The sequence below is a fragment of the Rattus norvegicus genome, chromosome 13 (assembly GCF_021556685.1).
Source record: "Rattus norvegicus strain SHRSP/BbbUtx chromosome 13, alternate assembly SHRSP_T2T, whole genome shotgun sequence".
NCBI classification, from domain to species: domain Eukaryota; kingdom Metazoa; phylum Chordata; class Mammalia; order Rodentia; family Muridae; genus Rattus; species Rattus norvegicus.
The window spans coordinates 35,002,411-35,073,738 of record NC_141546.1 but is presented as its reverse complement, the minus strand read 5'-3'; the positions used below and the strand labels follow the sequence as shown (position 1 = coordinate 35,073,738).

General features: G+C 44.3%; 1 protein-coding gene and 2 long non-coding RNA genes across 14 annotated transcripts in view; all 3 read left to right on the top strand.

Moving 5' to 3' along the window:
• Nucleotides 1–3,516, top strand: part of LOC148001582 (uncharacterized) — a 12,872-nt gene extending 9,356 nt beyond the window's left edge. For both annotated transcript variants that reach the window (XR_015635470.1, XR_015635469.1), the window contains one exon: nt 533–3,516. This is a non-coding gene — a long non-coding RNA (uncharacterized LOC148001582). The remainder of the gene's footprint in view (nt 1–532) is intronic.
• Nucleotides 3,517–16,021: 12,505 nt separating this feature from the next.
• On the top strand, nt 16,022–39,485 carry LOC148001581 (uncharacterized). Of its 3 annotated transcripts, XR_015635467.1 has the most exons (6): nt 18,880–19,000; nt 34,958–35,090; nt 35,177–35,332; nt 36,162–36,355; nt 37,607–37,762; nt 39,451–39,485. It is a non-coding gene; the product is annotated as an uncharacterized LOC148001581 (long non-coding RNA). The 3 variants fall into 3 exon arrangements; XR_015635468.1 differs by lacking the exons at nt 36,162–36,355; nt 39,451–39,485 and having other exon boundaries at nt 18,865–19,000; nt 37,607–37,800; XR_015635466.1 differs by lacking the exons at nt 18,880–19,000; nt 36,162–36,355; nt 37,607–37,762; nt 39,451–39,485 and adding an exon at nt 16,022–16,547 and having other exon boundaries at nt 35,177–35,780.
• A 702-nt stretch (nt 39,486–40,187) lies between these two features.
• Insig2 (insulin induced gene 2) lies at nt 40,188–67,821 on the top strand. 9 transcript variants are annotated; one of them, NM_001431262.1, is given in 6 exon segments: nt 40,188–40,274; nt 52,805–53,182; nt 60,840–60,964; nt 64,749–64,915; nt 65,094–65,193; nt 66,174–67,821. In NM_001431262.1, coding segments are annotated over 5 exon segments (678 nt in total). In that variant the 5' UTR covers nt 40,188–40,274; nt 52,805–52,938; the 3' UTR covers nt 66,216–67,821.
• Nucleotides 67,822–71,328: the final 3,507 nt, after the last annotated feature.

Sequence of the window (71,328 nt, the reverse complement as noted above, 5' to 3'; positions counted from 1 at the left end):
ATGTAGTGGGGTAGGGGTGTGGCACGGGGATTTATGCCCACGAGTGAAATCCCCTTAGAGGCCAGAAGAGGATGTTGGATCTCCCGGAGCTGTAGTTACAGACAGCCGTTAGTCTGGGCTCTGAGAAACAAACTCAGGTTCTCTGGGAGAGCAGTCTGTGGGCTTCTAATAGCCAAGCTATCTCTCAGCCATTTTGAGACCATTCTGTTTATGGATAGAGCATATGTCAGCTGGATTTATACAGTCTAATAGTTCAGCCCAGGATATACATGCAATCTATAGGAGATATGAGACTAAAACTATACATGCCAACCACATTCTGTGATACAGAGTAGACTATAGTTTTTGAGGGTTTAATGTAACCTCACTCGGAATGTGCAAAACCTAGCAAGAAATATAGACATTTCCTTGACAGCCTTTTGCAAGGAGTCTTCGTTCAGCTTGTATATATTATGCATGTACGTGTTAGCATACACATGTGTGTTAACGCTAGGAGTCCTCCATTCCTGCTCCCTTATTTTCTTTGAGACAGGTCACTCACTGAACCTGGCCTTAAAGATGGAGGATTCTTGGAGAGCTGGTCTTCAGTCTCCCTCTGAAGCCCAATGAAGATGGCTTGAATACCAACAAAAACATCAACCGAGGCAGCAACACAGTAGATAAACTTCAGGGGCAGTGAGGGCCAAACAAGCAAAAGCAAGGTTTTTGACTCAAGTTGCCATCCACTTTTAGGGTGGGTCTTGCCATTTCTCAGAATCGGATCAAGAAATCCCTCACCGGAGTGCCCCACGGCTTGTCTTCTTTCAGTTGACTCTAACCCCATCATAATCATAGCATAGGCAGGGCCATTAAAGTGTGTGTGGGGGAGTGGGGGTAGAAGTTGACACTGCTATGGGGCTATTGGTGCATGGTGTAAGACATGACTATCAGTTTGGGATTCATTTCACTTTCGGAGGTGATTTAAAGCTACCTGCTGTAAACGGCCATTGCAAACTGCCCAGTTCAAAGGGCTAGACTGGAACAGACAGAAAGTGTCTCTCCTCTCCTCTCCTCTCCTCTCCTCTCCTCTCCTCTCCTCTCCTCTCCTCTCCTCTCCTCTCCTCTCCTCTCCTCTTCTCCTCCTCCTCCCCCTCCTCCTCCTCCTTCTTCCTCTCTCTCTCTCTCTCTCTCTCTCTCTCTCTCTCTCTCTCTCTCTCTCTCTCTGTTTTAGACAGGGTTTCTCTGTGTAGCCATAGTGAACCTAGAACTTGTTTCTGTAGACCAGGCTAGACTTGAACTCAGAGATCTCCCTTCCTCTGCCTTAGGAGTGCTGGCACTAAAGGCACATGCCATCACCACCTGGAAATTTCCTTTAAAAAACTATATCACTAGGAACATCTTGTTTTAAAAATTGGGTAATCTCAGAAATTGGGAGGCACAGGCAGGTGGATCTCTGTGTTTGAAGTCAGCCTGGTCTACAAAGCAAGTTCCAGAACAGCAAGAGTTACACAGAGAAACCTTGTCTCAAACACCTAAATGATGATGATGATGATGATGACGACGACGACGACGACGACGACGGTGGTGGTGGTGATGACGACGACGACGATGATGGTGATGGTGATGATGATGGTGGTGAGGGTGATGATGATGATGATATAAATAAGGGTCGAGATGTCTCAGTGACTAAGAGCATGGACTGCTTTTGCAGAGAACCTTCTCTCCATTCTCAGACCCTAGTGACGATGGCCTATAGCTCCAGCTACCAGTCATCTTCTGCCCTCTTCTGCCCTCTTCTGTCCTCTTCTGCTCTCTTCTGCTCTCTTCTGCCCTCTTCTGCCCTCTTCTGCTCTCTTTTGCCCTCTTCTGCCCTCTTCTGCCCTCCTCTTCTGGCCTCTTCAAGCACCTGCACCAACAGGCCCATATCCACACAGAGACATGAACAAACATAGTGAAAAAATAAATCTTTAAAAATGGGTAATAAAAGAGAAATGAATCAACTATGTAGCTAAGTTAGTGATGATCTCTTCTGCTCCAGATGTTATTGAGAATCTGAGAGTCTCAGTTGGCTGTCCAAGGCTGGGGCAAAAAGTGTCGGCTACCTCTCCTGGCTTTTTCATGTGGGTTCTGAGGACCCAATTCAGGTCTGCATGTGTGCATAACAAGTACTGAACTCAGTGAGCAAGCCTGTGATGAAGGTTGTTCTGATGCCTGCCTTCGATGAGCCGTGGTTAAGCCATGCCCTTAAGTCAGAAGGGTAGCCTTACTTAAATGTCAGAATCTGTCTAGGTAGCTCTCATGCACAGGGTCCTGTGATGCAAACTATACTTTTAGAGATTGACCAGAGGCTTTGGCGAGTTAAAGGGCACAGGAGGGATTGTTCCAAAGAAATCTGTTTTTAGCTTGTGCAACAGAAATTAATTCGATGTCTGACCACAGAGGCTTTTTTCCATGAAGCATTTATGAGTGTCTCATGGAATTTATTTTGGAAAATGACTTATGGAAACAAATGTGAAAGGAAATACTGCTAACAGTTCCTAGTTATGGCTTCAAGTTAGCAGAAAACACACACACACACACACACACACACACACACACACGAATAGGAGAGAGATGCAAAAACTCAAAGTGGAGGAAGACTGGAGAGATGGGTCAAAGATGTGTGTTGCGTAAAGATGTGTGTTGCGTTTGCAGAGGACTAGTGTTTGGTTCCTAGCATCTGTGTCATGTGCCTCACAACCAATTGGAACTCCAGGTCCAACATCCTCATGTGCCCCCCATCCTCCATACACTATTTTCTTTTTAAAAAACCTCAAAGGACCGAAGCATGAAATGCTAAGTCTTTCTTGTAATTCTAGCGCTTGAGAGGAAGAGGCAAGAGGATCAGGAGTACAGGGATAGCCTGGGCTACATAGGGAATTTGAGGCCAGCCTTGTCTACTAAGACTCTATTTCAAAACAAACAAACAGCTTGTGAAGGCATAAGCAGGGAGTAGATTGAGCCTTTTGATTCGCTGTAGCCGATGTCTAGGTATTGCACCTCCTCCTTAACATGTCCAGTAACAGTAGAGGGTCAGAGAAAATGCTGTGCTACAAGAGAAAAGAAACAAACCAAAAAACCTCCAAACAAACAAAAATTCAGGCACCACAAAGCCCCAAATCACAGAGCAGCCTATCTGAGCGTGTTTTCTTCTTCTGCCTGTTATCTTAGTTACACTTTATCATTGATGTTGCACTTTGGGCTTCTTCTGCCTTGGACCATAGCCACCTGGAGCCTCTGTTTGATGGAAAGCAAGGAGATGACTGTCAACCTGGACTGTTCTTGGCAGGCAGGACTGAGCTGAACAGGAAAACAAATGCAGGATGAACAGGAACACAAACGTCCCAATGCAGGCCAGACTCCCTGGCCATGCAGAGGAGCAAAGCCACGGTGCATTCCTCTCAATTATCGGGAGGATTCCCTGGGAAAGTCAGTGAAATCTGACACAGACAAGTCAGACGTGACAATCTAAATAAACGGAATCATGTGTCGAAGAGATCCTGCTAGTGTCTCCTGGAATTTTCCTCTTCTTCTTTGTGTATGTGTACACGCATTCCTGTGTATATACATGTGCATGCTGGCTGTCTTAGTTAGGGCTTTACTGTTGGGAAGAGACACCATGACCAAGGCAACTCTCAAAAGGACAACGTTTAATTGGGGCTGACTTTCAGGTTCAGAGGTTCAGTCCATTATCATCGAGGCAGGAACATGGCAGCATCCAGGCAGGCTTGGTGCAGGAGGAGCTGAGAGTTCTACATCTTCATCTGAAGGCTGCTAGCAGAAGACTGGCTTCCAGGCAGCAAGGACTAGGGTCATAAAACCCACACTCACAGTGACACACCTACTGCAACAAGGCCACATCGTCTAATAGTGCCACTGCCTGGGCCAAACATATACAAACCATCACATTGGTGTACATGCAGGTCAGCGTGTGTGTGTGGGTGTTTTCCTCAATTGCTTTCCTCATTATTGTCAGATTTTAATCTTATTTTTAATTGTATGCTTCTGTCTCTGGGTATGTCTGCTGCAGTGTGTGTGAGCACCCTCAGAGGCCAGAAGAGGGCATCAAGATGCCAGGGAGCTGAAATTACAGGGAGGTATAAGCACCCACTATGGGTTCTGACAACCAAACTTCCATCTTCCCCAAGAGCAGTGCACAGCCTCAACTGCTAAGTCATCTTAGCATGTCATTTTGAGGCCAGGCCTGTACTGATTAGTTTTTTTATTTCTTTTCTTTTATTGGATTTTTAATTTATGTTTTATATGTTATCCCCTTTCCAGAATTCCCCTCCAGAAACCCACTATCCCATCCCAACCTGCTTCTATGAGGGTGTTCTCTCACCCACCCACCCACTACCTCCTGCCTCCCACCCTGACATTCCCCTACACTGGGCATCAAGACTTGAAGGACCAAGGGCCTCTCCTCCCATTGATGTCCAAAACAAGACCATCCTCTGCTACATATGCAGATGGGGCCTTAGGTCCATCCCTGTGTACTCTTGGGATGGTGGTTTAGTCCCTGGGAGCTCTGATTGGTTGATATTGTTGTTCTTTTTGTGGGGTTGCAAACCCCTTCGGCAACTTCAGTCCTTTAACTCCACAATTGGAGACCCCATTCTCAGTTCAATGGTTGGCTGTGAGCATCCACCTCTGTGTTCGTCATGCTCTGGCAGAGCCTCTCAGAAGACAGCTATATCGGGCTCCTGTCAGCATGCACCTCTTGGCATCCCCAGTACTGACTGGGTTTGGTGGTTATATATATGTGGGCTGGATCTCCAGGTGGGGAAGTCTCTGGATGGCCATTCCTTCAGTCTCTGTTCCACAGTCTCCATATTTCCTCCTGTGGGTATTCTAAGAAGGTCTGAAGCATCCACACTTTGATCTTCCTTCTTCTTGAGCTTCATGTGGTTTGTGAATTGTATCTTGAGTATTCTGAGCTTTTGGGCTAATATCCACTTATCAGTGAGTGTATACCATGTGTGTGTGGGTATTTATTTTGTGTGTGTGATTAAATTACCTCACTCAGGATGATATTTTCTAGTTCCATCCATTCGCCTAAGAATTTCATGAAGTCATTGTTTTTGATAGCTGAGTTGTACTCCATTGTGTAAATGTACCACATTTTCTGTATCCATTCCTCTGTTGAAGGGCATGTGAGTTCTTTACAGCTTCTGGCTATTATAAATAAGGCTGCTATGGACAGAGTGGAGCACGTGTCCTTGTTGAAGCATCTTTTGGGTATATGCCCAGGAGTGGTATAGCTGGTCCTCAGGTAGTACTATGTCCAATTTTCTGAGGAACCTCCAGACTGATTTCCAGAGTGGTTGTACCAGTCTGCAATCCCACCAACAATGGAGGAGTGTTCCTCTTCCTCCACATCCTTGCCAGCACCTGCTGTCACCTGAGTTTTTGGACTTAGCCATACTCACTGGGGTGAGGTAGAATCTCAGGGTTGTTTTGATTTGCATTTCCCAGATGACTAAAGATGTTGAACATTTCTTTAGGTGCTTCTCAGCCATTTGATATTCCTCAGTTGAGAATTCTTTGTTTAGCTCTGTACCCCACTTTTTAACAGGGTTATTTGATTCTCTGGAGTCTAACTTCTTGAGTTCTTTATATATATATTGGATATTAGCCCTCTATCAGATGTATGATTAGTAAAGATCTTTTCCCAATCTGTTGGTTGCCGTTTTGTCCGATTGATAGTGTCATTGTCTTACAAAAGCCTTGCAATTTTATGAGATCCAATTTGTAGATTCTTGATCTTAGAGCATAAGCCATTGATGTTCTATTCAGAAAAATTTCCCCTGTGCCCATGTGTTTGAGGCTCTTACCCATTTTCTCTTCTATTAGTGTCAGTATCTGGTTTTATGTGGAGGTCCTTGATCTACTGGGACTCGAACTTTGTAAAAGAATGGATTGATGTGCATTCTTCTACATGTTGACTGCCAGTTGAAAATGCTGTCTCTTTTCTACTTGTTGGTTTTAGCTCCTTTGCCAAAGATCAAGTGACCATAGATGTGTGGGTTCATTTCTGGGTCTTCAATTCTATTTTATTGATCTACCTGCCTGTCTCTGTACCAATACCATACAGTTTTCATCACTAACGCTCTGTAATACAGCTTGATGTCAGGGATAGTGATTCCCCCAGAAGTTCTTTTATTGTTGAGGATAGTTTTCATTATCCTGAGCTATTTTGTTATTCCAAATGAATTTTAAAATTGTTCTTTCTAACTCTGTGAAGAATTGACTTGGGATTTTGAGGGGGATTGCACTAAATCTGTAGATTGCTTTTGGAAAAATGGCCATTTTTACTATATTAATCTTGCCAATCCATGAGCATGGGAGATCTTTCCATCTTCTGAGATCTTCAATTTCTTTCTTCAGCAACTTGAAGTTCTTGTCATACAGATCCTTCACTTGCTTGGTTAAAGTCACACCAAAATATTTTATATTATCTGTGACTATTGTGAAGGGTGTCATTTCCCTAATATCTTTCTCAGCCTCTTTAGCCTTTGAGTAGAGGAAGTTTATTGACTTGTTTCAGTTAGTTTTATATCTACACATGTTGCTGAAGTTGTTTATCAGCTGAATAGAATTTGGGGAGTCAGTTAAGTATACTATCATATCATCTGCAAATAGTGATATTTTGACTTCTTCCTTTCCAATTTGTATCTGTTTGACCTCTTTTTGTTCTCTAATTGCTCTGGCTAAAACTTCGAGGACTATAGTAGGTAGTGAGAGAATGGGTAGCCTTGTCTACTCCCTGATTTTAGTGGGATTATTTCAAGTTTCTCTTCATTTAGTTTGATGTTGGCTACTGGTTTGCTGTATATTGCTTTTACCATGTTTAGGTGTGGGCCTTCAAATTCCTGATCTTTCCAAGACTTTTATCATGAAAGGGTGTTGAATTGTGTCAAATACTTTCTTAGCATGTAATGAGATGATCATGCAGTTTTTTCTTTGAGTTTGTTTGTATAGTGGATTATGTTGATGGATTTCCTTATATTGAACCATCCCTGCATCTCTGGGATGAAGCCTACTTGGTTATGGTGAGTGATCATTTTTGACGTGTTCTTGGATTTGGTTTGTGAAAATCTTATTGAGTATTTTGGCATTAATATTCATAAGGGAAATTGTTCTGAATTTCTCTTTGTTTGGTCTTTGTGTGGTTTAGGTATATGCTTAATTACAGCTTCATAGAAGGAATTGGGCAGTTTTCCTTCTGTTTGTATTTTGTAGTATAGTTTGGAGAGTATTAGTATTAGGTCTTCTATGAAGGTCTGATAGAATTCTGCACTAAACCCATCTGGTATTCGGCTTTTTTCAGTTGGGAGACTTTTAATGACACCTTCTATTCTTTTAGGGGCCATAGGACTGTTTAGATACCTTATCCTATCCTGATTTAACTTTGATACCTGGTATTTGTCTAGAAAATTGTCCATTTCATCCAGATTGTCCAGTGTTGTTGAATATAGGCTTTTGTAGTAGGATGTGATGATTTTTTGGATTACCTCAGTTTCTGTTGTTATGTCCCCCTTTTCATTTCTGATTTTCCTTTCATTTGGATACAGTCTCTGTGCCCTCTTGTTAGTCTGGCTAAGGGTTTAATCTATCTTGTTGATTTTCCCAAAAATCCAGTTCCTGGTTTGTAGATTCTTTATATAGTTTTTGTTTCTATTTGGTTGATTTCAGCCCTGCATTTGATTATTTCCTGAGTTTAATCCTCTTGGATAAATTTTTTTTTGTTCTAGAGCTTTAAGGTGTGCTGTCAAGCTGCTAGTGTATGCTCTCTCCTGTTTCTTTTTGGAGGCGCTCAGAGCTATGAGCTTTTCTCTTAGCACAGCTTTCATTGTGTCCTACAAGTTTGGGTATGTTGTACCTTCATTGTCATTAAATTCTAAGAAGTCTTTAATTTCTTTCTTCATTACTTCTTTGACAAAGTTATCATTGAGTAGAGCATTGTTCAATTTCCACGTATATGTGGGCATTCTTCCCTTATTGTTATTGAAGACCAGTTTTAGGCCGTGGTGATCTGATAGGATGCATGGGATTATTTCCATCTTCTTGTATCTGTTGAGGCCTGTTTTGTGACTGATTATCTAGTCAGTTTTGGAGATGACACCATGAGGTGCTGAGAGGAAGGTGTATTCTTTTATTTTAGAGTTACTGAAGGAGGTTCTTGAAACTGGGTTGACCCGCCCTACTTCCTGTTTATTCGCTGCTTCCTGAGTGCAGATGAAATGTGACCAGCCAGCTTCTGCTCTAGCCATCCTGTCTTCCCTGCAATGACAGACGGTGTCCCTCTGTAACTGTTAGCACAAATAAACTCCTCTTCAGTTGTTTTGTCAGAGGATTTGACCCCAACAACAGGAAAGTAACTAAGAGAGCCTCTAACCAAGTCTTTTTTTTTTCATTTTTCCTTTTTATTTATTTTTCTCTCACATATACATCCCAACTGCAGTTTCTCCTCCGTCCTCTACCTCCAGCCTCTCCCCCCACACTTTCCTTGTCCTCCAGATCCATCCCCCTCTTCACCTCCCCTCAGAAAAGAACAGGCCTTCCTGGGACATCAACCATATAAGGAATAATAAGCTACAATAAGACCAGGCACATTTTCTCACATCAAGACTGAACAAGGGAACCCAAAGGCATGCAAAAGAATCAGAGACAGCCCCTGCTGCCACTGTTGGGAATCCCACAAGAACATCAAATTATACAACCATAAGATATATGCAGAGGACTTAGTTCAGACTAATACCAGCTCCCTGATCCCTATGAGCCTACTTGTGAGTCTTAGTGAGTTGATTCGCTGGGCCATGTTCTTGGGGTGATCCTGATCGCTTGGGTTCCCCTAATCCTTCCTCCCCTCCTCCAAAGGACTCTGGGAGCTGTGTCTAATATTTGGTCATGAGACTCAGCATCTGCTCACATCAGTTGCTAGATGAAATCTCTTTGGTCTCTCTGACGACATTATTCTTGGCTCCTGTCCCAGCACATCCTGCAGGCATAGCAAACTGTAGGTTGGAGGGTTTTGTGACTGAGTTGGTGTCCCAATCTTTCTTCCTGAGGCCTTGCCTGGTTACAGAGGATGACCAATTCATACTTCATGTCCCCCAGTGCTAGTCTTCGCTAGTGTCACCCTCATGTTCCAAGGAGTTTTCGGTACACTAGATTTCTATGTTCCTGAAATATTCCCCAACTCCATTTATCGTTGTCAGCATTTTTCTCCCTCCATCCTTTCCTGACCCCTCCTGTTCCCAGAATCCCCACCCACCCTTAGTCCATCTGCAAAATCTATTTTATTTCTTCTTCCCTTGCATCCCCGGCTCCCAAGCTCTCATCATTTAGCTTCTCTGGGTCTGTGATTGTACCATGACTATCCTTTACTTTATCCACTAATAAATGAGTCCATACCATGCTTCTATTTCTCGGTCTAGATTATCTCACTCAGGATGATATTTTTCCTAGTTTCATCCATTTTGCCTGCAAATTTCATGATGTCATTTTTTTTTTAACATCTGAGTAGTACTCCATTGTGTAAATGTACCACTTTTTTCCTTTATCCATTCTTTGGTTGAGGAACATATAGATTGTTTCCAGTTTCTGCTTATTATGAATAAAGCTGCTACAACCATTTGAGGAAGTGTCTTTGTGGTAAGAAGGAACATCCTTTGGATATGACTGGATCTTGAGGTAGATCGATTCCCAATTTTCTGAGAAACCTCCATATTGATTTCCGGAATGGCTGTACAAGTTCACCCTCCCACCAGCAATGGAGGCGTGTTCCCCTTGTGCTGTCACTTGTGTTTTGATCTTCTGTCAGGTGTGAGGTGGAATCTCAAGATTTTGATTTGCATTTCCCTGATGGCTAAGGATGCTGAACATTTCTTTGTTTCTCAGCCATTTTGGGTTCCTCTGTTGAGAATTCTGTTTGGATCTGTACCCCACTTGTTAGTTGGGTTATTTAGTTTGTCGATGTCTAGTTTCTTGAGTTCTTTATACATCCTGGATATTAGCCCTCTGTCAGATATGGCATTGGTGAAAACCTTTTCCTATGCTTTAAGCTGCTATATAACCAATTTTTTTAAAAAACTCTTGGTTATGAATATAAACATTTCTCTTCCATGATACTTCAGACACTAACAGAGGACTTTTTAAAACTAGATTATTGTGGCTGTACTGAATATTGAACACATGGCCTTATGCATGTTTATGATCAACCACTGAGTTACAACCCAGTACTCTGAACTCTCTTCCCCGCCACGTCTTCCTTTCTTTCATCCTTCCTTCCTTCCTTTCTCTCTCTATTTCTTTCTTTCTTTCCTCCCTCCTTTCTTTCTTTCTTTCTTTCTTTCTTTCTTTCTTTCTTTGTTTCCCTTTAATTTTGAAATCATGATGCTGTCTAGGGTGTTTGAACTTCCTTTGTAGACCAGGAAAATCTGAACATGTGTTTGTTTCAGTTTTCTGAATGCAAATGATTTTAAACATGAATCAGTGTTTATTTAAATCTTCTACACACAAAGCCTCACCTTCCCAGCAACAGCGTGGCTCAGGAGAAAGACTGGCACTACTTCTCAGTCTTCCCCTACTCTGATAACTAGCTCAAAAAAAAATCAATGTCAGCTAAGAAGACAGGCAGTTGGGAGGCCAATTTCTCTCTATATGCCATTTAAAAATAAATGCTTTCAGGACTAAAGACAAAGACTAGTGGTTAAGAATGCTTGCTGCTACTGTGGAAGACTGGAGCTCAGTTCCAGCACCCAGATCAAGAGCTCATAACCACTTAAAACCCCCACTCCAGAAGTTCTGATCCCTTCTGGCCTCTGTCAGAGCACACACACACACACACACACACACACACACACACACCCCTAAAAGTAAATGTTTGCTCCCCACAGTTGCATAGTGTCTTGTGCAAAAGCTTTTTTGCTTATATGTGTATTTTTCCTTTTATTGAAGAAATTTTTCTTATATAATATATTCTAATTACAGGTTCCTCTTCTCACCCTACTTCCTCCCGATCTCTCCTATCCCCTTTTCTGTCTCTCACTAGAAATAAACAGGCTTTCAAGAGGTAATAATAAAATAAAGTAAAAGAAGATAAAATGAAAACCAGCACATAGAATAGTACAAAACAAACAAACAAAAGGAAAAGAGTCCAAGAAATGGCTCAAAAAGATTTATATGGAGGCAGAGACCCACTCATTCACACACTCAGAAATCCCATAAAAACACTGAACTGGAAGCCATGATATATTTAATGAACATTTACTGTAGCAAGGGAAAATAAAACTAAAGAAAAGATTAAAATAAAATAAGCTCCGACATGGCATTATGGCACAAGGAGCCCGTAAAGATGCCATAGAATTTATTTGACCAATTACTACTGGACGTGTAGCCTACCCTTAAGAGTAGTTTGTTTTCCCAGGGCGACTCCTTTGGGGAAACCCAGTCTTTACTTGCAAGTGGTTATCAGTTGGAGATAGCTAGAAACTAGGCATGGGGACACGTGTCCATTCTTTCAGATCTATGACTCCAGCTGGTACAGACCTGCGCAGGCCCTGTGCATGTTGCTCCTGTCTCTGAGAGTTCATAACTAAATATATGGTGATATAGAGGGCTTCGGTTTCTTGGTGTCCTCCAACCCCTCTGGCTCCTACACACTTTCTACCTCCCTTCTGAGGGGTTCCCCGAATACTGAGCAGAAGGGTTTGATGGAGACATTCCATTTAGTGCTGAGCATGCCAAGGTCTCTCACTCTGCACATTGCCTGGCTGTGGTCTTTATGTTTGTCCCCATCTGCTGCAGAAGAAGCTTCTCTGATGATGGCTGAGCAGGGCACTGATCTTCTTCCCTCACCAAAGTGCATATGTGATTTTAATTTAAGGCAAATCTGCCGGTTCTCTCAACAGAGCAGACATAGACAGGTTACTGCCAGCAGCTATTTAGATGTGATTACTTCCCTACTTGTTTTTGGACATAGTGTTCTATTCCTAAGGGATATTTTGACTCTGTTTGGCATCACTTTCATACTACGGTTTCATGTTTTGTCATATGAAAAAGAAAGCTTTAGAGAGTATTGTGATATAGTTTTTTCTTCTAAGCGTGACATGGTTATAGTCATCACAGAGACAAGATTGCTATAGGAACTACAGAGGACCTTGCTGTGTTTCCAGTCTAAACAGGAAAATAAGAAAGGCAATACACAGATAGCCAGGGCATAATCATGAGATGAAACTAGCAACTTAGCCTCATGGTCCATGGATGGAGGGAGAGAGGGTCCCTAGACTTTCATTCAAGATCCTACCTACTGCCCTCTCCTGTCACCTGGTCTGGAGTAGAAGTGGTAGAGTAAATAGGAAGTAAAAAGTCCATGGGGAGGGGACTACTGCCATGAGTCATCTCTCCTGCTCCTGGAAGCAGCCTCTCATATATTGATCCACCAGGAGTGACTTCATTGACTCAGCATCCTGGGCTCATATGGACTTGTGTCTGTGGTCTGTTATTGCCCTGCCAGGAGTGAAGAGACACTTCTTCATGTCTCCTCAGGAAAAGCTGTGCATCGGAGATTCTTAGCATTAAGAGCATCATTAAGAGTACAAACAGCTGTGCACACAAGTGAATAGTTTGAGTGTGAGTGTGTGTGTGTATCGGTGTGTAAGTGTGTGTGAGTGTGTGTGAGATTGTGTGAATGTGAGTGTGTGCGTATGTGTGTGAGAGATTGTGTGAATGTGAGTGTGTGTATGTGTGTGAGAGTGTGTGTGTGAGTGTGTGAGTATGAGTGTGTGTGAGTATGAGTGTATATATTAGTGTGTGTGAATGTGTGTGAGTGTGAGTGTGTGTATGAGTGTGTATGTGAGTGTGTGTATGAGTGTGTGTGAGTGTATGTGAGTGTGTGAGAGTGTGTGAGTGTGAGTGTAAGAGTGTGTGTGAGTGTGTGAGTGTGAGAGAATGTGTGTGTGTGTGTGTGTGTGTGTGTGTGTGTGTGTGTGTGTGTGTGTGAGTCTTAAGGTGAACGTTTGTAAGCCTTGCCTTCCTGCTGGTTTTCTCTGCCTGAGTCTTGGATATGGATGGATATACAACCCTCAGCTTCATTCTCTGACTACTTCTTGTCTCTCTCTCTCTCTGTTATGGACTCTCCCAATGGAACTGTAGGCCAAAATAAGCACTTTCTTTTTTTACCCCTATAAGTCACTTTTGATCATGGAGTTTTATTACAGTGACAAAAAATAAGGACTGCACCTCCCTATCATGTTATGGCACCATTCCTTGTGTTGTGGCATTTACTAGACCAGCTTGCTTTTATGGTTTCCAAGTTAAAGAGCACCTCAGTTGGTTCTGCTGAGACTCCCAACACTCCTGTCTCACAGAGGCTGAACCAGGACAGCGCCTGGCAGAGTCCAAAGACGATGAACGCTGGGAGATTCCTCGCATCCGACTTCTAAATCTGTAAGTTCACATCCAAGATAGAAGGAACGCAGGGGCCTAACTCCTCAGCTCTGGGTATGCTAGGTTCTGGGCGTGACTACAATGCAAGAGGATGAGGGGCTCTGGAGACTGCATATCCCGGACAGGCGCCTGAGTTTGGTCCTTGGGACCTAGATGGTAAATGAGAACACAGACTCTGGCGAGCTGTCTTTCGACCCTCACATGCACAGTGTGGAACCTCTGCATCCCCTACAACAAAACCAGCAACCTCTCTTTGTTTTTCAGATGTGAGAGGATGAGCTGGGAAAGCAATGTCATCATTAGCACAATCTAATGCAGAAAGATTAAAGCCTGAGGCTTCTTGTGCTAGTCATTATTCTCACTGCTGAAGCCATATCCAACCAGAAGCAACTTAGAGGAACAGGGGCAGGAGGGGCAGCAGGGGTAGGAGAGGCTGCAGGAGGGGCAGGAAGAGGGGCAGCAGGGGCAGCAGGGGCAGCAGAGGGGCAGGAGGAGGGAAAGGAGGAGGGGCAGAAGGGCCTGCAGGAGGGGCAGGAGGAAGGACAGGAGGAAGGGCAGCAGGGGCAGCAGGGAGAGGAGGGGCTCCAGGGGCAACAGGGGCAGGAGGGGCTGCAGGAAGGGCTACAGGAGCAGAAGGGGCAGCAGGAAAGGCAGGAGGAGGGGCAGAAAGGACAGGAGGGGCAGCAGGGGCAGCAGGAGGGGGAAGAAGGGCTGCAGGGGCAGAAGGGGCTGCAGGAGGGGCAGGAGGAGCAGGAGGAAAAACAGGAGGAGGGGCAGCAGGGAAAGGAGGGGTTGCAGGAGGGGCTGCGGGGGCAGAAGAGGCTGCAGGAGGGGCAGGAGGGGCATCAGGGACAGAAGAAACTGCAGGAGGGGCAGGAGGAAGGGCAGCAGTTGCAGGAGAGGCAGGAGGGGCAGGAGGAGCAGGAGGGACAGGAAGGGCAGCAGGGAGAGGAGAGGTTGCAGGAGGGGCTGCAGGGGCAGAAGAGGCTGCAGGAGAGGCAGCAGGAGGGGCAGGAGGAGGGGCAGCAAGGGCAGGAGGGGTTGCAGGGTCAGCAGGGGCAGGAGGGCCTGCAGGAAGGGCAGGAGGGGCAGGAGGTAGGGCAGCAGGGGCAGCAGGGAGAGGAGGGGTTGCAGGAGGGGCTGCAGGGGCAGAAGAGGCTGCAGGAGGGGCAGCAGGGGCAGCAGGGAGAGGAGAGGTTGCAGGGTCAGCAGGAGCAGGAGGGGCAGGAGGAAGAACAGGAGGAAGGGCAGCAGGGGCAGCAGGGAGAGGAGGGGTTGCAGGGTCAGCAGGGGCAGGAGGGCCTGAAGGAGGGGCAGCAGGAGGGGCAGGAGGAGGGACAGCGAGGGGTGGAGGGGGAGAAGGGGCTGCAGGAGGAGCAGGAGGGGCAGGAGGAGGAACAGCAGAGGCAGCAGGGGCAGGAGGGCCTGCAGGAGGGGCAGGAGGGGCAAAAGGGGCAGGAGGAGGGGCAGCAGTGGCAGCAGGGAGAGGAGAGGCTGCAGGGGCAGCAGGGGCAGGAAGGCATGCAGGAGGGGCAGGAGGGGCTGGAGGAAGGGCGGGAGGAAGGGCAGCAGGGGCAGCAGGGGCAGCAGGGGCAACAGGGAGAGGAAGGGTTGCAGGGGCAGAAGAGGCTGCAGGAGGGACAGCAGGAGGGGCAGGAAGAGGGGAAGGAGGAGGGGCAGCAAGGGGAAGAGGGGCTGCAGGAGGGACAGGAGAGGCAGGAGGGGCAGGAGGGACAGGAAGGGCTACAGGAACAGGAGGGGCAGCTGGAAAGGTAGGAGGAGGGGCAACAAGGGCAACAAAGGCAGCAGGGGCAACAGGAGGGGCAGGAGGGGCTGCAAGAAGGACTGCAGGAGCAGGAGGAGGAACAGCAGGGGCAGCAGGGGTGGAAGGGCCTGCAGGAGGGACAAGAGGAGCAGGAGGGGTAGGAGAAGTGGCAGGAGGAGGGGCAGGAGGGGCAGCAGGGAGAGGAGAGGCTGCAGGGGCAACAGGGGTAAGAGGGCATGCAGGAGGGGCAAGAGAGGCAGGAGGAAGGGCAGAAGGAAGGGCAGCAGGGGCAGCAGGGAGAGGAGGGGTTGCAGGGGCAGAAGAGGCTGCAGGAGGGGCAGCAGGGGCACCAGGGAGAGGAGAGGTTGCATGGTCAGCAGGGGCAGGAGGGCCTGCAGGAGGGGCTGCAGGAGGTGCTGCAGGAGGGGCAGGAGGGGCAGAAAGGCTGCAGGAGGAGCAGGAGGGGCAGCAGAAGGGGGTGCAGGGGCAGGAGGGGCAGGAAGGGCTGCAAGGGCAACAGGGGTAGAAGGGGCTGCAGGAGGAACAGGAGGGGCAGCAGAGAGAGGAGAGGTTGCAGGCAGGGCAGAATGGGCAGAAGGAACTGCAGGAGGAGTAGCAGGGGAAGGAGGGGCAGCAGGAGCAGAAGGGGAGAGAGGAAGGACAGCAAGGGCAGGAGGGGCAAGAGGGGCAGGAGGAGAGGGAGGAGGAGGAGCATCAGGGGAAGCAGGGAGAGGAGGGACTGCAGCAGGGGCTACAGGGGCAGCAGGGGCAGCAGGAGGGGCAGGAGGGGTAAGAGGGGCAGGAGGGGGAGGAGGAGGGGCATCAGGGAGAGGAGGGGCTGCAGGGGCAGGAGGGGCTGCAGGGGCAGGAAGGCCAGGAGGGGAAGGAGGAGAGACAGCAAGGGCAGAAGGGGCTGCAGGAGGGGCAGGAGGGGCTTCAGGTGCAGGAGGAGGGGCAGGAGGTGAAGGAGAAGCAGGAGGAGGGGCATCAGGGGCAGGAGGTATGTTAGGGACTAGAGGGGCAGCAGGGGCAGGAGGGCCAGCAGGAGGAGCAACAGCAGGGGCAGCAGGAGCAGCAGGGGCAGCAGGGGCAGGAGATGTGTCAGGGATAGGAGGGGCAGTAGGTCTGGCAGGAGGGTTAGGAAGGGTAGCAGGGGTTGGAGGGGCCACAGGATAGGGACAGCAGAGGCAGCAACAGGGGCAGCCAAAGCTAGTCACATTGCATCTGCTCTGAGTTGCTCTGAAGTGGACCTGGGTATCCAACCTTCATGGCTGTGCTGGAGAGATGGCTCGGTCGATAAAGAACTTGCCTTGTAAGTATGAAGTTCAGAGTTCAGATACCCAGCATTCACACACACACACACACACACACACACACACACACACACACACACACACACACGCAAACGCACACACATGCACAGGTGTGTTCATTCCCAGATGCATGCGTCTGTAGCCTTACTATGTTTCCAGGGAAAGGGTCAAGCAGAGAAAATCGGATCCCTGGAGATCACTGGGAAACTACTCTTGCAAATAAGGTATCTTTGGTTCTAGTGAAGAACATTGTCTCCAAAACAAAATCAAATCGAATCAAGGAAATAAAAACACTGGGTAATAGATAATGATGGACCAGAAAGCCTGCCCCTAGTGACCAAAGTAAACCCTGTGTGTGGTCCCTGGGAAAACCTCCAACATGAAACCCAGAGCATGTCCATGAAGAGTGATGTGACTGGACGCAGTTGTGTATAATCGGGGGAGTGTGTGGTGAGTGTGTGTGTGCCTCAGCCACATGGACTCAGTGTTTATGGCAGGTCCACTCAAATAGTGGATCCTGTTTCTTCTTCAGACATGGGTGGGGGAGAGTGGGCAGCACCAGCAGAACGTTTAGTTCACATGACAATGCTAGCCATAGCCTCAGTATCAATGAAAAGTTCTTCAGTAGAGATCACAAGGCCCTGTGTCAAGTACAGGGAGTACATTCCATTTCTGTCCCAGGCTATAGAAAGGATCAGGAGCCCGGGCCTGTAAGATGTTGTCGTGGTGCAATCGTTGCTGTGACTGAACTCTTAATTGTGATTTGATCTCAATTGCCAACTTGTGTCTTAATTCACTTGGGACATGCCTCTGGGTGGGTCTGGGAGACATTTTCAGGAAGGACTGACTAAGGGATGAAGACATTTGAGAGAATGTACAACACCTCCTAATGGTGGCCCAGTATAAACGGTTCTAAGTGGGCTAAAGATAAGAATTAGCAGGGAGGAGCAGATGACCTGGTATGGGTTGCCAGCACCAATTCCTGGCATTGCACAACCTGTAGCCAGCTCCAGAGTATCTGATACATTTTTTTTGGCATCTGAAGACACTACATACATGCAGCTCTCTCTCTCTCTCACACACACATACACACACACATGCATGCACACATGTGCATGTATGCATTCTATCAAAAACTCAGGGTTGCTTTTGCCTGCCTGCTTTCTTGCAGGTAAATATGTCTATTCTGTTGTTGTTGTTGCTGCTGCTGCTGCTGCTGCTGCTGCTGCTGCTGCTGCTGCTGCTACTGCTGCTGCTAATCTTTGCTGACATCAGACTTCAGCTTCCTTGGCTTCCGATGTAGACTGAAGACCAGCACCACTATCGACATCTTCTAGACCTCCAGCTCCAGACTGAGGCTTCTAGGTATCCATCTCATGGGCTGAACATCTCAGTTCACAGTCTCTCCAGCATGCAGACAGTCAGGGCTGGACTAGTCAAGCCTGTCTGCTGCAAGCCAAGCCAGTCTATTAACTCGCCTCTGTAGTATATTTTCATTCTATCTGTTAGCTTCCTCCAGAGAACCCTGGTACAGAGTTGTTTTAGCAACCACTTCCCAGAGAACAATTGGTTAACAAGGATCACGCAGTGCTGGGTTGCTCCTTCTAGAGCAGCCTTTAGAAAAACCTCAGAAGTAGAAGACACCTTTTTGATAGAAGAATACAGAGGAAACGAAGGCAGCTGAATCGATTAGACTGCTCAATACCCACACAGCATTCTGCATAATTAGTCAAGCAGGAATGATGTGCTTAAGTAATTTGTAACATTTCTTGCTTGTAAAGAAGAGAAGCTATCAAAAAAAGCAATAGAGACACATTAAAAAAAACTGTTCCAAGATGCTCAGCGGATGCTGATAAACTCCTGTTAAAAATATGTCTAATCTACTTCCCCAAAAAAGTGAAAAAGTCTGTCTGCAAAAGTAGCTAGAAAAATTGCCTAGGAGATGTAGCCTTGGACTTGAGAGAAATATCAATCTGAAAAGTCTATCATCCAAAGACCTGTACGTCAATAGTAGATTTGAATTATGGAGCTGGGCTGCACCTTAATTTACATGGTTCTTCCCCAAGTAGCCAGATAATATTAATACCTTGCATTTATATGACGACTGTCTTCCCAGATGGCTTCATTAAATTGTATGTTTTATGAGACCCTCTCTCTGAAACGTGGTCATCTCTGGATGAGAACGATGCTCCTGGGTGACTCAAGAGAGGGGAAAAAAAATCCCCATCTTCCTAACCGCGATCATAAAAACGTTCAGTTAGCAAGCATTTCCTGAGCATCTGTGTGGGCAGAGCCGGAGACAAGTCTGTAGACAGTGACATACGGAAGCTTAAAAGGATGTGGTCCCAGAGCAGCAGCGACGCCTCAGTCCATAATGTGCTTGCTTGTCTTGCTGTGCAAGTGTGAAGACCCGAGCTGAGCTTGGATTCCTGGCACTCACATAAAACTCCAGGTATGGGAGGCAATGCGGGCTGCACCACAGCCACAAAATTCCCAGAAGCTTTGAGCAGAATTGGCACCCGGAGGGAAGCTTGGGGAGGTATAGACAGGCCTAAGCAGCTGGAGCTGGGGTTTAATCGGGTGACATAGGCAGGCCTAGGTAGGAGAAGCTGAGTTCCCAACTTGATACAGGAGCTAGGTGGGGGCTAGACTTCTGGTGTAAAATTCCTGGGAGCTGTGAGTAGGCCTGGTACAGGCTGTGGTGCTGCTACTGGTGTTAGCAGAATACAGGTAAAATAAAAGTAGAGAGCAGGAATAGAGGAGAGAGACATGTGATGGGCAGCGGAGTGATGGGAATTGGGGAATGCAGGGTCAGAGGAAAACTTAACCCAAATGAACTGTGCATGAAGAAGCTACTTGGGAACACCTGTGATCTTGCTATCCAAATAAAAACAATTTAATGAAGGAATTGTATAACATAATATGAACACTCAGGGGAAACATACTGTGAATAAAGGTTTAAGTGGGCTTGGGGACAGGGTGGGGAAGGGATCGTTTAACCAAAACTTAGACGATATGAAGACCCCTGCTTTGTAATCTAATTGAAAAAAATGTAACTTTTAGAGGAAGTTTGAACTCAAGTACTCCTTGTTAGTGAACAATCCTGTTCCCAGAAGACATGTGTTATTAAGTGAAAAGCTCAGTTCTGGGCATGAATTGCTTCCCTGATTTATTGGTCAAAGAGGCTTCAGAGGCATCAAAACCCATACAGCCTATCACCATTGCTCTTGATTGCCTACTGTAACATGGTGACAGGACGCATCCCTAAAAGCAATACATGCTTTTGTTGCAGGACATAGAGAAATCAATCCTGAACTGATCAGAAAACTCTCCCTGCTGGTTACCACTCATAGTGCTAGAAAACCCTATGCAAGCTGCTACTGGGGGAGAAGGGACATCAGTGGTCTTATCCAATGCTGGGTCTTTTTTTTTTTTTAAGATTTATTTATTTATCATATATAAGTACACTGTAGCTGTCTTCAGACACACCAGAAGAGGGCATCAGATTTCATTACAAGTGGTTGTGAGCCACCATGTGGTTGCTGGGATTTGAACTCAGGGCCTACTAGAGGAGCAGTCAGTGCTCCTAACCGCTGAGCCATCTCTCCAGCCAGTGCTGAGTCTTCTATGCAACAATACAGACCTGCCAGGCAAGATGTGTCTGTGGTTGCAATGGCGGCACAACAGCTTGTGGATAATCTCTTGGATGTGAGCACTGCTCCACAGGAGGGAATTCATGGCTGGTATGGCAAACACAGCCAAAAACATGGCCAAGAAAGTCAAGGACCCCAGGGGAGAACCTTTTGATGCTGTTTTTTTCTCAATAGTTATGTTGTCAAATCACCTATGGATGTTTAGGTTTATAAAGGTGGATGTATTTGTGCTGCTCCTAATTCTTCAGAGAAGCTCCTTATCGCAGTGCATTGTGGGTACTGAAGAGATTCACTACTTAAAATGCCAACGATAAGTAACAGTGAATGCTTAACAAACGTAGATAAGGCATCTGGATCAAGCCCCATTCACAGGCTTAGGGAACATCTTGGAAGAGGGGATACAAAGAATGTATGATCTGGATGATGAGGGAGAGTGCTGTGAACTGCTGTCCCCTAGATAGGCCTGCCTGTTCCCCACATGGACACACAGCAGTTGTGGTCACCATGGTTACTTGCATGAGACCTGTGCAAGATCAAGCCAATTAACAGTTCCAGTGTGGAAGACAGAGGGGGTTCTGGTGTACCATCTGCTGCTGCAGCTATAAAGCTTGCTCATGCCCAGTGGATGACCTTAGGCCCATGCATGTGACTACTGAAGAGCTCGCTCATGCCCAGTGGATGACCTTAGGCCCATGCATGTACTACTGAAGAGCTTGCTCATGCCCAGTGGATGACCTTAGGGCCATGCATGTACTACTGAAGAGCTCGCTCATGCCCAGTGGATGACCTTAGGCCCATGCATGTACTACTGAAGAGCTTGCTCATGCCAGTGGATGACTTTAGACCCATGCATGTGCTAAAGAGCTTGCTCATGCCCAGTGGATGACCTTAGGCCCATGCACTGAAGAGCTCGCTCATGCCCAGTGGATGACCTTAGGCCCATGCATGTGCTAAAGAGCTTGCTCACGCCCAGGGGAGGAGTTGGAGGAAGAGAGAGATCCAGATTGTATAAATTGTATAAATGCATGACATTTTCCAAAGAATAAATACATATTATAAAAAAGTACAGGAGTATTTACAAGTGCCTGGAATCCCAGTTGATAGATGAAAACAGGTGGATTTCTGGGTCTCTTGGGCCAGCAAGTTGTATTGAATGATGACTTCCGGGCCAATGAGAGTCCTGTCTTAAGGACATGATGGCATATGCCTTTAATCTCAGCATTCCAGAGACAGAAGCAGGCAGATCCTCGTGAGTTTGTTCCAGGCCAGTGAGAGTAACATAGTTGACCCTGTTTCAAACAAACAAAAGATGGAGAGAAACAGAAGAACTCAATTTCTGGCCTCTACACACATATGCATCCATGTAAACCTGCATACAGCACTACATGAACACACACACATACACACACACACATACACACACACACACACACACACTCACATGTACATACCCACCAATAAATATTTAAAAAATAAAGAGAAGCAAAAAACAAGTCACTCTGTCAGCTTATATCTAGAAGTTTCTCTCCAACCACTCCCATTCTTAGAGCGTCTGCTGTTTGGGGAGGTTTTTGAGCACAGCCGTTCTGACTGGATAAGACAGAATCTCAAGGTACTTTTAATTTTCATTTCTATGATGACTAAAGACAGTAGATTTTTCAAGTGTTTACTGGCCATTGGGTCTTTTTTTTAATGGTGCGTTTATAAACTATCTTATGTATATGTGGGAACACATCTGCATGTCTGCATGTGGACTCTAGAGAACAATTTTCAGTGTCATTTCTCAGGAATCACCTATCTCTCTTGTTGGCCTGGAGCTCAGGAAGTAGACTGGGCTTGCTGGCCAGTGAGCTCCAAGGACATGGAAGGCTGTATTCACCTCCCCAGCCCTGCACCCTGGATTTTCCACATGGATTCTTGGGATTGACCTCAGGTCCTCTGTCTTACACAGCAGGCCCTTGACCAGCTGAGCCATTTCTCCAGCCCAGTTTGTTCTTGTGAGAAGTATCTGTTCGGTTGACCTGCCCATTTCCCGGTTAGCATACTTATTCGTTTGATGTTTGATATTTTTGGGGTTCCTCCTAAATTCTGGATATTAATCTCCTGCCAGATGACTAGCTATCAATGATTCTTCACTGATTCTGCACTGCAGGCTGCCTCTTCTCTCTTTACCCTTCTGTTTGCTTTGCTCTGCAGAAACTTTTTACTGTGGTATGTGCAATTCCATCCATGAATTCTTTCCTAAACTACAGAGCTAATGACCCACAAAATCATTGCCTTTGCCTAAGGAAAATTTCTGTCATCTTGGAGTCTTCCAAATCAGAACTAGAGGCTGTCTGAGCAAGAGGAGGGAGTGGTGGCTCTGGTGTTTACTTAGCTTGCGGAAACTCAAGGGATAATATTAAAGTGCAAAGGCTAATGTTCCCTTCTGGAAGTCATTCTCTGTTGTTTTCAATGTATTAGTCATTCGATGAAAACAGGCAGGCTTCTAGGCTCTCGACTTCAAGACTTCACTGAATCTCAGACTGCTTTCTAGCACTTTATGCTTTGTTTGCCTAAACTTGGACTTGCTGTAGACATTGTCTAATGTGGTGCTTCTTTCGGTAACAAAACTTAGGTTTTAGCTAAAAAAGTGAAAAGCCAGGGCTGAAGACAGAGCTGAATAGAGCGCTTGTCTAGCATGATGGAAGCTATAGGTGCAAGCCAGGCACTGCGTAAACAGGGTGTAGCAATATAAGCCAATCATCTCAGCACCAGGGAAGTGAAGGCGAGAGGCTCAGAAGTCTAAACTTATCCTGGGCTATGCTATGTAGTAAGTTCAAGGCCAGCCTACAGTACTCAAGGCCTTAACTCACAAGCAAGCAAGCAAGTAAGCACTTTGAATGAAAATGTAACCTCTCAAACACTTTAAAGTCTAAAAGCCCTTTTGACAAAGCTAACCCCTAGATTATATACCAATACTGCAGGTGCTATAGGAATTCAGAGAAGGAAGCGTGTCATGATCAAAGACAACCAGGAAAACCTTCAAGTAGTTGATGGGGCTTGCAGCAGGCCTTGAGGAACTTGTAGATTGAAATAATCACTGAAAGAATCCTTTAGTCCTAAGAGCATCTTAGAGGAAGGGTGTTCAGAAGCAGGTCAAAGGATATTTCCATTCCAGCACGAAGTTTTCACTGAATTCTCACCACTAAGAAAAGCAAAGAACAGTATGTTGACTAAGTCCTAGCAATTTAATTTAGCAGAGACGGTCCTGCATGCTAAGATAGTGTTCCTTGGTTTAGGGGGGAAAGTATCCATTTAAAGAGATAGCAGGAGGTTATAACCAGTAAAGAGCTTGCCTTGCAGGCCTGAGGACATAAGTTCCACCCCAAGAGTTCAGGTAGATAAACTAGGTGCGGTGATACACACTTGTAATCCTAGAACTTACGGAGCAAAGATAGGTAGGTCCCTGTGGCTCTCTGGCCATTCATCTTAGCCTACTTAGCTCTAGGTTAAAGGGGTACAGAGATAAAGGAAGGAGGAAAGAAAGAGAGCTTGGATGGTGCTCAAGAACTTGTCCTCAGTTCTCCACATACAGGCACACACATATAAGAAGTAACATGGCAGCAAATGGATAATTGGTGCTTTTCTTTTGTGGACTAATGATAGAACATTTATCTTTTATGTACGTGGTCCTATTTCTTTACCTACTGTCTGTCTGTCTATCTATCTATCTATCTATCTATCTATCTATCTATCTATCTATCTATCTATCTAATTATCCATCATTCTGTCTCCTATCTTGTGTCACTATTTGTCTCTATATTTACCCCCTCTGAAATCTTATTAACTAATAAATCCAAAGACCTGGTGCATTCCAGTTGGCTGAGCTTTCTGGTCAGTGGACTTTGCTGTAGCCTCTATTCAGTAGGTTAGGAGTTCAACATCATCACTGAACTTTAGGGCTTCAGTTCTCTGTTTCTCTGCTTGGCCATGGAAACCAGTGCTAGCAACACTTAGTTCACGATGATATAGCTACACTTCATATGCTAGAACCAGGACACACCTCAGATCTTCCAGATATCTAAGTCTGAGCGCCCAACAGAACAACATCTGCCCCGTAGACCTTTACTTTGCTTCAGAGCCACCTGCCACGTAGGCAGCAGAGTGAATGCCAGGCTGTTTACCAATGACCTTGCTTGGCAGTGGTTAACTAGGAACAGTTTTGCAATCCTTCCTCCCTCTAGCTGGGCGGTGTGAGGAGGTATTTAGAGTTTGATTTCAGCACAGGCAGGGTGAGTTTCCTCTACAGAGGCCAATTTTAGGTATTTAAAGTCCTGTTTGGCTTCTCGACACAGAGTGATACTGACCCTCTCAGTCACCAAACTACTCTCTTCTCTCAGAACAGGGTGGAGAAGCAATGTTGTAGCATAAAATGTTAAGGTTTTCTGTTTCCAAAATTACCCCCACCTCTCCCAGTTCCTTATAAAGAAGTATTAAGGAGACATTTTTTGAGGCAGTAAGAGCTGATGCTCAGTAAAGATGTATTAAGAGAGGTGACCAAAAGTAAGAATGAAAAATAAAGGGCCTAAAAACATCTGCCAGCTACACATCTGAAGGAATATTAGTTTCTAGACTATACCAAGAATTGAAAAAAAATTAAGCACCAAGACAGTAAACAACTCAATTAAAAAATTCACTGAACAGAGAGTTCTCAAAAGAAGGAATACACACGGCTAAGAAACATTTTAAGACAGGTTCACCATCAGCAGCCACTAGGAAAATAAGGATTAGCAGTACTTGAAGCTTCTTCTTACTTACCGAGGGATTAAGACAAAAAAAGACAGTAAGTATTAGTGAGGATGTGTGGAAAGGGGATCCCTCAGGCACTGCTGACTGCACACTGGTGTGGCTACTATGCAGCGGGTCAGAGTGGCATTCCTTAGAAAGCAAGCAGTGGACTGACCCTATGGCCCAGTCATACCACTCCTGGGATTATACACCAAGGACTTTAAATCCTATGACAGAGGCCCGTGTTTGTTCATGTTCATTGTTGTTCTATTCACAATAGCTAGCACAGGAAAGCAATAATCACCTGGGTGAGAAGTTATACCTGAAGGTGCAATACTGACAGGAATGTTATGGTGGTAACCAACCCCTTTCTAATAGGATTTAAGACCCACTCCCAAGAAGGAAACACATGCCAAATACTATAAGCCCAGCCAAGAGCCCATGGGTGAATCTACTACTATAATTTTGCTATGGAAACAAAGATGAATGTGTATCAACTGATGAATTGGTAATGAAAGTGTACTTAAATACCATTGGCTTTTATTCAGCTATAAAGAAAAACTATAACTGAAAATTTCTCATAAGTGGATCCCAGCACTGAATTTTTAGATCTGTATTCTTAACTTGAAGTATATGTAGAATCTAGGCAACTAGAAAAGAGGTGCTGTGGTAAGGAGAAAAAATATCTTGAGGGAATATGGATAGTAAAATATAGGTGATATGAAGGGGAACAGGAAATAATGGGGAGACAGATTTAAATTGGGAGAGGAATGGGAGGGCAGGGCAAAGGAAGGGGTGAGGAAGGACTAACTAACACTAAGGGCATTTGGAAAAGCCATATAGAAGATTTCTTTACATTTCATAAATGCATACACTCATATAAAAGTTGAATTGGGGTTACCCTATACAGGCTTCTAACAAATGCCATAAATTGTCAAATAAAAATTCTAGTCAGGTGTGGGATAATTCCCCTTAAATTATTGCTCAGGGATGTTCCAGACATATATTCTCCACGATAATACAGGACATTGCCATACTCTTGGTTGTTGATTAGAATTTGATGGTAAGACCATATTGCTAAAAACCAACCAACCAACCAGCCAAACAAACAAAACAAAACAAAACAAAATTCACCAACTTTGATCATGGGGTTTGAAGAAGTCAAGTGGGTACTGACCAAGTTTCCTCCCATTGGCTAAGTATATACATATATACATATACACACACACATATATATATACACAGAGAGAGAGACAGAGAGAGTCAGAGAGACAGAGACAGAGAGAGACAGAGAGAGAGAGTATGGAAAGATGCTACACAGTTGTTGCAGAAGAAAAAAAATCATCGGAAGTTTTACCCAGATATGAACCCTATGAGCTACAATAACAACTGATGTGGCAAATTATGTCCACAGGTACAACAGTAATATGAGTTTTATGGGGCTAACCAATCTCTGATTGTATTTAAGGCTTGCTCCATAGGAAGGGACAAATGCTTGATACTGTAAATCTGACCAAAGACCAATTATTGGGGAGATCATAGGCCCCAGAGTAAATCTACGACTATAAGTTTTTGTCAAACTGCTCTCTAAGTTTGCATCTTTATACACAGTGCAGCATTCAGACTTTATCTGAAAAGTCTCCTTGTGCAGTGGACAGTTGTTAATTACAGAAACTCAAGAACAGTCAAAATACAGAGAGCAAATGTCTGAGAGTGTTTACCTATGAATGAGGCATCCCACCCCAGTGCTCAGGCACCATTGTAGAAGAGGAGACAGAGAGGACCACAGTGAAACAGTGTCTTCTGAGCATGATATGACCTCTGCACTCATGAATTCACAGAAGATGAAATTGCCTACCTAAAACCTGAAACAACATACAGCTAGGCAACATGGCAGCATGGGAGGTAGAAGGGCTCACAAGCCCTCATCCCTACTTGAGGAGCTATTGACAGTTGATGACTTCAGGGACAAGGGAGCATCAGTTTTCTTTAATTGTGTGGTCCCTGGTAGGTTGATCATGCTTCATTGGATGGGCTGCACAGATTGGACCAAGTTATAAAGAGGAAAATAGAACATAAAGCTGGGAAGATGGGTTTGTTGAGTAGCAAGTCTAGGAGTATTTGGGAAAGAAGCGGGGAGCGAATATAATTAAAATACATTATATGCATAGTGGTTTGAATAGGTCTTCATAGACTCTTTGAAAGCTTTGGCCATAAGGAGTGGCACTATTAGGAAGTGTGGCCATATTGGAGGAGGTGTGGCCTTGGAGGAAGTGTATCCTAGTGTAGGCATGCTTTGAGGTCTCCAATGCTCAGGCTCTGCCCAGTGTGCAATCAGATCCTCCTCCTGGCTCTGGGCTTCTCTAGCACTATGTCTTCCTGCCATGATGATAATGGACTGAACATCTGAAACTGTAAGCCAACCCCAATTAAATGTCTTCCTTTATAAGAGTTGTCTTGGTCATGTTGTCCCTTCACAGCAATAAAATTCTAACTAAGACATATATGAATGAAAATTTCAAAAGAAAAAAATATTATATATTCTAAGTCCCATGTTCCCTTCATGTGTGTATCCTAGCTTTGGGTGAATGTTCATGTATATATACATAAATGGATGCTGACATAGGGTATGAAGCTATAAAGGAAAGCATAGGAGAGGAAAAGAAGATCCTGATGGCATATGAAGTAGGGCACAGCAGATGGGATGCTCGACCAAGGAGGGCAATGGAGGAGGAGAAGGAGGCAGAAAGACAGATGTTTGAAATGCCATCATGACACCTAATACTGTTATGGGGGGAAATTGGGGCCCCATTTTGTGGTTCCTTGGGTCTTCTTGATTAAATGGTCTGAAAGTAGACTTAGAAAATTTATTCTTTTTGAGATAGAACCCAGGTGAGGTAAGGATATTAGCTTAGTAGGGAAGATCTGTAAACAACTACAGGAGGAGGGGTCTCAGGGAGGTACAAGAATGTTAATTTCATTGAGGGGCTTATTACTTCTCCAGTCTCCTTGGAGTGTCTTTGGGTGGAACTAGCCATCCTGAGGGATTGTCTCCTGGCCTGGTGATTGTATGCTAATCAAACTTCTTTTTAAAAAGATATTAGACTTCAGAAGTTTAAAAGTCTGGTGGGGTGGGGACATCCTCATGGGGGGTATGTGATGTGGAACAGCCGGATGGTTGGGAATAAAATCTAGAGTGTAAAAATAATAAACAAACAAACAAATATATAAAGAGGTTAAAAAGGATATTAGGTTTTTTATGTGTTATTTTGAGGCAGGATCTCCTGTTGCTCAGGCTAGCCTTGAACTGGCTAGGTAGCTAAGGGTGACTTTGAACTTCTGATCCTCTTGCCTCTATCTCCTAAGTACTGGGCTTACGGTATGTTCTCTCATGTCTGGTGTAGGATGATGTCACAGGTGAGGCAGGTACAGGATAGAAGGAGGCCTGTCATTGGAGGAGAAGGAAGGATGGGTGGGAGAGAAGTTTGAAGGAAGAGGAGGAGACTAGGGGAGAGAGGAAGAGACAGGGCGGAGGAGAGGAGTGGAGAAGCCGTGGCAGGACAAGATGGCAGGTGATGTTAAGATTCTGCTCTGTGTATTTACAGGTTGTAAATAATGTTCTCAAGGGATGGATAGTACCGGGCTTTGTATGTTTAAGTGGGCAATTATATCTTACCAGTTGGATCTAAGATTATTATGTTGTGTGTTCTTTTATGTGAGGGTTTGAGTAGGAAAGTGTGCGGCTGGGATGTGTTTCTGCCAAGATATCTAGCAGATATCTTAGGGCACCGCGGTACAGAGCTAACGGGGTAAAAGACACCGTTACTCTTTATTATTTTTATATTTTTACAACAACAGTCTGGTTTTATGTGGTGTTGGAGATGGAACTCAGGGCATCAGTCATGTTAGGCAAGCACTCAACTAACTGGGCTATGTCTCTAGACTATTTTTTATATTAATTTAAAAACTTTTGTATTTATGTGGTGTGTGTGCGTGTGTGTGTGTGTGTGTGTGTGTGTGAGAGAGAGAGAGAGAGAGAGAGAGAGACACGGGAGGGGTGACTTCAGAGAGAGAGAGAGAGAGAGAGAGAGAGAGAGAGAGAGAGAGAGAGAGAGAGAGATGGGAGGGGTGACTTCAGAGGTTAAAAGAGGGTATAAGATCCCCTGGAGCTGGGATGACAAGTTGCTTACAAGCTGCCCACAACTGAATTCAGGTCCTTTGCAAGAGCAGCGCATGCTCTTACCTGGTGAGCCAGCTCCTCTTTTTTACACTTTAAGCGACATATTTTTTTATTAGCTCATGGTCAACCAAGCTGATTGGGGGGAAAATTGAAAGCAGAAATTGTGGTTTCACCTCATTTCAAGCTGAAGATTCAGGCATGAAGGCCCAGGTTGGGAGGTGCCTGGCTGAAGGTCACCTGGCGAGTCAGCTCCAGCGAGAGGACGTGAGGCTGACCCCTCGTCGTCTCTTCTGCCTCCCCCCAACTCCCCATTGGAATTGGAATCCCTGTAAGAGCCACTGCTAAGTACTGGAGATGGCTGCTGGACAGCGTTCCCTGAAGTCTGCAAGGGATGCTGCTTAGGTTTTCACTTCATCAGCACCGAGAGGCAAGGACATGGTTCTGAGTAATATTTCATACTTAGCTCTGGGTTCTTTTCGGTTTTGTCTGAACCTCCCTCCGGTTTCTTGGAGGGCTTTTATGATATGATTTAAGTTCAGCTTATGGCTGGCTTTGGTACTCAGAAGAGTGGAATTTGTCCTTTAGGTTCTTCACCCAGGGGGGTCAATGTTGTTAGGAAATGAGGAGAAGCTGTAAGCTTCCTCCCAGCAGAGGGATACATGGCAGTGCTGCCTCTCCTGCATCTTCTTGCCACAAAGCCTTATCTCTCCTGTTCAGCCCCGGCTGCTATAATCCCTCCTCTTTCTGCAGAGCGTTTTACATGAACAAATAAAGCGATTTATGGAGTATTTACACACTGACTAGTGACTAATTATTCACCTGCAAGCAGTGCAACCATTCAAGACAAGCAACATTCCTCTACATTAGCGTCCCTCAGGAAGGCAGCTCATACCTGGTGGCAGAGGGAAAGCGGTTGGACGTTCGAGTTTGGCTGACATCAGATCGTTCAATGCAGGAGCAGTGTGCGATCCGTACATGGCACCTCTGGGCTTGGTTATCTAGCACAACCTCGGAAAGCTTACAAAAGGAGATAATGAATGAATGGACGGGATGAATCCAGCAGGTGTCACGGAAAATGTGAGCGAAGTTAGACGCAACAAAACAGCGGCCACGAAGAGCATGCAGCATTATGAGATCCCTCGTTGGTGAAGTTTTATGTAGAGCCAGAGGACAGAAAGAGGTAGTCATAGTTTCCAAGAAAAATGGTTAGAGATGAAGTTATAACTGTTCTAAATGATGAGAAAAAGTGACTGTTGATGCTCATGTCAACCCCAGCAAGCCTCTCGGAATACTGAGGAAGGGAGGAAGAAAAACCTGCAAAAGTTGGGGGACACTGGGGGGACAGCTGGTTAGTGCTGTCCTCTGGACATGTCATGGCTGCAGCACTCGTGAACGCAGCATCTGTGGTTATCTTCTTGAGATCAAAGCAGTCAAAATTCCCAAAGAGGATGGGAGATGGACTTATGGTGCGCCTCTACACCGAAAGAGACATTGGTGTTGATGCTTGCTGGGTGAGTCATTTTCTTTCGGGGTTATAGTAAATTTTCCATAATCCTAAAGACAGCCCCACATCCATGAGAATGTCAGAAGCAACAATTGGGCTCAATGGGTTATTTAAAAAAAGGATACAGGGGCTGGAGAGATGGCTCAGCAGTTAAGGGCACTGATTGCTCTTTTCAGAGGTCATGAATTCAATTCCTACCAACCATCTATAATGAGATCTGATGCCCTTTTCTGATATGTCTGAAGATAGCTACAGTGTGTTTGTATACATAAAATAAACAAATCTTTAGAAAAATAAATCAAAAATAAAAAAGGAGACCTAATGCAAGTGGGAGAAGGGAGTGCTAAAGTGTGATGGTGATGAGTTGGAGGGGAAATTCAGTGTAGATGTAATCAAGATACATCCGTGCATACGGATTTCTCAAAGCATGAATACAAATATTCTTAAAAGGGTAGAGATGAGAAAGATTACCGTTTAGTGGATGCCTAGTATGTGTTAATCTCCTGTGTTCATGATCTGGTGTATAGGTGCTTATGTGTATAGCTGCACATATGTGTACCTATGGACGCCAGTGAACAACCTCAGAAACATTCTGCAGGCACCATTCACCTTGTTTTTGAGACAGGGTTTCTCATTGATCTGGGGCTTGCCAAGTTGTCTAGGCAGGCTGGCCAATGCTCCCTTGGGATTTGCCTAGCTTCATCTCCCCAGTATTGGAATTACAAGCTCCAGCTACCACCCAGCCTTTCATAGTCATGTTTGCAAATCAGGTCCTCATGCTGAGAAGCCAAGCACTTTACCAAATAAAGTGTCTCTCAAATCCCTAGCATATATGTATGTATATGTATGTATATATATATGTATATGTATATATATGTGTGTGCATGAGTATGTATATGTATATACATGTATACACATATGCATATACATATATATATATATCTCCGTTTATTTAGTTTCACCATCACTATCCTTACTTAGCACATACACAAGATTAAGGTTTAAAGAATTAAAATAACTATCCCAAGTTACCCTGATACTTAAAGGTAACAGAAACTAAAATTTATGTCTGTCTGACCTTTATTCCATCACAATTTATCAAAGATGGCAAGCATTTACAGGTTGTAAATCAATTGCGCACACACACACACACACACACACACACACACACACACACACACACACGTGCATGAGGGGGGCTGCATGCCTGCCTCACCTCTGGGATACCAGAGCACTGTTGGTGGTCTGCTCAGGTAGGTAGGATACAATCCAAGTATCTTTAGCCTGGCCACCATGAAAGGTTTAGCCAAGCTCTGACCTAGACCAAATGCCCAGTGTTACAACTCTGGAGGGAGAAGCCTGGGTGGGGCAGGCCTCTTGGTCTCCTCGCTACCATCTGCAGTCAGTGGCCAGAAGCTGTAACCAGAGCCACTAAGTGAGTGGCAGGATGTGGCTACAACCCACAGCCAACAGCAGCCCTGGTAGCATGAGCTCCACCGGCTGGGTGGAGCTGAGTCCAGTGATGAATGCAGTGTGTTACAGCACAATAAATCAGCTACCCAGAGATGATTCTTGGTGACACAACGCATGCACTTTATTCCATGGGGACAGGGACTTTATAAATGTTTTGGGGGGTAAGGTGGGGTCCAGAGGTAGATGCTTCCTGTTGGCTCAGTCTGGGATGTTAAGGATGCTTTATTGCATGGGGAAGGATGTCAGATGTTGTACCTACATGACTGGTTGTCATGGCCATCTCAATGGGGTGTGGTGGTCACTTGTTCCAGGACAGGTAGAGCATGGCTGGGAGCTGGTTCCAATGCCATTCTCAATCATGATTCCCCAGAGTTTCTGAACCTGCTTCAACCTTACCAGTTCTTCTGTCTGATGGCATGGTCCACTTGCCCTGTGTGTGTGTGTGTGTGTGTGTGTGTGTGTGTGTGTGTGTGTGTGTGTGTGGCAGGTAATATAGACAGAAGAAAGGGTTGATAGTACTTCATTTACAAGGATAATAAGAAAAGGAATTAAATACTTTCAAAGTTTAACTTTTGGCGTCTGATATGTCTATATAAATTCAGAAGATGTTTTTGGATGACCTTAATCAGAAAATAGACAAGCAATCACACTTCAAGACAGAATGGCAAGGTAAGTCCGCTAGAATATTTGATTCTAGCATCCAGAATGAAGTGAGCTGCAGGAAAAATTTTAGGCAAAGTAAAAAGTTATTAGTCACGAATACCAGCATTTTGTAGTGTCTCGGTGCTACATGCTACTCAATCTCGCTCGAAGGTTTCTTCAAACGTAGTTGCAATTTTTTCTTTTGTGTCTCTTGTTGAAGGCTGAGGTACTTACTCTTCTCTTTAAGTCTAGGCCCTGATAAGGAAAATAGGGCAGGAAGGAAGAGACACCAGAGGTGTGAAGATTAAGAATAACCAATGACACTGGAAACTCCTCTGACGGTGGGCTGAATGTGAGAAAACAGCAAGGACAGAAAAGTAAAGAACAAAACCGCAGCAAACGTGTTCCCTCCAAATGCCAGAACTTCACGTTCAATGGTTCTGTCTCACTGAGACTCAGATCTTTCCCACTTCTCAGGACAACGTCCATTCTCACGAATCTCCTTTTCTTTCTTCATGAATGGTTTATATTTCTCCCACTATCTCTGTATCTCGGGTCCAGTTCTTGGCTCCAGGATGTTGATCTTGGAATTCACTGACCATCAGAGTACAGCTGATGTCATGGGGGCACCCCATGTGTGCCATGGGGTGATTCTGATGCTACCTGGTTAGCTAGGTGCACAGCCAAACTGGATCATACAGAAAGAACTTAGGACTCATAGCATGAACCCCAATGTAAGAGCTCATTCGTTGAGGTGATCCTTTTGGAAACGAAAGGGTCAGGCTAGAGCATGGGAAATATAAAGTGGAAAAGCACAAAAGAAGCTGTGAAATGAGACTGGGAGAAGTCTATAGAACATGAGCATTCAGAAGCACACACATGAGCAACATGAAGGTGTTGTAGGACTTTGGGGGTCCCACTTGAGGATTAGTAATAAAGACATGGAGATATCTATATAGGATAAAGCTAATGGCCTGTTTGCTATGGCAGTCACTCAGGTAGCCTCCTAACTTACCCAGACTTCACCACTGCTTTGCTCCACATGGTGCCCTCTCCCTCTCCCTCTCCCTCTCCCTCTCCCTCTCCCTCTCCCTCTCCCTCTCCCTCTCCCTCTCCCTCTCCCTCTCCCTCTCCCTCTCCCTCTCCCTTTCTCCCTCTCTCCCTTTCTCCCTCTCTCCCTCTCTTCCTCTCTTCCTCTCTCCCTCTCTCTGCTCTGTCCCATTCTGCGTCTCTCTTTGTCCTCTCTGTCTGCCAGGTCAATCTGTCTGCTCCATCGGTCATTCTGCCCCAGCCTCAGCCACCAGCTGTTTATTCTACAGAATGCTACATTCCTTGTTTATCCAGTCTGAGCCAATCAGCAGCAGGACAACACGTGGGCTGTCTTCCTATGTTGCCTTTTGGCACGGAGGGCTACATGACCCTCACCAAGGATGCTTGCTTTTTAACATGTTAACCTCAGAGAACCATCTGGGCAGGTGAATAAGGGCAAGCATTTACTTAAAGAAAGCAGGTAATGGGCCATAGAAATGCAATACCTGCAACATCCTGCCAGCACTTGGCTCTATCAGCACAGCATTTGACAAGTGAAAATAAAGGCACACACCTACAGAGCCATTTGATACAACGGATATGGGGGGGAGGGTATCCCAACATGAAGGTGGCTAATCTAGGAACATAATGACCCATCTTCTCAATGTATGGAAACAAGGCAACATTGCAGGCCCTTTCTGGGATACCAGTGAAAGGAAATCTTCACAGTGGACCAATGAACATATGTACACATTTTCCTCAGAAGAAGAAACAGACAGATGTACACTGATTCATGGGCTGGATGGTCAGGGTCTTGGAAAGAACATGATTAGGAAATTGGTGAGAAGGTTATTTGGGAGAAGAAGTAAGTGGCTAGACCTCTCCAAATGGGCAAAGGATGTGAAGATGCTTGTGTCCTGGGTAAATGCTCATCAGAAGAGGGGTTCAAAAATCAAATAGATAGGGTGGCACCTTCTGTGGACAGTCAGCCTCCCCCCCCCCATCCCAGTCATCCTTATAGAATGAGAAATGACATTATGAAGACACAATTACAACATCTGTTAGGAGACAACAGCCTGGAGGGCTGTGGCAGGGTTCTCCAGGAGGTAGTGTGTGCTTTAAATAGGCGTCCATTATATGTTGCTACTTCTCCTACAGCTACGATTCGTAGGAGCAGAAGTGACGGTGTGAAGTGGGAATGATTCTATTCAGCATCGCCGTACTGACCCAATGGGAAAAACTTGGCTTCCTGTTCCCAGAACCTTACACTTTGCTGGCCTAAAAGTTTGCTGTGAGTAGGATCCCTTGAAGAAGACAAAACAAGTATTGAACTGAATGCTCAAACTTCCTCCTGACCTGATACCCTCACGTCAACAGGCTAAGAAAGGAGTAACAGCGTTAGGAGGGACTGTTAGATCCATACTAAGGGTGAAGTGGATTGCTTCTCTATAATGGAGGTAAAGAAGATTATGTCTGGAATCTTTGGAGCCCTGGGGATCCTCCTGTCTCCCTTTCCCCCATGCTGGAATACAGGTATATTCATTGCACTTGGCTTTTTTGTGGATATTGAGGGTTGGACCCAGGTCCTTCTGCTTGCACAGAAACCACATTGCAGATGAAGCAAAATTTGCAGACTCATCACGGGAAGCCTTTCGGTGATGGGAAATGGAGGATCAGAGATGTCCATAAACTTGACTTGGAATGCATGGCTGACTGTAGAGAGTGAAATCTAGAACCCGGATGTGCCTGATTCTGAATGAGTGCAGGCTATGGCACTCTTCATGCCTTTCTTGTATAGGACTGGAAGTGCAGTGTATAAGTCTCTAAAACAACAGGGAGTAGTGAGATCTAGGAATCTAGAGATGTGGAAAACACACGGAGAGTATCAAGTATTTCCATGACTTCTCGGGCTATCCACAAGCTCACACACCCTTGCTTTCTTTTCTGACTGCTCAACACTAAATTGTTTTATGAACTTAAACGCGTCTGAGTCTGAGTTTTTTTAATTCTCTCCAAAACCCAATCCCCTATTCTTTAAAGAGAGAGAGAGAGAGAGAGAGAGAGAGAGAGAGATGGTTTTCAAATTCCAAGGGAGATCAATTCAAAATCTTTTTCTGGTATTTTCTTTATTAGATGGATAGATTTCTGTTTGGGGCAAGTTCAAATCCCAGAACAAACCTAACTCCAAGCCCTATGTTCCTGTGATGGGGGCAATGTCCATCACATTGTATGACTTCCACATACATTCGTGGGAGCAGTCTAACTGTTGGATCATATATGTGTTGTCTTTTGTCAAGTGGAAACTTCATAGAGATTCATCTCTAATTGGAAAAAAAAGGAAATTCTCTCCCACTTCTGTCAGTCTGTTATAAAGACAGAGCTGGGGAGTTGGCTCAATCGATAAAGCGAATCCACGGCAAGCATGGGAATCGGAGTCTGAGCCACAGACCCCACGTTTGAAATGCCAGGCACAGCGATGCATGCCCAGGACCCGTGCCAGTGAGGTGGAGACCGGAGGATCCCTAGGTTTTTCTGACCTGTCAATCTTGCCGGCAGGTGAGCTCCAAGTTCAGTGAGAGAAGTTGTCTCAAAATATAAGGTGAGGGTGACTGAGAGACATATACAGTGTGTATGTGCATGCACACATACACCACCCACACGCATGGATAATGTCTATTTTTGGCCCACTAAGACTTTATGCTCAGTTAGAGATGAGAGGCCTGAACCTCACAAACCCCATGTTGTAGATTCCCTTTTAATGGCCGTGTATTGGGGGAACCAAACAGCAGCACATTCAAACAGCAGGTTAGAAACCTCTCAGAGAACACCTTGTTATGTATTCTTGACCTCAAACTGTATGGCTGTTTTGGTAACTACAGCTAAGGTGACCTCTGCATTCTTGGTCTTTGTCATGGCCTCCCAAGTTTACAATGTAGCATCTTCCTGTCTCCTGAGTGACTTCTTGTTAGAGTTTGCTTACTCATCCAGTGACCTGGTTTCCTTTGAGCGTTGTTTACTCTTTGTTGAGCGATGATCCATCTCAGGCCTCATGAAAACCATGTGACTTTATTTATTGATTTTAGTTGCCAATGCTTCCTCAGATAATCATCGGAAAACATCTGCATTTCAACACTAGAGGGTAAATGCCCTCACCACCCTCCTTTTATTTTTTATTTTTTAGAATCTTGGCGATTCAGGCCTGCCCTGATTTCTAACCCTTGCCCTGGAATACATAGGCTTTCATTTCATTTTTCTATTCTGCAGCCAGTATTGATCTTAGTAATATTCAGAGACTGGGAGCACACAACCATAAGATTGAGCTTGCTTGCCTGCTTGTGACCAGATCAATTTATGAGTATTTCTGCTATTTTCATTGTATTTCCCTTCACTGTTTATTAGACTGTGGTCCAGTTCGGTATTAGCTCACACAAGACTAAGGCCAGTAACTGCAGAAACCATCTGATGACTTTATAGACTTATCAGAGACTCATTCAAGAACACAAGTTTCCTTGTTATAAAATCAGCTCACATTTGTAACTCCTAAATCAGGAAATTTTGGTATATTTTTGCCATCAAGTTAAGAACACATTTGAAATACACTATGGCAATGGGTAAAGCTTTATCTACAAACACATTGAGAATTATCTATTAGCTCCTTGGAATGTGTTATAAAGAAAAGAAACAAATTCCTTCGTGGGGAGGAGGAAGGCTATTAGACCCTCACCTGAGACCTCAGCCAGCCCTCCTGTACCTCCCTGACACCTGTGTGACATTCTGTCTTAGCTGCGCACGCTCTCTTTGTTCTAGGAAGTAGAAACTTACAGAAAATGGGATTTAACTGAAGGAGGGTGTTCCATGTTGCTGCTATCGAGAAATGAACATCCAAGCAGATGCGAGGCTTTGGTGATGTGACTGCTTTGGTGTTACTCAATCACCAGTAAGCGACCCTTCATTTATGTTCCTGTAAGTATGTCCAATAAACTCACTGGGTCACCAAATCCAACTCTAGTAGAATCATTCTTTGGTCTGTCATCGGTGCCCTAAGGTGAGGGCCACAGATATTTCTCAATGTGATGTGGTAATCTGAATGAGAGTGGCACCATGGGCTCACATATCTAAACACTTATCCTCGGTTGATGGAACTATTTGAGAAGGATAGAAGGTGTGGCCTCATTGGAGGAAGTATGTCACTGGGGGGTGGGTTTTGAGCCTTTAAAGGACTTGTGTCATTCACAGTTAGCTCTTTCTGCCTCTTGTTTGTGGATCAGGACGTAAAGTCTCAGCTGTTTCTGCCACTATACCTTTGCTTTGCCATCATGGACTCTAACCCTCCGAAACTTTAAGCTCATGTCTTAGTTTGGGTTTCATTGCTGTGAAGAGGCACCATGACCAAGGTAGCTCTTAAAAAGAAAACATTTAATTTGGCTGGCTTACAGTTTCAGAGTTTCAGTCCGTTATCATCAAGGTGGAGGCATGGCATTGTGCAGGCAAACGTGGTTCTGGAAAAGCCAAGAGTTCTACATCTTGATCCAAAGGCAGCGGTAGGAGAACAGATTCTGCAGGTAGCCAGGAGGAAGTTCTCTCTTTTCTGAGTAGAGCTTGAGCACTAGGAGCCTTCAAAGCTCTCCTACACAGTGACACACTTCCTGCAATAAGGCCACACCTATTCCAACAAGGCCAAGTACCACTTCCCATGGGCCAAGCATAATGTTCAAACCACCACAGTCCAATTCAACACTTTTTTAAAATTGTCATGGTCATGGTACCTTGTCATAGCAATAGAAAAGTAACTAAGGCCTTTGTAGCCTTTTGCTGGGCAGATATTCTCAACGTCCCACAATTTCCCAAGCCAATCTTGATGTGATATGCACAACACAATAACCTTTTTCATGCTTTGGACCGATTTGAACAAGATACTGCCACAGTGGGTTCTCTCAAAATTGGCCTCTAGCCAGACCTGGTAGCATTTGTCTATACTTCCAGCACTCAGAGGGCTGAGGCAGGGGATTGCAAGTTTAAGGCCAGCCTGATTAACATAACAAGATCTCATTCTCAAAAGAACAAATGAACCAAGTGAACAAAATGAGCTATAATCATCAAATGTTTTTCTAAGGGAATATAAATTGTCACGTGTTTTAAATAAAGACTGAGTGTTGAGTAGATGAACAAACAAGGGCTTAGTAGAGGAACTGGTGAGGGACTGGACAGGACAATGTATTAAAAACACCTTTTATTTCAAAAGAATCTGGTACAACTTATGTTGTACAACATCATAAAAATGTCTTTTACATTATTATTAGTTTAAGTATTTGCATTGTGCTTGTGAGGTGCTCTGAAATGATTTCTATATGTTTATTCACTTAAGCCTAAGAACTTTCTATCTAAATTTAAATTTAGAACACTGTAACTACAGTAGGCTTAAGCAATACTATGATCAGAATAAAATAGCTAAATAAAAACTATGAAAGGAAGTCATGGGAAAACACTGGGGGACAGTGGTAGGACATTTCCATTATGCACCATGCAGCATCCTTAAATAGTTAGCCATTGTTTGTGTCATCCAGTAACACTGCAGTGTTCCCAGAGTCAGTCTGGGAAGTGTTAAAACTCATCATGGGTAATCATGTTGACTGTGTTCTCTGTCACCACAGATGGACAACCTTATTGACATATCCAATATGGCAAGGTCAGGAGTTTTTCCTTCTTTATCCCCAATATATTTTTCTTTAAAAATCATATGTAGCATGCACATTGTGCAATGTGTGTCTTCAACCACCCGCTAACAGCCAGTGAGATCTCTCTCTCTCTCTCTCTCTCTCTCTCTCTCTCTCTCTCTCTCTCTCTCTGTGTGTGTGTGTGTGTGTGTGTGTGTGTGTGTGTATACTCGTGAGGAGACCAGTGGCGGGATTGTAAGCACATGCCACTACACCTGGCTTTTTACGTGGGTTCTGAGGCTAGAACTCATGCCTGTAAGTCAAATGCCTACCAATTGAACCATCTTCGGGTCCTAATTTATGAATGTTCTTGCTCACTTCAGTTACAGATTCCCATCTTTACTGCTCCAGAGGACATCTCTATCTGAACATTCAAAGTCCTTTGAAGTTGTTCAACCCCAGCTCACCTCTCAACCCTTTAGCTAAATCAGCAGTGTTGTTCCACTGAACTCCTCTGGCTCAGGACTTGGAAGGCACTTCCACTCAGTTCTTTCCGTCCCTTTCACACCAGGGGTCAGTTGGCTCTGCCAATTCTGTGACCTCTACCATTGCCTCAGTAAATGCTTGCACCATCTCCTAGCTGACACCTGCAATCTTGCCTTCCTCCATGCCCTGCCATTGGTCACCTTCCACACCAACTTAGATTAAAACAGGACGTGTCTTATCTCGATGGCAGGTCTCCATCAGCTTGTGTCTGTTTATGTGAGCTCGACTGGCTTGCTTTACTGACACCTCTGCTCCCCTAGACGGATGTGTTGAAGGTAAGTGCTCTGTCTCATTTATATCTGTGTCTCGGTGAGTTCCTAACTGCTTACTCTATACAATTGTTGACAGGGATGTACAGAGTGGCTAAGAACACAGGCATTGAAATTGAACAGATGTGTGTTGAGTTTCTGCCTTCTCTTCCATTTTATTGCCAAATGATGCTAGACAGTGCTTCTGAATTCTGTCTGCATTAGGGTTTCTTTAATGGTATATTAGGATTCTACAAGAACTTTTTGAAAAGGCCCAAGTCTGTCCTTCAGCCCAATTAAACTAGACTATGTAGAGAGTACACATTGAGACCTAGAAAGATGTCATGTGCAAGACACATTATTACTTTAATAAATTTACAGGTGGTTCTAATTTACAGCTAGGGTTGAGAACTACTCAAGTGTCTAATTCAAAGGGTTTATATGCATGGTATAAGAGTGCATTTAAGGGCTACGGAGATGGTTCAATAACACAGTGTTTGCCATGGTACAGAGGATGAATCAACCATATAAAACCTGGGGACGGTGGCATGTTCCTGGACTTCCAGTGCTGAGGAGACACAAACAGGAGGATCCCTGAGGCTTGCTGGTCATCCAGGAGAGCCAAGTTCATAAGCTTTGGGTTGAGAGACCTTGTCTTAAAAAATAAGATGGGGTGAAAATGAGGAAGACATCAAGTATCACTTCTTGGCTACACACACACACACACACACACACACACACACACACACACACAGTACCCTGACACACAATACAGGGCTAATGATGATGCTAATATACAGCCTTCAGTTGTAGCTTTTCCGTCTCTGATTATTATCCTCCTCCCTTCTTCTCTCCACCCATTCTGGAGACTCTGCCTTTCTGCCAGCTCGGGGAACATACTGTTTCCAGCTATCGTATCTTCACAGTTGTTCTTCAGCCTGCCCTCCACAGTTTTCGATCTGACTTGAAATCACATTTAGTCTCCAAGTACCTCTGTTCATTCAAGGTACACCTTTTTAGCACTCGTGGTTTGAATATGCAGTATCTCCCCCCAGGCCCATGTGTTTGGACACTGTTTCCAGCTGCTGGTGATATTCAGGCAGTAAAGCCCTGCCTCAGAAAGTTGATCACTGGGCTGAACCTTGAGGCTTTATAGTTAAATCATATTCCCTGTCCATTTTCCAGTATGATCAGCAGACTCATTGCTCCTGTCCTCTTGTCTTCCCCACCACGACAGATGGCAGCCTTTCTTACATGACCTAAAATAAAACTCCTTTCCCCTCAAGCCATTTCCTGTCAGGTATTTAGTCGCTGCGACAAGAGACATACCTAACATTGCCATTGCGTATCAATTTACCCATTCATTGTGGGTCTCTCGCTAGACTGCAAGCAGCAAAAAGGAAAGAGGAATTTATCCATGGACTTCTTCCTAAGGCCCAGTGTCTGATGTCTGTTAGCTGCTCAGTTTACAGTTGTAGAAGGGATGAGTGAACTAAGAAATGATTCATCCTATGATGATCTCAAAGAGGCAAATTTTCTCTTTAGGCCCCCTTAACTATATGTATCAGTGTTGATCTGCTTTGTTTTGCTTGCTATAATAAAATATCTGGGACCAGGTCCTTTTTATAGAGAAGATGTTTATGCTCACAGTTTTGGAAGATCAAAGTCTAAGACACTTGGCCAGGCTGCTTGAGCCTGGGGAAGGTCTTCTACCTATGAGGCAACACAGTAGACAGTAGAGAGGGGACATGTGTAAGAGGGCAGGAGCTTGCCAAAAGGAAGGAGGCATGCTCTTTTTATAACAACCTGCTCTCTGATAATGAATCCATTATCTACCCCATTCAATAGAGTAGAGTCCACTGTGCATAATGGCTGTTTATTTGGCTCCGCCTACCTCTTAAAGGTACAGCAGTTGATATCCCCATATTAGGGCAGATTTCCATAAACCAGGCATTAGAGAGGCCATAACCAAACAAAAGCAGTATTTCACGTTAAAACAGGGCTAAAGAAAATCTCCGAGTTTCACCATGTGACCCCAGCACTTAGGAGGCAGAGGCTCTACAAGTTCAAGACCAGCCTGGTCTACATAGTTTCAGGTCAGCCCTGGATACACAGTGAGATCTTGACTTAAATATGACCTCAGACAAACAAAAAAACTACCAAAAAAAAAAAAAGTAAGTTAAGATGGTTTCTAGTATTTGGGGTTCCAGTTACTGAATAGAAAAACCTGCCACATTCTTTGGTTTTAATGTCTGGATGCTTTGAATTTGGGTAAGATTTCTAAGTGCTGGGTTCTCAGAATGGGGCTTACTGAAGTATCGGCCCACAGACAATAATTCCCGTTAGTGTTAAGGTCGAGTTGCAGAAGAGATGAATGAATCGTAAATGATTCATCCTATAATATCAAAGAAGCAAAGTTTCCTTCCGCTTTGCTTGCTTTACAGAAGTAAATGAAGCAAATGAAGTTTTTACAGAAGTAAAAGCAGTCCAGTGACGTCTGTGGGGGTTTGCTTATATTTAGCTACAATGTTTATTCTTTTTTTTTTTTTGCAGGTACATTTTTTTTAATTTTTTTATTAACTTGAGTATTTCTTATATACATTTCGAGTGTTATTCCCTTTCCCGGTTTCCGGGCAAACATCCCCCTCCCCCCTCCCCTTCCTTATGGGTATTCCCCTCCCAACCCTCCCCCCATTGCCGCCCTCCCCCCATCAGTCTAGTTCACTGGGGGTTCAGTCTTAGCAGGACCCAGGGCTTCCCCTTCCACTGGTGCTTTTACTAGGATATTCATTGCTACCTATGAGGTCAGAGTCCAGGGTCAGTCCATGTATAGTCTTTAGGTAGTGGCTTAGTCCCTGGAAGCTCTGGTTGCTTGGCATTGTTGTACATACGGGGTCTCGAGCCCCTTCTACAATGTTTATTCTAAGTTGCCCAACAGTCTGTTTCACTGAAAGATCAAACAGTAAATATTATTGGGGTGGGGTAGCAGCAGAACTATCAAATCACTGATATTTCTATCAGTTAAAAGGACTTTTAAAAATCCCCTGATTCACTATTTCACTTAATATCTATAAAAAGAAAAACCTAGAAAAGCAGGACCAACTGGACCTGATTTCACATATGGAGTCAGTGCTGAGACACAAATAAGGTTTCAAAAAGACTTCCCCAGCATTCCGGTGGAACAGAACCAACTTCAAAGTAGTCCAAAGTAAATATGATCTCACCGCCCTCTTAAGTCATACTCTGACATCAGTTTGTTTTGGATTTTAATGTTGCTGTGAAAAACAAATGCTTGGCAAACGGATTTGAGGGAGGATGCGCTTCTTTTGGCTCCCATTAAGGAAGGACATAGGAAAGGCATGGCCACGAGTGTGAGCATGGTGGTGACCGGTGTTGGTGATCGTAAAGTCACACTGCATAGGCAGGGAAGTAACAGGAAACCGAGAGGAGTGGTGCTCAGTGAGCTGCTTCTTTTTTATTCACCTTGAGACCCCAATGGGGCTGCCCACATCCACATGCTTCTTCCTTCTTTCCTGAAACTTTTCTAGAAACATCTTCCCAGACATACACCTAGAGGTGTTCTTAATCTTGCCAAGTTCACAAAGACAATTAGCCACCCCGAGTGTATTTTTTTATTTTTCCTTATAAAATTCTTCATCTGTGCCATCTAATTAGCCCAGGCCTTCAATTATTATGCATAAAACCCTGCAGGAATTAAAGTTAAGAACCTGAGGAAAAAAACCATGCCGAGACTAGTACATGTCGAGACTTCTGGTCCAAGTTCAGCTTCTCTTATTTTTAAGAAATAAACGTGTTGATAAAATGGTGAAAAACCGTTAAAAATGCTTCTGATTGTTTTGTTAGTTCAAAGTAAAAGAAAACAAAGGCATTTAACCAAATGACATTCTCTTGCTAAATTAGAGCAGTTACTTTAGGTCCATATTTCCTACGAAACTCTCCTTAAGACCACTGTAATCAGATTGCATCTATAATACATTTTTGGCTAAGCCCTCCAAAAGATGATATACATGGAACAACACAGTAAGAGGAGGTAATTGAGACAAACTTTGGTATTGGTCTTTAAAAGCAGCCCTGTAGAGAAATGTAGCAGTGGTCAAGGAATATAATAAAAATACATTGTATACATGTACAAAATTTTTCTTTAAAAAATTAGTCCCGAGGTCTTCATACACTGTATTTTCATACTTACTCCCTACTTTCTCGACACATCATCCAGATTCGTCCTCCCCTTTCCACTCGAACTTCTAAGTCCTTAAAATTTTCAAGGAAGAAAGAAAACAAGACTTCTCTGTACCATTTTTCCATACAAAATAACAGTTCATCCGCACTATCTTCAAAGCGCACTATATCCACTTTTTAATTATTGGTTCCTGTTCTAAAAGGAAGGGTTAGCTGGGCGTGGTGACGCACACCTTTGATCCCAGCACTGAGGAAGCAGAGGCAAGTAGCTCTCAGTGAGGTCTGCCTGGTCTATCCCGGTAGTTGTAGATCAACTAGGGCTACATAGTGTGACCCTGTCTAAAGAAGGAAGCGGTTTAATTAAAAGCAGATTTTTGACAGTTAAGAGGTGATAAGGTTTTGTGGTGCTTGTTCTTTGATGCAAATCTCTCGAGAGCCTGGTTGATGAAAAGAGCTGCCTTTAATCTGTATTCAGAAAGGATAATAAGGCAGATTCCAAAGCGGGAAGAAATTCCAGGTGAGAACTGCAGAGCCCGTCTTCGGGCTCGCAATTGCAGCCCACGTAGAAGGTGGAGTCTCAGGCTGCGTGTGCGTGCGTGCGTGCGCGCACGATTCCCTCACTCCACCCACAGAGTCAGGGCACCCGTCAGAACCCTTGACTACCGAGGCCACCAACAACAGCTGATTTCGCAGCCTCTCATCCTCCACAAGGTCCCCGCCTCCTTCCAGCCCGGAGTTTCCCGAACACCGGAAGTCCTTTTGCCCCGACTCCGTAGAGCGGAGGCGGTGCGCTCAGCGGCAACCGGAAGCTCCTCTGCCCCGACCGTCAGCCAGTAGCGCCCCGGCCGCGCAGGCGCAGTTCGGTTCAGGCGGAGCTGTGGGAGGGGAGTAGGTTTGGGGGCCGGTCCCTGAAGATGGCGGAGGCGGGGGTGAACTGGGGGTCTCCCGGCAGAGCTCAGGTGAGCTTATTTGGAGAGGGACGCCTCGAGGATGTCGGTGGCTTTCGGGAAGAGGAGCTGTTTATGCTTTAACGTTGAAGGCTGAATATTCCTCGTAGGAGGTGTTGGGGGATCCAGGACCCGCAGGTGGGGCCTGCTGGGCTAGGGGTCCCAGCTTACCTGGAGAGAGGTCAGCGAGATCTGGGAGAAAACAGCAGCAGGCCCAGAGTGGGACAGGCTTTACGGGATGCCGAGGTCCCTGGACAGTGGAAGACTGTCATAGTGGAAGAAGACTGGAGGACGGCGGAAAGGGCGACCCTGGAGGTCTGTTTGGGGACAGAGATGAGCCAGCTGTCTAGCGTACACCTGACAGGACTCGAGTGTCTTGTAGTCTGGGAGAAAGACTCAGGCTTGTATGGGAGATGGATCGAAATTAGGTACATAACCGTAGTAAGTTTAGAATCTACCAAAATAAGAGGACTCCTGAGTTGAAGAGTAGGGATTTTGGGTCGGAAGTGAATACCTTTTAGATATATATCAGTGTGCAGCCAAAGAGCTGTTGCTAGGGCCTAGAAGTCAGTTGGTGATCGTGGTTGTGGTTTTAGCGTCATTCCGTGAGGATGAACTGTCTGGTAAAGGAAAAACAGTGCTTTGCTGAGAATAGGGTTAGGGACTTAAGTGGAAAGTTGTTCTCGGGTGGTATTAGCTATGTAGTTGGGTGAAATATATACCCTGAAATATTTGCTGTTTTGTATGGTTGATGAGGAAATTCTTGGAGAAAGAGCAAATTGAGTCGGCAGTTGGGACACTGAAACTAGCTAGTTTCGGTGTTGCAGGGAAGCTGACCACGACAATGAAAGACAGTCTCCAGTTCTGTCTGCTAAAAAAAAATAATAATAATAATAAAAAAAGAAAGAAAACCGCTTCCATACGTGGCTCCAACCCCACTCCTAGCTTTGGGATTTGGCCCTGATGGTGAACCAGTGAATGAAAATGAATAAAGGGGTGTCCCCTATTAATGACCTGCAGGGAAAAACAATGCCTGATGTTCTCTTCTTCCAACTTCTTTTCTGGATTTGTAACCAGTGATATTATTGTTGTCATAATACTCAGCTGTCTTCTCTTATGAAATGACCAATCTGTGAATCGTTTGTATTTGGGGAAATTTGATGCTTTTTAAACTGATAATTGTGTTTTAGACAGAGCCACTGAAAAGGGAAAAGATAATGTGCAGTTCAGTAAAAACAGTGTTTTCATTGTTTCTAGAAAATTATCACCAGACAGTAGAGTAACATTTCTTAAGGACCAAGCTTTCTGTTTAAAGCTGTAAGCTGTGTGACTATTGGTTGCTTAATCTTTTCTGTGTTTGGGTTTTAATGTAGAGAGAAAAGAGCATCAGTATATCGAGGAAATGCACTTGTTCTTCCTAGAGTTCTAATGCACCTTTTGAGAGTCATATCTATGTGCTTTTATTTAAGGAGGGTTAAACCATGTCGTTGAATTGTGCTTTTGTAGTGCTGACGCGTTTTCTGTTTTCTGAACGCCATTCTAATGAGCACAGCATGTGTTGAAAAAAGGAGGGCGGTAGTAATTTGGGGATGTATTTGACCCAGTCTCTGAAGAGAGATTCATCTGAGAATGCAAACTTACCAATGTGACCACTAATCATTGAAAAATGAATAACCTTGTTTGCTTGCAACCACATGGTTCTTAAGTTACTAGATTTAAACCAGGTGTGGTGATGCATGATGGAAATCACAATGCTTGAGGCAGGAGAATCATAAGTTCAAGGTCATCCTTGACTGTATATTGAGTTTGAGGCCAGACTTAGAAGAAAGAAAGAAAGAAAGAAAGAAAGAAAGAAAGAAAGAAAGAAAGAAAGAGAGAAAGCAAGCAAGCCAGCCTAAATTCCAACTAGTTCTTAAGTTAATTATATTTCATTTTTGTATTTTTTTCAAATGCTTATTACCTGTTAGTATTATTTTGATGGTCAACATAAACTTTGATTTACTTGTAATCTACTTAGGCCTCTTTTCTGTCTAAAAGTAATGGTATGAATCCATTAGTGTTAAGTCACAGTGGGTAGTATTTTTCCAGCTTTGATAATTTGTACTGATCTAGCTAAACTATGCAAACTGTTCTTTTGTGTTCATTAAGGCACTTTATGGCAACTGTGGATCAGGGTTCAAGGTAGAATACTGCATGTCCTCTTGTGAAGTTTTCCCTTAAATTGTAGAAAGCATCGTTTTGCAGTTAATAGTTCACGAGGACCTTAAAAACAGTTTGCTGTACAATACCTAAGGTGGAAGGAACTGTTCATGGAGGCAAAGTAGTTGGTCCAGACATGGCTGCCTGGTAACAACTTGGCCATCTTGGAAAGTTAAGCCAGGTTTGGTGGCTCAAATCTGTCATCCTTTCCCTCTGGAGAACAAGGAAGGAGAATTAAGAGATTTGAGGCCAGCCTTGGCTGCATAAGTGAAATCCAGTTTGGAAAAAGAAAAGGGCGTATTAGCCTATTTATCGCCATTGACTCGTTAGGAGCCATTTAGGTATTATGCTTTTTTTATGATCTAAATTTTTCAATAAGATTAAAAGCTTTGGAGAGCCTAATTTCTTTTAGATATAAGAATAATACTTAAAAATATAGCTCTATTTGTTTTAAGAAAATGTTAATAGCAAAAGGGACTTTAAAATAAATTATGCTCTGTTTATTCCCAGAGCCTCTAAGGTATCCTATCCTCCTGGTTAATACTGATATTATAAATGTGCCTTTTAAACTTTATTTAAAAATTCTTTATTTACTATGACCTATCATCAGTGTGTATGTGGGAGAGGGGTTGCCTGAGACAGCACACATGTGGAAGCCAGAGGACAACTTTGAGAAGTTGATTCTTTGCACCTTGGGATTCTGGGATCTGACTCAGGCTGTCAGCCTTGTATAGCAAGCTCCTTTACTCTCTGAGCTGTCTCCCCAGCCCATTAAACATGGTTTTCTTTTAAAAGGAACTTCACTGTTGTCTAGGAGGTAGTAAGTACTTTTCTGGAATTTCCTATGTGTTTGACCAACCATGTTACTATACATGTGGTAAGAGGACCCAGAAATGACTTCTCCCTCCCCAGATCTAGTTTTCTGGTGTTTGTTTTTTGGTTTTTTGTTTTGTTTTGTTTTTTCAGTCAGCGTCTCGTGTATTCTTGACTAGCTTTGAACTTACTGTGTAGCTGAAGACAGCCTTGAATTCCAGATCTTCCTGCCTCCACCTCTCACGTGCTGGGACTGTATCCCTGTTCCACTCTGCACACTATAGTAATTTTCTTTCCTGATCTTGTTAATTCTTCTGCAGACTGTGTGCGACACTATTAAAGTGAGTGAAAGTACCGTTAGATTGATTGGGCCATCCTGTGTCTGCCTGTCTGTCTGTCTGCCTGTCTATCAGTCCCTCCCTCCTTCTCTCCCTTCTTCCTTCTCCTCCTTCACATTCTCCTCTTCCTTTTTGTTTTGTTTTTCTGACAGGGCCCCAGTAGCCCAGGCTGCTTTGAAATTTACTACATAGCCCAATCTGACATAGAATTCGGGGGTGCCCCTACTCAGCAGGTTTGGGCCACGGCACCTCATCTGTTGTGATGGCCCATTGTTGACTTTGGATATTGGAAATGTTTAAGTACATGTGTGAACTCTGAAAAAAAAATATGCACACATACACATTTTTGTTTTTCCTTGCATGAAGCTCAAATACAGCCTGGAATAGATGGTCTCCTGGCTCCCTTCCAGTACTAAAATTTTAGGACATTGATGTGAAGCATTGTAGGCTTTATTTTTGTCCCTGGTAATTATATATCATTGTGCTATGATTTAACCACACTTAGTCTTTTGGTTCTGCTTCAAATAAACATGAAACAAATGCTGTGTTATTTTTAAAGGAAACTCGAGGGGGTGAAGTGGGAAACTAAAGAAGAGCTGCCAGGAAAGGTCAGATAAACAGCAGTGGGAGAACACACAAGTAAACAGCCCAAACTGTCTTCAGTAGACCAGCAGAATGAGAAAAGGAGTCTGTAGCAGTCAGCAGCTCCATTGGAGGACAGAGCCTCCCCCAGGGCGTTTGGAACCCTGTGGGTACAATTTTGGGCATCACAAGTGGGGGAGGCCTGCATTTAGTGGGCAGGAGCCAGGGATGCTAAATAATATGTCATGCTCAGAACAGTTTCCAGTCAGCAAGGGATCTGCGACCTAAGTGCCAAGGCTTCTCTGACAGACTCTGATCAGTTAACTCTGGAGATAGATGAGACTAGGTAATTAAAGGTATTTATCCGTCTAAAAATACTATTGAACTGAAGGTATATGTTGCTGTTCTGCTTTGGAAAAATGCACAAACAGAACAGTGGTTTCTTGACTCTTACTCGTGCTCTGTGGAGGGGTAAGGTAGCTGTGCCTACATAGAGTCAAGGAAGCAGGGTCTGCGGTTGGTCTCATGCAGTGTGTAAGGAAGCCATTTGAGGTATTTTGTTTGTTTGCTTGTTGATATTTTATACTTTAAAGCATCTTTTCACACTGAAGTAGTATATATTTTCATTCCACAGGGCTGGGATATGGTTCAGTGAGTAAAAATCAAATCCCAGGTTTGGTTCTCAGCCCTGCGCAAACAGATTTGGTAGCACGTATTATCTCAGCTCCAGGAGTAGGGGGTACATTTAGAAGGGGTTGGTGGAGATGGGAGGATCTGAAATTTAAGACCAACCTTGACCAGCTTGTGAAACCCTGTTTTAAAAAAGAAAAGCCTATTGTTTAAGTATTCATTAATGGTATTGAAAATTATGGGTTTTCATATTTTGTAATAGCTATTTCTTTCAAAGTTTCTTATTTATTCTTTGTATCTATGTGTCTATGTGTGTACTGACACATGTGGGCATGCACATGCTACAATATTGTGTAGAGCTCACAGGACAGCATGCAGGAGCTGATTTCTTTCTGTCACCGTATGGGTCCTAAGAATCGAACTCAAGTCATCAGCCTTGGTGGCAAGTCCCTTTACCTACTGAGCCATCTCGCTGGGCCCATATGACTATGGACCACATATAAGTATTGTTCTGAAGTTTAGACTTTGAGTTTTGTTCAAAAAGTTACATTTAAGGTAGTTTGAAAAGCAGACGCTTACAGGCAATGTATTTTAAATGATGAGGTTCTAGATTTGTCTTTCCAAGGACTGCTGAACCAGAGAGTTTGATCCTAGAAGAGTGAACCCAGCCTCAACTATGTGGATCAACTACTCCTGTGGGCTAAGCAGGGAGCTTGCTGCACGGAGAGATACAGTGGAGATCTAATGGTGAATAAGACAGACATAAAAGGCTTATATCCCATAAAGCAGCTCTACACATAATTACAAGCTAGCTATTAGAGGTTCTGTCTGTGTGAGATGGCTCAGTGGGGAAAGCTATGTCTGGCAACCACAGTTTGATACCCCAGGACCTACGTGGTGGAAGACAAGAACTGACTTCCACTAGTTGTCCTCTGACCTCCACACGTGCACTGCGGCAAGCTCGCCCACTCACATATACATATAAAATGAACTTCATTCACATAAAATGTTTCAGGGTTCACAAGCCATACTCCCTAGGTATTGCCTTACAGAGGTTCCCAGGATGAAGTGAAGGAGTTGTGTAGGTGTAGTGTAGTTGGGTAAGACAAAACTAAATGACAGAAGAGACACCTACTTGGTGTTTTCACATTTCAAACCTGTTAGTATGCATTGGGAACAGGGACCTGTCCTTGTTAGAAGCTTACCTTCATGCTGAGAGCAAGGGAGCTCGATGGGTTTGATTCACGCCATGCGCTTGCTAGGTGCATAGACGTGACCTCTTAGCTTACTTCACTGGTAATACACTTAGCTCTCAGGGTAGTTGCTGCTATTCTTAGTGTCATTGTTTTAGTTTTTGGGACAGTATCACTGTGCAGCCCAGACTGGTCTTGAACTCAGTCCTGCCTAGACCTACAATGTGCTGGGATGATAGATATGCCCCACCACATCATCCTTAGGGATACTGTGAGGGTTAAATGAGCCACCCATGTCAGGTACTTGGAAAAGTACATGCAAAGGCTTGTTACTTTAACACACACCAAGGACAGCTGCATTAGCTGATTAATTTGTGGTAACAAGGAAATACTGAAAGCAGGCTGACTTTGTAAAGAAAACATGTTTGTTTATTCAGCACTCTGGAGATTCAAGGGTGTGGCTAGTTAGCACCGTCTGTGCTCTGGTGAGGACCTTAGTGGGTGGCGTGAGTGTGGCTGAGAGGGTCAGATGGAATTACCAGATAGGGAACACAGGGTCTGGGATCCCATAGTCTCTTCCCTCCCAGGACAGTGCCCCCAACTAGCCTAAAGACATTCTTTTGGTATGTCTGTCTCCGCCATTTTGAAAGATGTTGTATAGCCCAGGTTGGCCTCCAGCTTTCTGTGTAGTTGAGGGTGACCTTGAATTCTTGATCATTGTTATAAGTGTGTACCAAACCCCCATGTACTCCCACCTCAGCCCTAGGTTAGATTCTTTTTCTTCCTGATTTCATCTCCCAACATCACTGCAGCGAGCCCTAAACTGACCACACAGCAGTTGGGTAGATCCCAGCTGGACCCCAGCAGTCAGTTTAGTTAGAGGAGTGCATGAACTCCCAGACTGACCCTCAAAGGTGGTCAGTGGGTTGTGCTGCATTCTCTTGGTGCTTTTCTTCTGCTTCCTCTACCTTGTCAAGTGCATGCCAGAGGTAGACAGTGGGTACCTGCTTTAGTCTTCTTCCACTGTGGTTTTGAGACAGACCTAGGCCAGCCAGTGAGCCTGAGGGATCCTCCTGTCTCCCTCTCTCCACCACTGCACACCTGGCTTCTTTATGTAAGTGCTTGGATCAGATTTAGGCCCTTGTACTTGTGCTGTAAGCACTTTGCTAGCTGAGCTTTTATCTCAGACCCTAATGTTGACAACTCTCTCCTTTTAAAGTTTTATTTGTGTGTGTTTTATGTTTGCGATTGTTTTGTCTCCGAGTATGTATCACATGCATGCCTTGTGTCCACAGAGCCCAGAAGATGGCATTGACTCCACTAGAACTGGAACTACAGGCATTGTGTGAGCTGTCCTGTGGGGGCTGGGAACCTAGGTCCTCTGCTTGACCTTGTACTGCTGAGCCATCTCTCTAGCTCTGGCTGAGGTCTCTTGAGTCACTTGTTGTGCCCTAGTGAATACACATGCAACATTTATTTTTTTACAACATGCATATAAAGACTCCTTTAAAGGATTTTCTTAATTGAGTAAATAATTTAAATAAATCAGTATAAGTTCATTGTTTCATTCTGTTTCTGCTCAACTAGTACTGAAGCGTGATCACTTGTGCTCATGTGTCAGCCCCATGCTGATTCTTTCTTTTTATCTCTTGTAGGATTTCTGGTAGGCTCCACGTTCAGACAGGATGTGGTACCATTGAGACATTGGTCTGCTTCAGTCCACAGTTCACCTTTTCCACTGGGAGCCTCATTTCATTTCTCGGCTTAGGCCTCCTGAACTTATGAAACCATGGCGGAAGGAGAGACGGAGTCACCTCGGCCTAAAAAGCGTGGCCCCTACATTTCCTCTGTCACCAGCCAGAGCGTGAACGTGGTGATCCGGGGAGTGGTGCTCTTCTTCATTGGCGTGTTCCTGGCTTTAGTGTTGAACTTGCTTCAGATTCAGAGAAATGTGACACTGTTCCCACCAGATGTGATCACCAGCATCTTCTCATCTGCATGGTGGGTTCCACCGTGCTGCGGTACAGCCTCAGGTGTGTGGAAGGCATTTCTGTGTTGCTTATGTTGGAATAAGGCCCTGCTTAAGTAACAGTGTGTATTTGTGTGTGGGTGGGTGTGCAGGAACACTTGTGTGCCTGCATGTTGGCGTCTTCCTCAATTATCTCTAACTTGTTTTTCGAGGCAGTCTCTCACTAAACCTGGATAGCACTAACTGGGTAGACTAGCTGGCCATTGAGCTCCAGGCACCTGCCTGTCTTGTCTTCTCCAGCACTGGGATTACAGACGTGTGTCACCACAGTGACTTTAATAGATGCTGAGGATCTGCACTGAGGTCTTCATGCTTTTGTGGGAAGTACTCTACCTGCCTCATGGAGGATATAATTATATGGAGTGCAGTGGACCTGGACCTCTGTGAGTGAAGTTTGCTGTATTTGGTGTATGCATGCAGTCACGTAGTGTCCCCCATCACCCGGCAGTGGCGTTTCTGTCATTCCCAGGCTTTCTATGCCCTTCTTCCTTTGTATCCCAGCCTCAGGCTGCAGTGGCTCTGCTCTCTGTCCTCCAGGTTTATCCCTGCCTGCTCTGCTGTCCTTGGAGTCAGCCAGTAGGTGCCTGGTGCCTGATGGTTGCACCTTTAAAATGTACCCATAACACCAGTTCTCGTTCTCCTAGGGATGAAGCATTTAAAATCTTTTCTTTTTCTCACTTCATCTCCCTCTTATTCTGAATTATTTTGATAATATCCACTGCTGTTTAAAAGTTTTGACATAAGGGCTATACTTTTGGGTTTGAAGCAGACACAAACTTAATAAGTAGAATAATTTTATTCAAGTTGAAAACTTGGTGTATTTCTAGATTTTTGTGTATGGTTTTATCCTTTCTGCCTCATTTTTAAATGTAGCAGAAGAATAATAAATACTCGAAGGCATCAATGGGGTAGACTGTCTGTGCTTAAAATCCTGATAGTCCTCTTAGTGACTTTGACTGTGTTCAGTAACGGACACTGATGGCCAAGTGAGATGTGTTCTGATCTTCAAACGATGCTGAGCTGCTGTAGTGGACAGCTCTTTAGCTGTGCCTAATGCCAAGGTCAGTGGGTCAACCCTGCGTTATATAACAAGTAATAGAAGGTAGTCACAGCCATGTGGGAGAGGATGATTGTAATTCTGACTGTGTATGCTTAGTGTGCATGAATACCTTACGACACAACACGGGGTACCTTTGTCCTACATCCTAGAGCTAGAGGTTGCAGGCATGTCCGTCCAAAGCCGAGGTTCACTTGTGGGGTATCTTCAAGTAATTTTGTGAAACCTACTGGACAGTGATGTAACCCTGCTACATGGACAGATGGATATTGTTGCAGTCAGATTACATGTGGCTTAGAGAGCCCTGTCAAGCTATGAGAGGCCTTAAATTAAGATAAGTCATCACTGCCTGGTCTCCCCAGGGTTATCGTTCTCTAAGAAGCAGTCCAGATAGACAAGAGAGCTTGTAGCTTATTCTTTGCTGTATCTGCACATCTACCTGTATTTTCCTTTACTTAAACTCAGAAGATAAAACATTTCCCAGTAGCTGCTAGTTCTTTTTTCCCCTTCAAGATAGACCTTAGTCCTCCTGACTTAGGTTCTTAGACCTAGTAGCTGTCCTACCAGGGTCTCCAGATTCACCACTTTACTGTAAAGGAACAGGAGTCACCTGTCCCTAAGGGCGGTCCTAGGAAGCCGAGGCGTCTTGAGTCATTGCTAAGGAGTCTCACAGTCTTCTGTGGATTACTCTCCTTTTCTCTCATCTTTCTTTTCTTTTCTCTTCTTTTCCTCCTCTTCCTTCTCTTTATCCTTCTCTTCCTCTTCCTCCTTTTTTCTTTTGGTAAGAGGATGTTTTTGGGGATTTCTGTAATTTTTTAAATTAAAATATGATTGATTTTCTCCTTCTCTATCCTTCCTCTAGCCCTCCTTACTCTCTCAGTTTCATGGCCCCTATTTCTTTGTTAGTTTATTACGTACATAGACACACAGACAAACAGACACACTACACACACACACAAACACACAAAACCTGTTTTGTCATGTTATTTGTATATGTATATATTCAAGTAAATACAAGATTTGTATTAACTGAGAATTTTATATGTATGGATGGAATTTTGTTTTTTGTTTGTTTTGGGATAGGGGCCACTATGTAACTTTAGCCTGGAACATATAATGTAGACCAGGCTGGCCAAAACTCTTCAGAGATCCACCTTCCTTTCCCTCCTGAGTGCCAAGATTAAAGACCTGTGCGACCATAGCTATCCCAGCTAATACATTTTGATTATATTCACTTCCTACTCCTGCCTTCTCTGCCTTCTCCCCTCCCTCATCCCAGCTCCACATCCTCACGCTTGATCCCCCTTTTGTAATCTCACAGAGTCCAAGTACAATTTGTGCTTCCCATACAACAGTCCATTGGATAGTGGCTGAGCTGCTTGGGGCCACATGCTTAAAGAAAACTGATTCTCTCTTTCACCTGTCAGTGGGTCTTCAGCTACGGAAACTGCTTCCTGCCCTGTGCTGGACAGTTGACAGGCTTCATCGTGTGCAGGCGGCCACAGCTGCTGTGAGTTCATTAGTGCAGCAGCCTGGAATGCCCAAAAGATAGCCTCACCAAGGTCTTCCCCGACGTCTCTGATAGTTCTAAGCCTTGGAGTGAGGGGCTGTGACATAGATGCCCCATTTGTGGCTGAGCACTCCACAGACAACAGACACTCTCTCTTCTTTGTGTTTATTGCCATTCACTGCACAAAGAAACCTCTCCAATGAGAAGTGACAGCTGCACTAGTCTATGGCCATAAGCGTGCAGGTTTACAGGGAAGCTTGAGAGGATGTCCACTTAGCAACATAATAGTAGTGGGGTCACCCTGGGGCCTGTGAGCTCACCTGTGTGCACTCTTGGTCAGATTAGCATTCTAGGCACGTGTTTGCTGTGGGGATCCCTGTAACATCCAGACCACTATCGCACTCATGGGCATAGCTTACCATTGCCAGGCACTGCAGGGCAGGGCTCACAGCTGGCTAGCCAGCACGGAGGAAGCTTTCCTGTCAACACCAGCCTGGCTTCTCTGGGCCTTGTAGCCAAACAGTGTGGTGTCTCCATCAGGAGGGTCTAAACAAGCTTACCTAAGCAGGCGTTGTCATGGACTCCCTCCTTTATATATGCAGTGCACCAGAGCTGAAGAGTCACCAAGGAGCCTTTATCAAGGGTCTCTTCTTACTGTCTTGTTAATCCCATAATGGCCTCCAACTCACTGTGTAGGTGAGACTGGCCTTTTCCTTTCTTTTTTTTTTTTTTTTTTTCAAAGCTGGGGACCGAACCCAGGGCCTTGCGCTTGCTAGGCAAGCGCTCTACCACTGGGCTAAATCCCCAACCCCGAGACTGGCCTTGAACTTCTGATTATCCTTTCATTTCCTGGCTGCTGGGACTAGAGGTTTAACATTACTTCAAAAGACAATTTCTGTACTGTGGGTAAAAGAAATAGAGAAGTTGCCTCAGAAATCACAGGTAGGTAAGCCTGAGAAGGTCATTTAAAGGGTCCTGTTAGTTAAACAGTTCTCACTGCTCTCCTGAAGAGGGAGGTTCTGTCCTCCCCAGTCCCCACCATCCAAGGTGAGCCTACAGAGTTTACACCATTCTCATGGTATCTTGGCCCCAATCCCCTGGGCTTGGAGATTTTTTTTTCTACATTGATTTTTGACCCAGCCCACTTCCCCATGTTCTGTTGAATTCTCTGGGATACAAGAACAATTGTTTCTGATGCAGAATGTGGTGACATGGTTTTCCATGCTCAGGGTTAAAGCCTTCTTGTGACATTTTGTAATGCTATGACTCTTTCTGGACCCCAAGCTTCCTTCACGCTCAAACCTTACAGTTTCCTGGCAATGCTACTTGTTTCTGGATATGCCTTAGTCCTTTCAGGTGCCACCCTCTGTTAAGAGAGCTGTTCCCATGCTCCTGCCTGCAGAGTCACTTGTATGGAAATTTTCTGGTCAGCCCAACACTTTACCTCTCCTCATGGCAGGAATGGAGTAAGAACCCCTCAGTATCCTGTCATTACTTAGTCCGGCATTCAGTCGTGTCTGACTCCGTGCCATGGGAACACATCCTCTTGTTTATTGTGTGTACATGTCTATGCCCATGTGTGTTTGTGTGTGTGAGCACACTCGTGCCAAAGGACTAGCTCAACTGTTATGTCTCTGATGCCATCTACCGTGGTGGTGGTGGTGGTGGTGGTGGTGGTGGTGGTGGTGGTGGTGGTGGTGGTGGTGTGGTGGTTTGGTTATGAGACAGTCTTTCACTGGCATGGCACTCGTCAGGTAGGGTAGACTGGCTGGCCAGCAAACCCCAGGGAGCTGCTTGTCTTTGCTTCTCAGTGCAAGGGGGTTACAAGTTCCACCTCCATGCCTTGTGTGTGTGTGTGTGTGTGTGTGTGTGTGTGTGTGTGTGTGTGTGTGTATGTGAAGTAAATTCTGAAGATCAGGTGCAGATCCTTGGGCTTACACAGCAAGCACATTACCAACTCAGCCCTCTTTAAATCCCCAGGAAATATCAACAGCCAGATACATTATGGGGCTTAAGTATTTGGAATGAAATCATGACCTGTCTCTGTTGTAGTCCCCCGTGGAAGTATGTCTTGCTGAGTACTGTGGCTTTCTGCAGCACCCCTCGTTGCTAGATGTCTAATTTAACTGTGTTCCTTTCCTGCCTCGCTGCACTGAGCGCAGCACCCTGAGAGAGTGATGGCTTACTACCAGTGCTTCACGAGCTCCTTTTGTCTTCAGTCTTGGCAGACTGTTACTGGGAATCACTTAAAGATATCAGAAGACATGTGATTTTACATCAGAACCATCTGATTAAGCAGGATTGTATTTGCATATGATTTTACACAGTGTGATTTTAAGTCTCTTGTTTTTTGTTGTTTTTTTAAATGGTGAAAAGAGAGAGGAGGAAGCCCAGACATAGTCCCTGGGCTCTCAGACAGCGGAGCCTCACTGCGCTGTTTGTTCCTATCAGACTCTGCCATGCCTTTATTTAAAGGGAAGAAAGAGAGACATTTAATGGGAAGTGACAAGCTCCCCCAAGTTCTCCTTCTCACTGAGCAGCTGAGCACCATGCATACTCAACAGATTTGGGTTTTTATTGGCAAATCCCAAGGTTGGCAGCTCGGCCATTTAAATTCCTTCTTTGTGTTTTCACTTTCCCTTCTCAGTTGTCTCTCACTTGCCTAGAAATGTAGTCAGTTTTACTTATTTACACCTTTGCACATACATGTCAGCATCTCTACGTGATAATTCTTTACCAATGGCATCAGCTGCTGAGGAGAATTGACTTGGAATGCCTCCTCTGGTTGAATTTTTACTCAGGCACAGGCAAGCAGGAGAAAGATGGCAGGGGGTTGAGGATAAATTAATTGATCTATAGGTAGATAATAGATAGTAGGTGGGTGGATGGTAGATGACAGGCAGACAGGGGATAGGTAGATATGTGCATCATATGGGTCTGCATCTATGTATGTGTATGCATTTATTATACAGAGAATCAGGGAATGACAAATGAGCTGTTTTGTGAAACCCCTTGAGGAAAAAATATCATTTAGACATGTTTCAATTATTAGGCATGCTTGTCATTTTAATCATGTAGAAATTTGAAATGCTGTCACTTAAACCAGTGGGATTTTTCAGTAGTGTGTTTTAAACAGGACCATAATGAGGGCTTTCTTTGTGTGTGAACATGCGTCTGTTGGTGGGTGGATGCAGAGGCCTGAGGATGCCCTTGGCTTTCCCTCCTCAGACACAGTCCACCTTAGGTTTTCTTGTTTTGGTTTGCACTCAGTTCCTTAGGCTTGCAAGGCAAGCTCTTCACAAACTGAGCTGTCGCCCAGGTCCTGAAACTTACAGTTCAGCAGCCATTGGATCTCTGTGTTGCTGTGGTTTGTCACTGGTCTCAGGATGGCCTGTGAGCCAGCTATAGTCACCAAGCTGAGGTAAAGAACACAGAGCTCCAGTCTCATCGCTAGGTGGAAGAGGCTGGGTTGTCTCTTCCTACGCTGCTCCTTTGCTCTGTGGGCCTGTGCTTTGTAATACGAATTGCTTTCCAGTGTGCTTGTTTACCCTTTTAATTTTATATTTAAAACTTAAAAGGATGTGTGTTTTTGTGGAGAGATAGTGCAACACTTAAGAGTGTTTTCATGTTCTTTTAGAGCACCTGACCTGAGTTTGTTTCCCAGTACCCATGTTTAGTGGCTTCCCACCTCCTTTGATTCTCGGGATCCTATGTCTTCTAGCCTTCATGGGCCCCCAAATGCACATGCACATACTAGCAGGCACACATGCACATATAGAAACAAATTTAACAAATAATCTTTAACAAATCAATAAGTTTTCTTGTGGGCTTGGGAGATAGTCAGTGCAGCGCTTGCCTTGTTAACATTGGTTTGACCCATCAGAACTCACATTTAAACAAAGGAAAGGAAAGGAGAGTGGGGAAGGGATGGGAAAGAAGAAAGGAAAAAGCTAGGCATGGTGGTTGGTGCCTGTGTGTGATCCAGTACAGAAGAGCTGGAAGCGGCTGGGTCTCTGGTTATTGGGCTACCAACCAAGCCTACTCGGTGAGTTCCAGGTGAGTGAGAGATCCTGTTTCAGACAACAAGGTGGGTGGTGGTTGAGCAATGACATCCTAGCTTGTTCTTTGGCCTCTACATGACTCCGTGAACACAGTCAGAAACATGCACAAAATATGCACATAAATTTCATGTCTTTGTTAAGTATTTAAGTTAGGGATAGACAGAATAGTTTAGGTCTTAGTCATGGATATCTTGGTAGTCAAGAATGTTGATTCTCAAACCAAGAGCTAGCTGTTCACTGAGATAGCCTCTTCTTACTTTTTAACAGCAAACTTACATATTATCTGTAAATTTGTAGAGTTTTCATTTATTTTTAAGACAGTGGTCTGACTATATGTTAAATAGACTAAGCTGACTTTGAACTCAGATTTCTGCCTGCTTTTTTCTCCAGTGCTAGGGAATAAAGGTGGGCACTGCCATACCTAGCAAATTTGTAATTCTCACGTGCCCCATGTCCTTCCTTCTTTCTGTATGTAGAAAGAAACATACCTGTAGGTAGCCTTTTGTTTTCAGAGAGGTGCTGTGAGAGGATGGTCTGGAAAGCCTTCAGGAGAGTGCTGGGTGCAGACAGGAAGCTGGCCAGGCAGGGCATATCTGCATAGCATGTGGTCAGACCTTGGGAGCCTAGTGTAGAGGGGACAATGTTGTGCGAGCTCACGGCCTACCCTCTAGCTTCTCTTTAGATGCTGTGTTTATAGCATACTTAGGTGCTGTCTTGCTTGAGGAGTACACACTGTGCTGACTTGGTGCTTTCGAGTCTCTATAGTACTGTGGGGAGCTACACTAGTGTCTGGTTCCTTGTGAGTCACTCCCTCAGGGCGTGTTGCCTTTAGAGTGCTGTGGCTTCTTCACAGCTTTCTGCAGTACGCTGCCACTGTCGGTTTCCTTGGAAGGTAAGTGAAAAGATTCAGTGGTGGTCAGTCACTTGTGTTCCTTTTTGAAGGATCTAGAAAGCAGCTGTGTGATTTGTGTAACTTAATTGCTGCCAGTGCAGTATTGCTGATGACTTACTTTTTTCTTTATTCTTTTCACAGCTGTGATTGGACTATTGTACCCCTGCATTGACAGGCATCTAGGAGAGCCACATAAATTTAAGAGAGAGTGGTCCAGTGTTATGCGCTGCGTGGCCGTGTTCGTGGGTATAAATCACGCCAGTGCTGTATCCTTCTGAAACATGTGATGACGGGGCAGCCTGCAACCTTCCTGCCATCACCTCTGTTGTTCTCAGTCAGTCACACCACAGTGTTGACCCCATTGCTGAGATACCAGGGTAGCGAGTGTGAGCTTAGAGTGGGGGTAGATATGCTGGTTTTCAGTCCCATGTTAACACTCTGCTCCTTAGGCTGTTAAACTCCTTACACATAACTTTCTTAATCCGAAAGTTGAATTTTCAAAGCCTCACCTTCTCATCCCTTTTCTTCATTTAGGGTTTGCAGGTAAGGACCCTGCTATTTTAGGTATTCTTTCAAAAGTCTATTTTTAAAGAAGTTATACTGTCATTTATTGGTTATAGACAATACCAAGAAGTACCCCTCCAACAAACACATACACACACACACACACACACACACACACATACACACACACACACACACACACGCATGCACACACACTTCTTTATAATATAGGCTCTTACTATGCTAGCTAACCCTAACTGGTCTTGACATTTGACTCTTCTGCTTCAGCATTCTGAGTGTGTTGTGTTTGTGGTTTGTCGTTTCTTTTGGGGTTTTGTTTCAACACTTCTGTTTTTTACTTTTCGTTTAGAAACTTGCTAAATGTCTGTCAGTGCAATCCAGATTCTTACCACTCATGTTGAGCCTCTCAGCCTGACCTCTGATCTGTCTGTCTGTCTTTTTAATAATTTTTATTGTTTGTTCTTGTCATACACTTTGTATACAGCACACTCTGATCACTGTAGCTCTCTTTTTCTTTCCTCTTATCTCTCCTCTTTACAAGTCCTTTCCCCACATCCTTGACTTTCTCTAATTTTCGGTTTGTTTGTTTATTTGGAGATCCACTGAATTCCAGGATCACCTGTATGGCAGTAGGTGAAAGTAGCCTTTGGATCTTGGTGGGCTCCTCCGTGGGTACACTTCTGAAGAGGGTGACTCTCTTCCTCTAAGAGCCTCTCTGCATCCATGATTGACTATCAATAAGTCCCCTGTAGGCAGCCATACCTGTGAGATGTTTTCTGCACTAGCGGTGCGATGTCCAGAGGACAGTAACTACTGCCCTTCTCCTTAGGCTCTTTACATCCTTTTCACGACCTTTGAACCTTAGAGGGAGTGAAAACATGTCTGTAGGAACGGGCATTCAGTCATCTCTAGTTCTTGACACTTTGAGCAGCCATCTTTTCTGTATTTAACACCCCACCCCGTTCATTTCATTGCAAAAAGAGGCTTCTGTGGTTAAGGAAGGGGGCAGCAGAATAGTGTTTATCTGTCTATGGGCATAAATGTAAATATTTAGAAAATAGGGTGACAGTTAGCTCACCTAGTGTCAACTCTAGGGCCTAAGTCCTCCATAACCTTGGGTTTTTGACTTGGGTTTTTACAGTGCCAGATTTGAATTCCCTCTTTTGAGCTGAGTTTGGAATCCAAGCGGAGAGTCCCCCGTTACCCCATTATAGTGAGGCCACTTGAGGCTGTGCACAAGTCTTGCCTGGCAGGTTGGTATTGTAAGTTGTAGGGCTCACAGTTTGGTAAGATGCCTTTTCTCCCCGTGTAGCTGGTATAACATCTTCAGCTTTATGAGAGCTCGCCAGCAAGGAGATGCTCCCGACTGAGTTGTAGTTTGATTTTTATTTACCTTGCAACCAACCAACATGCGTGTTATCTTCAGCAGTAAGGTCCTAATCACCAGCCAGTTGTGGTAGGGTCACCAAACGGAATGCAAGAGGGACACAGCTCCGGAGGAACGATCTCACACCTGGCACTGGCAGCCTTGGTTCTTGGGGTCAGCATTGTCCAGAAATGCAGGATTTCTCTCTTCTAACTCAGTCTCTACCTTTAATTTTTAAATTGGATTATAAGCTATTAAGCTTCTATTCAACTGCTCCATACATCCTTCCTTGCCCTCCAGCTCTTCTGTGGGTGCTAGGATCCTAGCTCGGGGCCTCCCCACTGGGCCACCCCCACAGTCGCACTGTTGATCTTTTTAGGAGAGGAGTTTAAGTAGCCCTTCTACAACTTTAAATGTGGTTTTGGCTTTGTTTCTAAGAGAACTACTTAAACATTGTAATCTTAGCTGTCACATCTATCCTTTAAGGAAAACCTAAAATGTTTACAAATTTATAGCAAACATTTTTCATATTAAGACTTTTGGAAAACCACAACATACAGCCGCTGAAATTGATGTATTTGACTTCTTTACCCTAGAAACCTCCTTACTGTGCTAAATGATTTAGTTAGCAGAGATGGACCCTATTAGAATTATATCCCATCATCTATTTATGTGGATGCCTCTTGCACAGAGGAATGAGTGCTCAGAACTTTTTTTTTTTTTTTAAGTTTTCATATAAGGATAGCCAAAAGAAGAGAGAAACATACTCAGATGAACTGTTAGTTTCTTGCTAAATCAGCCACTCACAAGAACTGATCTGTTTGCTTGCTTGCTTGCTTTTTGAGACAGGGTTTCTCTGTGTAGCCCTGGCTGTCCCAGAACTATGTAGACTAGGATGACCACAAACACAAAGAGATCCATTTGCCTCTGCCTCAAAGTGCTGGGATCAAAGGCATGCACCACAGTGCCCAGCTTAAAAACTGATCTTAAGAGAGTAGCATACAAGAGTCCCAGATGCCAAGGTTTCAGCTACCAGGGGGTTTATATGCTTTAGTGAGAATGTGGGAATGGTGGGGAAAAGTGGGTATCAGGAATCAGAAGTGACGTCATGGGCAGAGAAAGGAGAGGTTGCTGAAGTACTGGCAAGGCCAGTTAGTTTGGTCAGGTCAGCCAAGGTGGAGCCTCTGGGGCATAGAAAATGTCCTTTTAATGACACTCAGAATTAATTTTCTTAGTGTAATCCTCTAGCAAGAAGAAAAAATCAGAAAATTGAATTTGTAAGGCTCCATTCTACTCAGAGATTTTTGAGTAAAAGGGGCTATACATTTGTGAATAGACTTAAGTGGGTGCCAGAAATAAAATATCATCAGAGCAAAGTGCCCTGCTAGAAAGTCACAGGCACCAGAATAGCTTGGCAGGGGGGAGATAATGTTCACTTCAAGGCTTTATCCTCAACAAATTAAAACCAGAGCAGTTGACATAATAGAAAGGGATGCTATGTCCTTGGTACTCTTGTTCTGAACTGCATTATTATAAAATGTGTCTGTCAGTAAATCACACAGCCAATGTGGTACCCTGTTAAATAGCTGTCAGCTCTTCTATTTCCAAGTTCCTGTATGATTTTCAAGTAATTCTAAACCTTTTTGAGAAGTATTACTGATTTTCTTTTCTTTCTTGCTTGCTTCCTTTCTTAATTTTCTATTTTATTTCCTTCCTTTTTTCCTTCCTTTTTTCCTTTCTTTTTTCCTTCCTTCCTTCCTTCCTTCCTTCCTTCCTTCCTTCCTTCCTTCCTTCCTTCCTCCCTCCCTCCCTCCTTCCCTCCCTCCCTCCCTTCCAAAGGTGTATTCTTTTAGCAACACTATCCAAGGTGCACGGTTACATCTTTAGCTATAAAGCCACGTTCTAAAGAGCACCTGACTTTACAGTTAGGAATGTGTATCACCTGTTTTCTTTCCAGATAGGTTACAAGAAGGTAGGATATGTTAATTAATGCTCTCTGTATTTGGTGTTTAGACATAGTTTTATTTATACCTAATGTCGTGTGTTGTGTTAGAAGGTTGAGGACAGTCCAGCAAGAGCAGATTTTCTCATTTTAGAGGAGTGAACTGTTGGTGTCACTGGTTTCCTTGTTTCTGATGGCTCCTTAGCACTGGTCTCAGAAAGTCGACTTCGACAACAACTTCCAGTTTTCCCTCACACTGGCTGCACTGTCAGTAGGACTATGGTGGACTTTTGACAGATCTAGAAGTGGTTTTGGCCTTGGTGTTGGAATTGCTTTCTTAGCAACCGTTGTCACCCAACTGTTAGTCTACAATGGTGTTTATCAGTAAGTATTGTCCTTGTCCCCTGGCTGCTCTGTAAATCAGCACTAACTACATTCAGAGTTGAGGGTCACATGGGGGTAGCGGGTTTAATATACAGACACAACTTACCTCCGTTACACTTGTCTTGAGTGCCCTTGGTCTGCCTCTGGGTTATTAAAACAAATATTTCTATTATTCTAGATACACATCTCCAGATTTTCTCTATGTCCGCTCTTGGTTGCCATGTATATTTTTTGCTGGAGGCATAACGATGGGAAACATTGGTCGTCAGCTAGCAATGGTAAGCCGAGGCCCACGCACATGCGAGGTGCATGTCACTGCTTCTCAAAGCAGCTGTCCCTCAGGAGAAGCATGGGCAAGAACAGTGGTCTTTGAACTCTCTCTTCGACTTTCATTGAAATAAATCATTAGAATGAATTTAATCTGAGGAATATTAATACTTGAGGAATAACTAGAGAGAAAAGGAAAAATAGGTTATGGGTAGGGCAGTATAATTTGTTGACCATATTTGATGCTTGATTTTTGTTGTTTTGTTTTTATTAATTTACAGTTTTCCATTCCATAAACAAAGAACTTTGTTTGTCTTGAGACTAGGTCTCAAGTGGGCCACCTGCCCTTGAGCTCAGTACGTAGCCAAGGATGCCCTTGCATTTTTGGTCCTCCTGCTTCTACCTCTCGAGTGCTGAGATTGTAGGTTGCACCACTACACCCAGATTACATGGTACTGGGGATTGAACCCTGGTTTTCTTGGCAACTGAGCCACACCCTCAGCCCCTAGAAAAAGAACAATTTTAAAAATAAAAGGGAATTAATGTATATCATACCTTTCAGTAGCTATTCTTTTAGAACATTGTTTTAATTGTGATCCTTTATATTGTTACATATTTTTATGTTAAATCATAGAGCTATTTGAAATAATGATTGGAATTCAACTTTGTCCTAAGTTCATGGCTTGCCCTTGGCTGATCTCTGAGCATAAAAGAAACATACTGTGCCCATTATATATATTATATTATATTATATTATATTATATTATATTATATTATACAACACCAGCTGTTGTGACTTGCAGTGAGGAAATTTTTCTCTCCTTTGCTGGACTCCACTGTTGTTTTGACTCTCAGAATGTCATTGTGACTATTGGTTCTTGGAGGAATAAACTGAATACATACTAAAAATTTTCATTTTTAGAGTTTTTAATTTGTTTGAAAGTTGCAATTCACAAGAGATTAATGTGTTAACTTTTTTACCTTTTTGCAGTATGAATGTAAAGTTATTGCTGAAAAATCTCATCAAGAATGAAGAGGGCAGAAGTCTCAGCTGTTGTGTGGAAGCCATGGGAAAGCACCGTGGGTGCGAGAGGCGCACCAACAGAACTTTGGACTGGAAAATTTCGAGGACACAGTTTTTCCTTGATTGGGGTGTGTGTGTGTGTGTGTGTGTGTGTGTGTGTGTGTGTGACACACATGTTTTTGCAGTCTGTGATTGCTTCTGTAAATCAGTTACCAACGTTTCGGTATTTGATTTCAATAAATGTAAGATATCTGTGCACTACATGAAAGATATGTTTATGGGTACATGAAATTTCTAAATTTTTTTTTACATACCATACATTGTACATACAATGTTGATGTGCCAAACTGTTCTGTTACTGACACAGAGAATAAGAATGCTTTGAACAATTTAGAGTTTAGTGAAAGAGAAAAAGAAAGCTAAAAACAAAGCGAACAGAAAGCAACTGTGTAGCTGGCCGTTCCCTCTTGCGGCTGGTGTGCCTTTTCCTGTTTCTAATCAGCTGTGCTGTCACAGCACCCACATGCGTGTTGTCTCTGTTGCTGTTGCTTCAGAGTTTCAATCTTACTATATGGTAACAGTGAACTTCCCTAGAATGGTTTTAAGCCTGCACTACTGTAGGGACCCAAAGAATACTTTTCAGATTTCTCCAGAGGGAATATGTAATGGACAGGGGTGGTTATCAGCATCACCCTGCTTTGAGTCTACATTTGGAAAAGTATAAATGACTAAAATTAGGGGATTTGACTGGATAACTATGTTTGGGAATACTGTGTGGTCCTCTCTCTGCTACAGAAGCCAAAGTGACATTAGCTATCATTTGCTACTGAAGCTCACTGCTTCAGCACATGGATGAGTAAGAAACACAGGCAGATCAAGGTGACAGCCGAAACCTGTTGGATTCTAGAAAGCAGGCCGTACTGGTGGGATCATGCCATGTGACTGGCCAGCTATGGCGGGCCTGAGTTTGTGACCTTCACCAGTGCAGTCTGAGGATGCTGGAACGTGTGTGCTGATGTGTACTACAAGGTCCGTCCTTGGAGAGTGTGGAGAGCGCACTTTGCACCCCATTAACAACCCCTGCCACGTACTTACGGGTTAAGTGTATCGGCCGACTCTCCACTCACTCTGCATTTCTGAAATTGTTAATTGTCTGGCACACAAGGGTAAATTCTTCTGACTTCTGTGGTGTGCGTGTGCTTCTGTTTGAGTGTGAGAGAAAATGCAGACACGTGTCTGTGTGCGCGTGTGCCCATGCTTCCCTGCAGTGTCAAGTAGACATTTTAATTTTCTTTCTTGTAGAGCAATGCTGTCAGACTGAAGTCTTGTACACTGGAGTGTAATATGCTCTGTGTTCTCAGGCGGAGAGTGTGAACATCCCACGAGTAGTCCATACAGAATGCGTGTACACAAGCCTAGTGGCAGTAGTGGTGAGCGCACTGCTATATTTATTATTCTGTCTTTCAGATGTTATTCATTTAGAACAAATAAGGTATATTTTTAGAATCAAATTTGTAAACACTATAAAATCTTTAATAAGTTATAAGGTCTATGATATGTTTACTTTGAAAATTGCTGTTGAAAGCAAGTTGTATTAAATATGTAATTATCACCATGTGTTAGTCCTTTTTCTTCATGATGAATATTAGGATATTGTACTTGTCTTAGGGTTTTACTGCTGTGAACAGACACCATGACCAAGGCAACTCTTAGAAGGACAGCATTTAATTGGGGCTGGCTTACAGGTTCAGAGGTTCAGTCCAGTATCATCAAGGCGGGAGCTTGGCAGTGATTAGAAAGGCATGGTGCAGGAGGAGCTGAGAGTTCTACATCTTCACCTGAAGGCCGCTAGGAAAAGGCTGGCTTTCAGGCAGCTAGGATGTGTGTATTAGAGCCCACACCCACAGTGACACACCTACTTCAAGGCCACACCTCCAAATAGTGCCACTCTATAGGCCACTCTATATTCAAACCACCATAGTAGCATAGGCTAATCTTATAAAATTAATACAGGTGGTTAAATGTGCTAAGGAAAAATGAAAAAAACCTTAGCAAATCCACGGGGATAGAATGATTATCAAGTAAAAATGATAATTTTAAACAAGAAAATGTAATTCTGGCCAAAATGGTTTTTAATATTTTGAAAACCATAAACCTTTCTGTACTTAGGAATATGACAGATTGATGAACATTGTCAACCATGGGTCTCGCTTGTAGGACCTTGGACCTCTAAGATTGAGACTAAATTCTCAGAAAACAATGGATTCCCTCGTTAGAGCCCTGCTGATACTTCACAAAAGTCTATTTTTTCCTACCTTTTCGTGGCTTCTGAGGCTCCGATTTAGGTTGTCTGGCTGTGAGGCAAGTGCCTTTCCCTGCCGAGCCATCTCCCAGCCCTCTGTTCACTCTCTGCTTTAATCTGTGACTTTACACTGAGCCCTTCCCGCTGAAGCCAGGTGAGCTCTGAGTGACGTTGCAGACGTCTTATTAAGTGACGTAGTTCAAATGAAATACTTCTGCGCTCGTGTGGCCCGGTTTCCTGCAGTATATGTTTTGCACGGGACAGTGCTCTGGTGCATTGAACAGTAGGTTCTGATCCCCATGTGTCTGGAAAAGCCCTTACCAGGCCTTGGAATTCTGGGTCCTTTCTGCTTCGGCACTTGTTTGTTTGGGAGTATGCCAGTTGTGCCACAGCTCGTGTGAGTTCAGGGGGCAGCTTACAGGAATTGGGTCTCTGTTTCTACCACGTGGGTCCCAGAGATCAGACTCAGGTGTCAGCCTTTCTGGCAAGCATTTTTACCCCACTGAGTCATGTCACCAGCCCCTCTGTGGAGATTTTCAGTTCCCTGTCTTGTGTTGTCTGACCCTGCAGATGATGAACCTGTTGTCAGTGCAATTCTTGGTATGTGGGTAGGCATGTCGACTGTTTTAACTTGATTTTACCCTCAAGACGTTTTTCCCCCCTCTCACTCTGGTTTATTTTAGATTCTTTAAACTTTTTTCCTTCTAACTTGGGATCCAGTGTGTAATTTCCTGACTTCTCTGCAGGCCTCTCTGGGCTTAAGGACATGTTTGTCTCTTTTCCCAGAGCTAGGATTATAAGTAACACACTACCATAAGCGCACACCACCATGCCTCAATGTTTATTACATGGCTGCTGTGGATCCGACTTATGGCAAACACTTAGCCAACCGAACCACTTCCCATGATATCTTGGTAGTGCTTGTCAGCATTCTGAAGGCTGAGGCAGGAAGATGACCAGTTTGAGGCGAGCCTGAGCTATACAGCAAGAACCTGCCTTAAATAAGCAAATAAGCCAAAAAGAAAACATCGCATATACACTAATATCTTTGAGAAAACCTTCCCATGGTCTAGGTTGATGTTGGGAGTGAGGCAATGGGTGGTGAACCAGCTCCAGGCAACACCTGTGAATAGACATAGGAATGGGTTAGAACAGTTGGTAGCCATGCTGAAGGAGAGAGTTCACCACACAAAGTGCATGTGTTGTGTTATGTGAGTGTGAGCTCAACAGCTGAGGAATTCAAACCAACCCCAGGAAAGTAGGTTCATTTAGCTAATATTCATTGGTCAGCTTGGCACCAGCCTGTGTGAAAGACAAATGGAGGACAAACTGAAAGCAGTGGTAGGATCCAGTCAAACAGGGGAAGAAAGCTCGTAGGAGCAGGTAAGGGAATAAGGTGAAGTTCAGATTGCAATCTGAAGGCGATTGGTAGCCTGTGTGATAGTTCATCTCCATTGTTGCTGGTTGGATCTGGAATCTTGATCCGGAATCACCTAGGAGGCACAGATGTGTCCCTGAGGGTGTTTCCAGAGACATGTCACTGAGGAACAAAAGTCCCACCTTGAGTATGGGTATGCCATTGTACCCTGACTAGGGGCAACGACTGAATAAAAGGGAGAACTAGAGCAAACGTCAGTATTCGTCTCTGTGTTTCCAGATGTGGATGCAAAGTGACCAGCTGCCCCACTGCCCTGCACTATGACTAGCGCTGACCTTACCACCCAGCCAAGCCAGGATGAGTTGCTTCTTGTCAGGCATTTGGTTACAACAAAGAGAATCATAACCAATACACCTCCTTTTATAAGACAAGCCATGGGGTTGTAGGCAGGCAGAAACTCAGGGAACAATTCCAGAATTTGATGAGGTCCAGGAGAAGACTGAAGCAACTGTTTACCCAGTTCACTGAGTAGGTGGAGGGAGGGGAGCATGAGTGGCCATGCGCAAGGGTTAGGAGATGTGTATAGTGATAGGGATGTTGTCTGGGATCGTCTCCAGTCAGACGCCCAGAAAGGTACTTATGTCTTTGTCAGTGAGTAGAGTTGTTACCCCGTTTGCGTGGGATTCCAATGAGGGTTCGCTACATCATTTTTTATCTATTCACTTTGTAAGGTATTTATCATGGTCCTAGTTCTTTTTCTGTTGCTGTGATGCACACTGACCTGAGAGGAAAGGCTTTATTTGGCGTAAGCTTGCAGACGACAGTCCATCAGTGAGAGAACTTGGCAGGAACTCAAGCAGGAGTTTAGGAGCAGAAACCGTGGAGTCGAAAGCTGCTTTCTCCCAAGCTTATTCTTAGAAAGCTGCCTACATGTGGTACTGCTACCCATGGTGGGTTGGTACACATCAGTGAGCAAGGCCATACCCTCAGACAGGCCCACAGGTCAATCTGCTTTACACAGTTCCTCAGCCCAGACTTGCCAGTCAGGACTTTAGATTGTGCCATGTTGATAAAGCCACAGGACACAGGTATTCTGAGAAAAAGAAAAATCTACTTATCTTTTAGTCCTGTTGGAGACTTTTTTTTTTAAATTCTAGGAAAATTTTCGCAGTCTTTGCTCCTAATATTCCTTATTATCTTACTTTTTCTTTCCTTTTAAAAGGCCTTTGAGAGGGTTGGGGATGTGGCTCAGTTGTCTAAGCCAGATTTGATGCATAGCACCACAGAAGCCAAGCATGACACATGCCTCTGATTCCAGCGCTCAGCTGGAAGAGGACCCGAAGTCCACTGTCATCTTCAAATAGTTCTCAACGTTGATGCTAGTCTGGGCTACGTGGGACTGTGCCTCAAACGATACATAACAAAAGTTCCTTTTCAGTTCT

Coding starts and splice junctions, on each gene's coding strand:
- Insig2 (XM_087580107.1), top strand. CDS start 52,939: ATGGCGGAAGGAGAGACGGAGTCACCTCGGCCTAAAAAGCGTGGCCCC. Junction 53,183..60,839: donor GTGCTGCGGTACAGCCTCAG/GTGTGTGGAAGG, acceptor TTCTTTTCACAG/CTGTGATTGGACTATTGTAC. Junction 65,194..66,173: donor TTGGTCGTCAGCTAGCAATG/GTAAGCCGAGGC, acceptor ACCTTTTTGCAG/TATGAATGTAAAGTTATTGC.